The 72,089-nt window shown below is 42.2% G+C and overlaps 3 protein-coding genes across 6 annotated transcripts; 1 reads left to right on the top strand and 2 right to left on the bottom strand.

Moving 5' to 3' along the window:
• Positions 1-7,747: 7,747 nt before the first annotated feature.
• Positions 7,748-18,578, bottom strand: LOC311129491 (WD repeat-containing protein 3-like). The gene is made up of 24 exons (XM_084161781.1): positions 18,492-18,578; positions 17,682-17,883; positions 17,199-17,408; positions 16,943-17,061; positions 15,555-15,633; positions 15,301-15,396; positions 15,074-15,163; positions 14,676-14,777; positions 14,428-14,525; positions 14,081-14,188; positions 13,766-13,996; positions 13,471-13,564; positions 13,258-13,359; positions 12,957-13,039; positions 12,578-12,773; positions 12,319-12,419; positions 9,986-10,097; positions 9,612-9,746; positions 9,445-9,495; positions 9,278-9,346; positions 9,024-9,167; positions 8,734-8,906; positions 8,018-8,111; positions 7,748-7,929 (listed from the first exon to the last, which is right to left on the bottom strand). Exons 2-24 carry the CDS (start codon positions 17,853-17,855, stop codon positions 7,774-7,776), a joined length of 2,817 nt encoding a protein of 938 aa, XP_084017907.1. The 5' UTR covers positions 17,856-17,883; positions 18,492-18,578; the 3' UTR covers positions 7,748-7,773.
• A 3,784-nt stretch (positions 18,579-22,362) lies between these two features.
• On the top strand, positions 22,363-59,600 carry LOC311129631 (ganglioside-induced differentiation-associated protein 2-like). Of its 3 annotated transcripts, XM_084161980.1 has the most exons (16): positions 22,363-22,560; positions 23,773-23,848; positions 23,936-24,154; positions 30,967-31,106; positions 31,497-31,650; positions 32,653-32,741; positions 33,239-33,315; positions 33,777-33,936; positions 35,817-35,967; positions 36,097-36,173; positions 36,658-36,734; positions 36,865-37,004; positions 43,504-43,558; positions 46,110-46,253; positions 54,696-54,923; positions 57,849-59,259. In XM_084161980.1, the coding sequence occupies exons 3-15, from the start codon at positions 23,973-23,975 to the stop codon at positions 54,699-54,701; spliced, it is 1,452 nt and encodes a 483-aa protein (XP_084018106.1). In that variant the 5' UTR covers positions 22,363-22,560; positions 23,773-23,848; positions 23,936-23,972; the 3' UTR covers positions 54,702-54,923; positions 57,849-59,259. The 3 variants fall into 3 exon arrangements, with proteins under 3 accessions (XP_084018106.1, XP_084018104.1, XP_084018105.1); XM_084161978.1 differs by lacking the exon at positions 54,696-54,923 and having other exon boundaries at positions 57,849-59,600; XM_084161979.1 differs by lacking the exons at positions 23,773-23,848; positions 54,696-54,923 and having other exon boundaries at positions 22,364-22,560; positions 57,849-59,600.
• A 9,395-nt stretch (positions 59,601-68,995) lies between these two features.
• On the bottom strand, positions 68,996-71,620 carry LOC311129365 (terminal nucleotidyltransferase 5C-like). Of its 2 annotated transcripts, none has more exons than XM_084161630.1 (2): positions 71,602-71,620; positions 68,996-70,274 (listed from the first exon to the last, which is right to left on the bottom strand). In XM_084161630.1, the coding sequence occupies exon 2, from the start codon at positions 70,250-70,252 to the stop codon at positions 69,071-69,073; it is 1,182 nt and encodes a 393-aa protein (XP_084017756.1). In that variant the 5' UTR covers positions 70,253-70,274; positions 71,602-71,620; the 3' UTR covers positions 68,996-69,070. The 2 variants fall into 2 exon arrangements, with proteins under 2 accessions (XP_084017756.1, XP_084017755.1); XM_084161629.1 differs by lacking the exon at positions 71,602-71,620 and adding an exon at positions 71,310-71,379.
• Between the last annotated feature and the right edge of the window lie 469 nt (positions 71,621-72,089).

Raw genomic sequence — 72,089 nt, forward strand, 5'->3', positions numbered from 1 at the left:
AATATTAGCTACTCAACTCTGAAATATGGCAAGAGTGAATATACTAGCTTTATTGTCCCCTCTATGTGCAATCTGCCTACATTTACCTTGGCTGACAGCAGAGCTGCTAGAGTGTGAATCTACCCAATGTATAACATAGGAAAGATGTAAAACAACTAGAGCTAGGTTTCACGATTTCAATGGTTTTACGATGCATTGTTACTAAAGTGCTTTAATACACAGTGTTTCGTATGAGTCTCACTAGCTTATGAAAATATCTGTTAACTTTGCCCCATATTAAACTAATGCATCGGCATTCACAGATAATTACTATATTGTATTTATCAGTTTCAGGGTGGTAATAAAAGACTATAGAGCATGTTTGTTCCTGGTTGATTGACAGTTCGACCCTCTTTCTGGGTGGTCTGGGGGGGTGGGGGATCTTTGACCGGCTGTCCTTACCCTCCTTTCAGACATTTCTTTTATTTTCACTCTCTTTTTTTCAAAAAATAAGCTTTAAAGGGAATAGCCGTGCCCACGCCAGGCTTCAATTTCTCATCCCCAAAGGCTATCCTGACATGTTAGACACAGATTCCACATGTTCCCCTTTAAATGAGCCACTCTTTCCCTTTAAAGATTAAACCCCTTCTCTCCTCTTAGGCTATTTTGACACACTTTGACATGGTTCACTCTGCACTCATTACTCACAGGCATTTTTGGAATAGCTTCTGATTCCGTCTGATTATTCCATGTTTCCTCGACTTTGGAGCTAGTTTTGACACGTTGATTCAATGGTAGGTCAAACAGAGACACTGGAATAGAGTATCCATGCAATCTCTCTCGCTACACTACAGGATGTTTGGGTAGTTAGAGTGGTTGGACTTCCTCATTGTGTGTTAATTGTTTGTGTGGCAAGGCGTAGAGCACCAATTATCTCTCCAGTCCTATGCTGCTGGAATGAACTGATATGGGTAGTTGTCTTCTCCTAGTCCATACAATATGTTCAACACACCTGCAGTTAGGCCTTACAATATAATAAGATGCCTATAACTCCAATTGGCCAAATTAAGGCAAGGGAAGAACTACGTACATGTACTATAGAGAAACATTCCACTATTCAGGCTGACTCAATCATGCAACTCAAAATGAAACTTTTGACCCACCAGGTAAGGTCAGCAGGGTGCACAAAGCCCTACAGTGTGTTTGTGAGTGTGAGTCTGCTGTACAGTGCAATATTTATGATGTGGGTACAGGTATTTGGGATTGTTTGATGTAAACTCTATATAAACCTGTATGTCATCGTTGCTATGTGTTTGTGGTTTGGTCCTATATGTTCTAGTTCCTGTGTTCCTGGCGCGCTGCATTTATAGAGCTATGCAGCCAGGCTTTTCTAACACAGGAAATTGGCTGTCTGTCTGGGGGATTGTGGGCCCTCCGTCCAGCCTCCTATGAGATTCACTCCCATGGTGACAGTAGGAACTTCATCACAACGACAGACACACTGCACTCTACACTCCTCTCCACAGGAAAACATCCCACAAATTAGTTTCAGCCTTAGATTGATTATTTGTTTGGACATTGTAATTTCTAGCACAGTTTCTTGCATTACTTTCTACATAGTTCTATGTAGGAAATACATAGTGTGTTGAGACCATTTACATTTACATTAGTATAATTTCTGTGAAATATGCCCCCTCCAAATGTTAGCTCTAATGATGCTCTCTGCAATACATGCTTTGTGTATTAGGCTACTTCATGGTTTGTAGCATTATACAGTCTACTATATCCATTTATCCATTTGACAAAGATATTGTGCTCAGTAGCTACTTTGTGAAAGTGTATGTATTCCATTATTTTCATTTCACAGACTAAGTCCCCATTGCTTGTGTGTAATCCAGATTTATGTCAAAGTATATTTAGATAATAACCGATTAAACCTTTGACAAACATCTCATTCCATGTCATTTCATCCATCAGCCCTGCTGCTTTAAAACCTACTCCATAAATCCTCAGGCAGAGTGCCGTTGTTCAAGTGTTTTTGGAACAAATCGGAGCAGAGCTAGTCTAATAGATTTGTATTTATTTTCTGTGTTTAATTGGACAAATTAATTGCATTCCAGCAGGGGAGTATAGTGGCATTATTGTTCTAGAGAATAAACATGGAGAGGTCCTGCATGGACTATAAAACTCTAGGATAAACAGGGCTCTCAAAGGAAAGTATTGAATGTCTGTTTATGGGTAGTAATATGAAGTGCAGGGCTCTAAAATGACTAATTACATCAGCTACATGGATTTCTGGCTCTTAAAAGGTGAAAGTGTGTGTGTGTGTGTGTGTGTGAGTGTGTTCGTATGTCTGTTTTCAGATAATGGGATGGATGTGTGTCTGTTTCTGTATTTGTTTGTGTGTGCGTGTCCATGTGCATGTCTGTGTGCGTGTGCGTGGGGGGGGGCTTCATAAGGGCCCAGGGAGGGTTGACCCCGGTGCAGGGCAGGGGGAGAAATGGTTTCCTCTCCCCTGATCTCTCCAGACTATTAAAACATGTTCCTCTCTTCCGCCCAGATGAGTGGAGGCGTGCTGCTGACCCACTCGACATATGTGACTGACTGACGCTGTGGAGGGAGCACCACCTCTCTCACCTCCTCAGGCTGCAGTATAACAGCCATGACTCTCTATGGAACACACTGTTGGAATGGATCATGAGGAAATGGGAATCCTATTATAAAATGTTTCCATCTACTTTTTCAAATGTTACAAGTGGAGATAGCCTACAAATAATTAGATGAAAATCATGGTTTATCCACGACTGCTGTGGCTTTATGAATGTGGTGGGAGATATAACAGAAAGAATGCAGGACACACTAAACATATGGGGTTATTCATAAAAATAACGCCAGTGAATAAAACATTCAAATAGAAACAAAATAAAAAGAAAAGGGAAATAAAAAGAGTTAAAGGGCAGAGGCATGGTAACTACCCCAGAGAGGTGGTCAGCGCTGGGCATGACTGAGCGTTCTGCCACCTCATCACTTAGACCCTGACTGGATGATCACCAAACCCCCGCCGTCTCCAGCCATGCTCTCATAGCAACCAGGTTACGACTCAGGGTCTCCTCGGACCGATCCGCCACCCTATATCTTACTCAGGTAGCTGCAGGCTTATTTAGCTAGAGCGCTGGATGCAGATTTAACCTAACACATGGCACACTAGAGGAATGACTTGTGAAACGATTCACTCACTGACTAACTGACTCACTGACTAATTTTAAACTTACTGTTTACTGTCCACTTTTTCAAATTTCAATCTGTTCAAGAAGTTGAACACTTCCTCTAGTTCAGCAGGTGTTGCTCATAGCTCATCAACAACTTCTTAGACTTGTTTGCGGTTGCTAAGCAAAAGCCTCCAAACAGAGGCCGAAGAAATGCCACACTGACACTGTAATACTAGAAGTCATATAAATCTATGTGAAAGATATGGTTCATGTTCTGTTTGAACTTGAACATTATAGATAATGGATTATTTGGGGTCGGTCACCTCCATGCTGTGGTATGCAACTAATGTGATGACGATGCTGTATTGATGTGGGGTTTGGATCAGTGGTCGGTCAGTGTTGGACCCAGTCCTAACCTTAACCATTATGAGCTGAACAGCAGAACAGGTGCTAGGGCTGTAATCTACACTTGGATAGGGGGCTTTAGATTCACATGGACGCCATATGTGGCTACCGCCAAGTGTTTTGGGAAAGGTAAGGCTTCCACCTTGTGGTCATGTTCAGTAGTGTAACCTACTATCTCAGCCAGGTCACCGTGATATGTCAGTATTTGACATCCATCCATGTCTGAGGACGTCGGGAGATGATGTGGAAACCGTCCACTAGGGCCAACAGTGAGCATCTGCCTCACCATATGGGGTGCAAAAGGTTGCATGTTCGAATCCAGTGATAGAAAGTTGTTTTTGAGATGTTTTAAGCCTATCCCAAACTTTAACCCTTAATGCCTAAACTTAACCTTAAACAATTTGAAATTTGACGTTTGGAACAACTTAGAGATTTGACGTTTGAGAAACATGGATGAACGTCTAATTCTGACGTGAGACTGTGAGAGCTTGTTGACTACTGAAAAGAAAACTACTGTTTTTCTCTCTCTCCAATCCAACAGTGGGCCACAGCTGACTATTTTGGAAAACACTGTACTTGGCACACTTGATACAGCATGTCATCATATTCTCTATACAGCTTCTTAAGACTTTTGTACATATAGGAGGGGGTCCTCTGCATGAATGCAGCAAATACAATAGATACAGTGGGGGAAAAAAGTATTTAGTCAGCCACCAATTGTGCAAGTTCTCCCACTTAAAAAGATGAGAGAGGCCTGTAATTTTCATCATAGGTACACGTCAACTATGACAGACAAAATGAGGGAAAAAAATCCAGAAAATCACATTGTAGGATTTTTAATGAATTTATTTGCAAATTATGGTGGAAAATAAGTATTTGGTCAATAACAAAAGTTTATCAATACTTTGTTATATACCCTTTGTTGGCAATGCCACAGGTCAAACGTTTTCTGTAAGTCTTCACAAGGTTTTCACACACTGTTGCTGGTATTTTGGCCCATTCCTCCATGCAGATCTCCTCTAGAGCAGTGATGTTTTGGGGCTGTCGCTGGGCAACACGGACTTTCAACTCCCTCCAAAGATTTTCTATGGGGTTGAGATCTGGAGACTGGCTAGGCCACTCCAGGACCTTGAAATGCTTCTTACGAAGCCACTCCGTCGTTGCCCGGGCGGTGTGTTTGGGATCATTGTCATGCTGAAAGACCCAGCCACGTTTCATCTTCAATGCCCTTGCTGATGGAAGGAGGTTTTCACTCAAAATCTCACAATACATGGCCCCATTCATTCTTTCCTTTACACGGATCAGTCGTCCTGGTCCCTTTGCAGAAAAACAGCCCCAAAGCATGACGTTTCCACCCCCATGCTTCACAGTAGGTATGGTGTTCTTTGGATGCAACTCAGCATTCTTTGTCCTCCAAACACGACGAGTTGAGTTTTTACCAAAAAGTTCTATTTTGGTTTCATCTGACCATATGACATTCTCCCAATCCTCTTCTGGATCATCCAAATGCACTCTAGCAAACTTCAGACGGGCCTGCACATGTACTGGCTTAAGCAGGGGGACACGTCTGGCACTGCAGGATTTGAGTCCCTGGCGGCGTAGTGTGTTACTGATGGTAGGCTTTGTTACTTTGGTCCCAGCTCTCTGCAGGTCATTCACTAGGTCCCCCCCGTGTGGTTCTGGGATTTTTGCTCACCATTCTTGTGATCATTTTGACCCCACGGGGTGAGATCTTGCGTGGAGCCCCAGATCGAGGGAGATTATCAGTGGTCTTGTATGTCTTCCATTTCCTAATAATTGCTCCCACAGTTGATTTCTTCAAACCAAGCTGCTTACCTATTGCAGATTCAGTCTTCCCAGCCTGGTGCAGGTCTACAATTTTGTTTCTGGTGTCCTTTGACAGCTCTTTGGTCTTGGCCATAGTGGAGTTTGGAGTGTGACTGTTTGAGGTTGTGGACAGGTGTCTTTTATACTGATAACAAGTTCAAACAGGTGCCATTAATACAGGTAACGAGTGGAGGACAGAGGAGCCTCTTAAAGAAGAAGTTACAGGTCTGTGAGAGCCAGAAATCTTGCTTGTTTGTAGGTGACCAAATACTTATTTTCCACCATAATTTGCAAATAAATTCATTAAAAATCCTACAATGTGATTTTCTGGAGAAAAAAAATCTCATTTTGTCTGTTATAGTTGACGTGTACCTATGATGAAAATTACAGGCCTCTCTCATCTTTTTAAGTGGGAGAACTTGCACAATTGGTGGCTGACTAAATACTTTTTTCCCCACTGTACATATCTGCTTTCTACCTGACCTGTGTGCTTATTGCTTACTTTTTGATAGTCATTCCATTCTCTTATGATACTTATCTTGAAACTGGATTTGTCAATCCATAGTAATTTATCCAGTAACACCTTTTACATAGGACTACTAGAGGTAAGCACTTATTCTCCATTTCTCTGACAGTTTACTCATCTGAAGAGCCAAGAGTCGGTATGAGAAATAAGTGGGTCATTTTCTGGAACAGTCAGAGCTATGGAACCCACCACCATTTCTCCCAGGTACACTGGCCTGTTGTCTGTGAAAAGCTATGAAGCTGAAATTAATAATAAACTCAGGGTCCATGAGTAGCTGTAGCCACAGTGCAGATGACTGAGATGGAGAGAGGAAACGTCATAAACATTTCATTCACACTGTGTGCTATGGCTGTTATGGGTGTTCAGTTAACGGGCAGAATATGACATGTTGACGAAAACACCAGGAAAATATTGCTATGAAATCTCTCAATTTTAGATATTGTTTGAGGCAGAGAAAGAAATTACACACATATAACTGGAAAAGTGTGCTAGAGGCTGTACTGAATAAGGAAAGGTTAAATTGAGTTCGTAGTTTTACTGAAAAGTAACTTGGGGTAATTTTGGGGTCAAACTATGTTTGCTATATACTGTATCTGAAATTGTTTCATTCTGTTTTGATAATAAATTATGCATTCGAATGCCATTTAGAGTTTAGATTAGTCTCTGTAATCCATTGCTGTTGGGTTGTAACACAGTGCGAGTGTGTGTGTCTGGTTTTTCTGAATACATTTTAATTTTGGTAGGTGTGATATTTACGGCTTAAAGAGCCAAATCCAGCCTCGTAAAAAGTTACCGTCCCATTTTACAGCTTTATAAATAGAGTTAATTCGTTTTTTGTCTGACGTGAGATTAAAAAAGTGAACAGAGGGAGAAGGTGTTTTAAGGTGTCCATTTAATTAATTAATGCGCCCTGCGGTCAGGATACAAACACAAAATGATGTGTTTGATGTGGGGAAAAATGCTAGCAGTCCATCTTTCAGCAAAATATGGCACTGAAAACTAAGATGGGAGATGTGGGTACTATACTCTACTATTAGGAGTCTGGGTGAAATATGTAGTCTACGTACACAAGGTTTAGCCCCTGTAAATTCAGCCTGGGTTACAAGTGCAGTAAAGTACAGCTGAATCTGCCTCTTTCTCCCACTGATGGCAGTATAGAATAAATGTGGAGAGGGGTTCCCAGTAGCTGACTGACCCTAGTTCTGTCCTGTGTGCTCTTTGGGAGCAGTGGTCTTGGTGGTCTGAGACTCTGGTGGTCTGTGACAGATCTGACACCCCTCTCTCTCTCCCCCCCGAAGCCCACTTTGGTCCGGTTTGGCCCTGATCCAGCCATGAATCACTCCCCTAGGCTGTGTTACAGGAAGACCCAGAGAAACAGGCCTAAATCATACCTGTCCAAACCCCATGTGACAGGAAGCTTAAGACCAACCGGGGAGGGAAAAGTCCAACATGAAATGTATCTATTAAAGATGGAGTTTTATATGAATGTGTTTTATACGAGCCTGCGGTTGCAGAGGGATCTGCTGTGTATACATACACTACGTCCTTTGGACTTGAGTTAGGGAGCAGTGGATTTATTCATTCACAGGCCTTCTGTAAAACCTGAGGGAGCGAGGCTCGGCATGAGTAACTCAGACAGTTTATTTGGGAAATGAAGCATGTCATTGAATAACACAGTGTTATGTCCTATCAGGATCCTATAACAGTTCAGATAAAAAACTAACAGTGTAAATCTCTGCTTAAGGCCACCCCTGCAGTAGCCTACTGGTCATCATGTGGGCTATTTTTTTTAAAAAAAAAATTTAAAAGTTTGATTCCTGTGGTGATTCAGGCGATAGTGAGAATAGCTCTCTCTCTCTTCTTCCTCTTCCTCCTCCTCTCTTCGAGGCGGCCGGTGGCGTCAGCGAAGAACATTACCTCCTCTTTGCTCTCGACCTCCCTCTGGAGGAACTGGAGACCAGCACTGTTGAATCCCAGAACATCCTGGAGCAGAAGAGATTAACAGTTTTATATGACTTGTGGAACATCAGCCTTTAGAGTACATTTTTCTATATTCTCTGATTAGACTCACCCTGATCTCTCTGACTTTAGAGATAGTGTTGGTTCTCAGCTCGTCTATGACGGTCAGCAGCATCTGGTTACTGGAGATCTGGCCAAAGTGGATCCTGGAGAGACAAGGACAAGCACAGTGAGGACAGACCCTGACAAACTGTACATGAGGCTCATCTACCCACACTCACACTTCAGGTACCTCGGAGACACCAGACATACACTTGTGTGAGGTTGTTTGCATATGGGAGAAATACACAAACTGAGTGACAAACACTTCTGATTGGTGTGAGATTGTTTGTTAGCATAACCGTAGTCGAGGGGTCATCCTTCCAAATCTCGTCTTGTTGACTCGACTATTGTAAGTCTGGAGAACGCTGGCTGTTAACGCTCACATTTTATATACTGAGTAGAAATGACGTTTCCCTTCAGGAGAGGCATTTCCTTGTTTTTCCCATTTTGTTTGTGCCTCTTTTCCTACCTTGTGTCGGACAAAGTTTTATTAGTCTATGCAGAGTAACTTTTTCTTATTGTAGCTAGCTTGTTGCAAGTCAGAATTATTTTCAGAAACAGCACATCTTTTTGGAGCTCCACCTATGCAAAATAGTTGATTGGTTTGATAAGTGGCAACGCGTCACTAGTTTGAATCTAGACTCCACCGTACTCCACCTCTTCCTGAGGAGAACTTCCCCAGGTTTTCACACTACTTGAGAAGCCTGGCGTCAAAGGCTAGCGTACCTGAGCAGGAAGAAGAGGCAGCGGCACACTAGCTCCACCTCCAGGCCGTCCTGGACATAGCAGTTGAAGAGAGACAGCAGGTCTGGGATGTAGGGGAACGGCAGGACCAGCAGAGACACCTCCAGCTCACTGGATCGGACCTTCTTTATCACGTCCAAGACGTAGCGAGACGGCTGCAAGAGGCAGGAGGATGTGGTTACTATGGTAACATGATAGATTAGTGAGGAACAGAACTAGTACCCTGGGCTATGTATGTATCATGATAATTTCAGATGGAATTAAAAACGTACAGAAACGTTTCCAAAGGCCACAAGGATAGGATTGGCCTTCGGTGGAGGCAACTGTTTTCCGGATGACTGGCATGCTATCTGATGCTCCTCCATGTTCCTGCTCTCTGATCTGTACAGCTCCAGAGCCTCCATGACACGCTCAGCCTGAAGAGACACACACACACCGGCCGTTACAAACTACACACACACCTATCTGAACGTGCACACACAACCTCTCCATCTCTGCAGTCTAGTTCTTTGACATGGAGACTCACAGCTTTGACTGTCTCTATGGTTTTCTTCGCCGCTGGTGCTGCCTCTGCGTCTTTGATCTCTCCTGGAACCTGTGAGACACACAAGACGTCAGTGAGACAGACACTAAACGACCCTGAGAAAACTAACCTTTTTATTTCCACTGGTTTTAAGTAAAGTCAGCACTTACCACAGGCTCATCCCCTTTGGCCATGCCCTCCTCAAACTCAGCCTCTCTCTCCTAAAGAAAAACATTTGAGAGGGTGAAAAAGTTCAAGATAAAATCTGATTGGTGTCCACTATCTCCCTTCCCTTTTACCTACAGACAGAGCATGTTTCTGGGGCACCACTACCCACCATCTCTCTCTCCTCCGCCAGGATGATCGGTTCTCTGGTCCTCTCCCAGAGCCTCAGGGACTTGTCATGGGACGAGGACACAATGTGGTCCCCGTTAGGACTGATGGCCAGACACCACACCTCCCGATGGTGACCCTGAGGATGGCACATCACACACAGGGGTCAGCTGTTAAAGGTCAACACTAGGGTGGGGTCAAATCCATTTTCAATTTAGTCAATTAAGGAAGGGAAATGTAATTCCACCAATGGGAAAGAAAAAGCATTTTTATAATTGGTTATGTCATTTATCAATATTCAACAAATTTTTTATCCCGGAACTCTAGGCCTCATCTCCTTATGGGAAATGTAGCTAACAGCATGGGAGTGAATGTCACCTCTAAGGTCTGGATGTGCTCAAACTTGTCTGCGTCCCACTGTTTGATCTTCTTGTCCTTCCCCGCTGTGAAGAACAGATGGGTTTTGGGGACAAACTGAAGGAACATGACGCTGAGAAAAGCAAGAGTGAGAGAAAAAAAAACAGATGAGAAATTGGAAAAAACGGCGACATGAAAGAGCAGATGGGTGTGATGTCATCGGTCAGAGGCAGCTAACAAGGACAGTGTTTCTGAAACTGGAGATGAAATTAAATATTTTACTGGAAATGGAGAGAGTGCAGCCAACGTCTATTAAATATCATTCAAGACCGTTGGTCAAGCATTCACATTGAGCCATTTACACCGGCCATATGGCTGACAGCTTAGGATGATGTGTTCTGGCAGTATATTCTATATTCATATTAAGATATACAGTTGAAGTTTACATACACTTAGGTCAGAGTCATTAAAACTCGTTTTTCAACCACTCCACACATTTCTTGTTAACAAACTATAGTTTTGGCAAGTCGGTTAGAACATCTACTTTGTGCATGACACAAATAATTCTTCCAACAATTGTTTACTGACAGATTATTTCACTGTATCACAATTCCAGTGGGTCAGAAGTTTACATACACTAAGTTGATTGTGCCTTTAAACAGCTTGGAAAATTCCAGAAAATGATGTCATGGCTTTAGAAGCTTCTGATATCATTTGAGTCAATTGGAGGTGTACCTGTGGATGTATTTCAAGGCCTACCTTCAAACTCAGTGCCTCTTTGCTTGACATCATGATAAAATCAAAAGAAATCAGCCAAGACCTCAGAAAAATAATTGTAGACCTCCACAAGTCTGGTTCATCCTTGGGAGCAATTTCCAAATGCCTGAAGGTACCACGTTCATTTGTACAAACAATAGTACGCAAGTATAAACACCATGGGACCACGCAGCCGTCATACCACTCAGGAAGGAGGCGCGTTCTGTCTCCTAGAGATGAACGTACTTTGGTGCAAGAAGTGCAAATCAATCCCAGAACAACAGCAAAGGACCTTGTGAAGATGCTGGAGGAAACAGGTACAAAAGTATCTATATCCACAGTAAAACTAGTCCTATATCGACATAACCTGAAAGGCCGCTCAGCAAGGAAGAAGCCACTGCTCCAAAACCGCCATAAAAAAGCCAGACTACGGTTTGCAACTGCACATGGGGACAAAGATCGTACTTTTTGGAGAAATGTCCTCTGGTCTGATGAAACAAAAATAGAACTGTTTGGCCATAATGACCATCGTTAAGGGGGATGCTTGCAAGCCGAAGAACACCATCCCAACCGTGAAGCACGGGGGTGGCAGCATCATGCTGTGGGGATGCTTTGCTGCAAGAGGGACTGGTACACTTCACAAAATAGATGGCATCATGAGGAAGTAAAATTATGTGGATATACTGAAGCCCTGTGTAGCTTAGTTGGTAGAGCATGGCGCTTGCAATGCCAGGGTTGTGGGTTCGATTCCCACGGGGGGCCAGTATGAAAAAAGAAATGTATGCACTCACTAACTGTAAAAGTCGCTCTGGATAAGAGCGTCTGCTAAATGACTAAAATGTAAAATGAAGCAACATCTCAAGACATCAGTCAGGAAGTTAAAGCTTGGTCGCAAATGGGTCTTCCAAATGGACAATGACCCCAAGCATACTTCCAAAGTTGTGGCAAAATGGCTTAAGGACATCACAGTCAAGGTATTGGAGTGGCCATCACAAAGCCCTGACCTCAATCCTACAGAAAATGTGTGGGCAGAACTGAAAAAGCATGTGCGAGCAAGGAGGCCTACAAACCTGACTCAGTTACACCAGCTCTGTCAGGAGGAATGGGCCAAAATTCACCCAACTTATTGTGGGAAGCTTGTGGAAGGCTACTCGAAACGTTTGACCCAAGTTAAACAATTTAAAGGCAATGCTATCAAATACGAATTGAGTGTATGTAAACTTCTGACCCACTGGGAATGTGATGAAAGAAATAAAAGCTGAAATAAAATAATTCTCTATACTATTATTCTGACATTTCACATTCTTAAAATAAAGTGGTGATCCTAACTGACCTAAAACAGGGAATGAATTTTTACTAGGATTAAATGTCAGGAATTGTGAAAAACTTAGTTTAAATGTATTTGGTTAAGGTGTATGTAAACTTCCGACTTCAACTGTGTGTATATATATATATATATATATATATATATATATATATATATATATATATATATATATATATATATATATATACACATACACACATACATACATACATACACACACATATACATACATACATTCACACACACACACACGTAATATTTTTTTCTGTACCTGTCATCGTGGGCAAACATAGATCGGTGACAGTCCCCAAAGTCCAGACCCCAGATCTTGACGTTTCTGTCTGCAGAGCCGGTTGCTATCAAGGCACTGTCCTGAGATGGAGAAGAAGCAACATTCAGAGTCAAGACAGATTGGACACATACTTTAACCAACACACACTCAAGTATGCACATTCCATTTCATCTACTGTCACACATTACATTCGTTTATCATTTAGTTTGGTGTTGCTAGGATGAGTACCGGTACTCACATGAGAGATGTCCAGGCAGAGCACAGGCAGCTTGTGTCCATACAGAGACAAGAAGAACTTCAGTGTGTCTGTGTAGAAGACCTTGACAGTGCAGTCCAGCAGGGAGACAGCCAACAGTCTCTGGTCAGGAGAATATTTCACACACAACACTTCCTCATCCAGCTGCAGTGTACGCATGTGTTTCACCGTCAGCCTCCTGCAACACACAAACACAAACAATTAGAGCAGAGCCAACAGAAACTCCAGTCAAGTGCTCACTCAATAAAAGCTCACTTGAATAACAGCATGCATGGGCACAGAACTAGTTGCCTCTAGCATGAAACAGCATTCTAAGTGTTATTGACACTATGTGAAACAGAAGGAATAAAACTTGGCGTACTTCTGTGTAGCATCTTTGTCCTTAATCAGCTCAAACTCCCAGAACTTCACCGTCTTGTCAGCCCCGCCCGTCACTATCCCCCTCTGAGGAAACCACATCATTAAAGTCAAATAAACAGTCAGAGCTAATGGGAATGTTTTAACACAAATACAATTGTATGGACTTTTGTCTACAGATAAGGGGCCTATGGAGTTGTAATGGAGATTGGCACTTTAGAAGATGAGACTCATGAAAACGCTACATGTATTGTGGATGATGTTGAACATGGACAGGGAGATACACAGACCGAGACAGACAATACCTGATCAGGAGACAGACAGAGGGACCACAGAGCTCCGTTATGGGCGTCGACAGTCTCCAGGAGGGTTCCTGATGCCAGGTCAAAGATCTGAATCTTACCACTCTGATCGGAGAGAGAGAAGGTTAGCCTGGGTTACACGCAATAGTTTAATACTGGATAATACACATCTGCAGTAGTTTGGTGTATGTTAGTGTGTGCATGCATGTGTGTTACCTTGGTTCCTAGGATGATCTGCCTGTCTCCAGGGACGAACAGGGAGCAGAGGGCGTACTCACACTCCATGGTGCGAATCACCTGCAGGGTAGACCTGTGACAGGGGGAGAGACTTCCCGTTAGACACCCAATCAGAATGTAAAAAACTGCTTATAATACAGTATGTGTCTAGGTGTCATAATGTGAGTCACCTTTAAAAGATGCTGGAAAGCCAGTTTAATTAACTAGATTTAACTTGTACAGTGAAACCACATGGTCAGGTCAATCCCAGTCCTGTGTGAACTGACATTCCCACCTGTTCCAGACTTTGACGGTGTCCCCGGAGGCGGAGAGGACAGCGATGTTGTCTGAGCTGAAGGCCAGCGTGCGGGCATCGGTGCGGTGGCCTCCCAGTGTGAGCCGGGAGGTCTTAGTGACCGTGGGGTTTTTGTCAGACGTCTTGAGGCTGTAGGTTTCCACTGTGTTGTTCTGGAGCAGCATGGCTACCTTCAACTCCCCACCCGCACACAGCAAGCAGTCCACCCATCTGGGATATACGTGACACAAAATGTTGGTTGGTTGCTTGAGTGTGTGAGTGTGCGTGTGTGTGCGCATGTGTGTTGCTGTGTACCTGATCTTGGCGGAGGCCTTGATGTTGGTCAGTCTCACAATCTCATTTGCTAGTTTCCTTTCCACCACAGGATCTGGAGCGGCGTCCTCCTCTGCACCCTGTGCATCCCTACACCAGGGGGCAGCAGCACCTCATCTTTACATTTCACCAATTTCATCAACATAACTGTATTCATAAACATTGGAAGTATTTACGGTAGTTTGATTGGAATTAGATTCCACGTTTTATTTTTTCAAATCATCTCTGAAGGCTTTGCAGTATCTGTCTGGCCCAACTTTGGCTACATCTGCAGACTGGTCCCTGCCGTGACTGAGGTGACAGTGTGATCTCTACTGTGTGCGACATACCTGGCCTTCTTCTTGGCTCTCTTCAGCTTCTTGGCCATCACCCTCTCCACCTCGTCCTCTGGCAGCACACTGAACACCTCCAGCACTGCGTCTGAGCCCTAACCAAAGAGGGGGATGGGGAAAAGGAGGAAAGATCAGAGGGAAGAACACACATATTAGTGATCTGAGAAATGTATGACAATAAATCAATATGACTGGAGGGTAAGTGACACTGTACCAACATTAAATGGTCAAAGGTCAATACTTACATGGCACGCCAGGACCTTTGCCTTGGCATCAGTAGTCATGGAGACCACCCTGTCCCTGGCCTCTCTCAGCAAAGAGCCAGCTTTCTTACAACTCAGGATCCTCTGAGTGAGTGAGTGAGAGTGTGAGAGAGAGAGAGAGAGAGAGAGAGAGAGAGAGAGAGAGAGAGAGAGAGAGAGAGAGAGAGAGAGAGAGAGAGAGAGAGAGAGAGAGAGAGAGAGAGAGAGAGAAGTATGAAACAGACACAGATGTCAGATACACATGCTATTAGACAGTAAATATGACATTCATTACTAGCTACAATACTTCGTCAGAGTTTTTTCTAGATTAACTGATTAACTAGTGCTGTAGGTAACCAATTGTGGTATTTTGCCCAGTAGAGGATCATAGTCTGTCGTACCTCCTCAGGGCTCTCGTCCACAACTTCCTCCTCCTCATCATCAAGCAGGCTTTTCCCCTTCTTCTCCTTCGGTTCACCAGCCTCTTTGCCCTGAACGACACACAATCCGAGAGAGAAGGACTCAACTAGCATTTTATTCAGATAAGATATTTTTAACTTTTTCATTATTGTCCAATATATGTAGTTATGTGTGTAGAAGGCTCATTGTAGCTCTTCTCTGTGCTTACCTCCTGTAGGTAGTTGATGTCCCAGGCCCGGAGCTCACTGTCGGCTGAGCCTGTTATCAATCTACTCTCTTGGTTCAGCAGTGCCATCCCCCACACCTGACAAACACACAACCAAGGTGATCCAATCAGATCGAGTCATCTTTGAGAGACACTTATCTAATCAGACAAGTGACCCAATCACCTCTTAGAACACCATCCAATGTCAACAACACGTGTGACATAATCAAATGTTAAGCTAGACAGGAAGCATTCACCTCACTGCGATGTCCCAGCATGGTCTTAAAGCAGTGCTGGGTGTCCAGGTCCCACCACTTTACAAAGCTGTCCTTTGAGCTGGAGAAAACAACAGAAAGACCATTCAGACATCGAGAACCACAGTATTGCAGCAAAGTCAGGGGGCGGTAACTTTCCCTAGCTGGTATCCAACCTGCGCCCCTCGTCTCTCAACGCTAGAACACTAAAGGCGTCCGAATGCTTCCCGAAACAGTTCATGCCTATATTATGACGACATTTTGTGAAGTTTTTGTTCGTTTTGGTCTTTGGCAAGGGTTTTTTCGGCTGTTCATGCACACAACATTTTGGCTCGAGGCAAGTCAAAGTCGGTAGCCGAAGTCTACGCCCCTTCGTTGGTGATTGGTCAACAGTAGGGATTCTTCAATAAAGTGTTCTAATGCAAATTTTTCCACTTGAGAAATACTGCACCAAACCTCTTAGTTAGATGTAAAATTATGCGACTAAGATCTCCTCTGCAAAACCTTCAAAATTAATATGATCGACTTCTTGAGTTATCTGAGTAATTCTGACTATTTTGAGGAAGTGTATTCTGGCTACGGCGTCTCAAAATGAACAAACAGTACTATTGCTGTGTTTTTCAAGTGACGGTCTTTTAAAGGACATGAACAGTAAAAACCATGGTTTTCATAAAATGTGATGATATTTGAAGGAAACCTAACCAAAGTATGAAAAATGACTGTTGTTTCTACATTGATAAAGTTTGATCATAAAGTTACTGGTCCCCTCCCCATGTCAAACACTTGGATTCATTATTAAGTGGACCCATGTCAAACACTTGGATTCATTATTAAGTGGACAAGGTGACATCACCTTAAGTCTCATTTTAATACACCAATGGTAACATGATATTCAGCCAGCATGGAACAAAAAGGGGTGAGGGGGCGTTCAAAACTCTGAAGCAGTTGATAAGTCATCACATCCGTCAGTGCTGCTGTGAACCGCATTACAAGAGACATGCCAAACGGGAGATGTATAAAAAGAACAGTGATATCTTTGATGCAATTTCAATGTTGTTTGAGTTGCTTTGTGTATCACCAAATTTGCTTGAGATGATTTTACTGCAAAACTGCATCCAAGTTCCCTGACATAGGCGTTTCAAAGAGCTGTCAGTCAAGGCGAGCTCATGAATATAAGTTCCTGCCAACTCAGCCAGTCTTTTCAAACTTCCTGGTAGTTAGCCATGAGAGAAAAAGTACTTTTTAGAATGACTTTTCAGGACCTTTAAGAGAGTATGCGAGCACACTCGTTCAGTTTGCCTAGCCGAGTTCGAACCGAAGCATGCTGATGCCTTAACAGTACCAAAGGCCGAGACAGAAACTCAGAGCCCTACATATGAGTGGTGTACTACCTGGAGACCAGGAGGTTCTTGTCTTTGAGGAACAGGGCCTGTGTGACAGCGTCTTTGTGTCCTTTCAGTCGGTACAGACCACACTCGTTGATCACATCCCACACAATCACATCCGTGTCCTGAAAGGAAAGGAGATAATAATGGACATATTACTAATCATATTTTAAATGCAAAAGCCTTAGCTTAACCATGACGTCACGACGGTGGTCATCCTAGGGATCTTGCCATCTCTATGGCAGCATAGTTCTGTTCTTACCCTGGATCCGGTCACCAGCCGAGCACCGAGAGTGTCATAACGGATCACAGTGACTGCGGACTTGTGCCCGTTGAAGGACACATTGCTCTCGCCGTTCAATAGGCTGAAGATGCGCACTGCCCCGTCCTCATAACCCACGGCAACATGGACACCATCAGGGGAGGCGCAGAGGTACGTCACCTCGTGCTTGTTCCCCTTGAGAATAAGAACCTTGGGACAGAGGAGACAGTTTCAAAGAAAGACATTAACCTAATATGTCATCTCTCACTATGAGGAAATACTGGTGATACATAGTTACAATTTGGTATCACTGGCCAAGTCATCTTATTTGAGTTATCGATAGCCATTGGTTAGGACATTTCATGCCCAGTTATAAGAGCACTGTCAGCAATGATGACCCTGATATTGGCTATGACAGCAGCAGTAGCCTACTGACAAATCCACTGTCAACACTACATGAACAGATCATCGCAAGTCTCTCACCTTCTCTGCTTTACGCACGTCCCATATGAAGACATGCTCGCAGGCAGCCACAGCCACAAAGCGTCCTCTCTCCCCTCCTCGCATGGTGACAAAGGTGATGTTGGCCTTCTGGCTCCCTATTACTCCAAACACGGCGCTGGCAGCATAGCGCAGGTACTGCTTGGTCAACCCCATGGTCGCAAGATCAGGGCGATATCACAGGCTAGGCAGGATGAGATAGGGAGGATGAGATAGTGATGATGGTGGATTGGAGAACAGACAAGGGATGACAACAACTGGAGCATCAGCTAATGTTAGCCCTTCTGACTTCAATGCATTTCAGAAGGGCAAGAGTATCAGCATAATGTAGGCTAAACAGCGCAACAAGTGTACAATGTGCATTATAGCAACCCTGGGTGCCAGTCTGTTTCTGCCCCCTTGCAAACTCCTTATGGAATTGTCCTGTTTGGCTTGACAAGGACAGCAAAGGAGTAACGTTAGGCAAGAGCACAAACAGATCTGGGACCAGGCTACATTATAGTTACAACATACAAAACAATGTATAAAACAGTTACTAGTACTATTGTAATAACTAGCTAGTTAAGTCAATTCTGACAACTACATTTGTTAGAAGACTTGGTGAGATCCAGTGACCATAGCCAAGTTCCGCTGCAGTACGTTAGCTGGCTAGCTAGGCCCACGTGGTGTTCCACAGCATCGCTAACCAACTAAATTACACAGTAACACAAGCAAAAACATGTTTTGTGACTGATTGATAACCATTTCGTTTACAAATTGATGATGTATACGTTTCCGAATTGCTTATCTTACTTGAATAATGTTGCTAATTCCTAGACTGAAGCATCCAGCCAGTGATGTTTTCTGACTTCTAGGCACACGAGGAAGACCCTACTAATCAAACGCAGTTGGTCTAACACAAACACATTCGCACACATTGATGTCTGTCAAATTTCAGAAAGGCAGATACGAAAATACGTATATATTTTTTAAATGTTTTACATTAGTATTGTACTTATGGTCGTGTTTAATTGCAATATACTAAAATATCGATCAATCACATGGAGATGTATATGTATCCATTACTTTAGTCTGTTTAATGGGTCTTGTGTTGTTGTTTATTTACAGAAAAGCTCTCCTCAGTCATATATTTGACCATATCTAAAGTCCTACATTTACCTACAATATATAAAAAATCTCTCGAGGATTTACATACAATTTTAACCGCTCCTCTGAGTGGCGTTGGCCTATGCGTATTACACAAATGTTGTGATTTATCGTACGTCCCTAGCCATTATTCCGGAATATTTTTGTGTGTGCGTATGTTCCACTGAGGGATAGGTGTGTTCTTTGTCGTGAACAAAGATTTTATTTTATATTGGCAAGACAGTCGAGTGACCGCTCTAACAATGGAAATGCATGTCCTCAAAGATGGAAGACAGGCGGGAGGAGGCAAGATCAGGTGGGACCATTCTAGCAAAGACAGTACAGTATGAAGCAAGATTTGGTTTGGGGTCCCCTCACCTCATGGCAAAACATTTCAGTGGCCCCCCCTCTTGACGCTGGGGATAAACTTGTAAAAGGACATTTTGTGCAATTCTACACATTTTGCCATGGGAAGTTGAGAAAATGTTGCTGTTTTAAAGGCATAGTGTAATCAAAAACGTGATGTTCCTGTGTTTTATATTTCCATACTATGAGGTTGGACTAATACTGTGAAATTGTGAAGATGATGATAATGCTCTTTTAGTGGGCTTCCATGGAGACATCACCATGTGGTAAATTAGTTAATAGACCAATAAGAAAGAGAGTTCCAAACCTCTCTGCCAAAACAGCACATTTTCAGTTTTCCCCTCCCCACTCAGACCACTCCCAGACAGTCCTAGCAAAATTCTTGCTTGAGAAATAGCTTGCTAAGAAGCTATTTTTGAACATTTTAATTGAAAACAATTACAGTAAGGTACTTAATTGTTACCCAGAAATGATTTGATATTTGAGATCAAAAAGGCTGCATTGGACCTTTTAAAGCAAGTTTTCTGCAATTCTACACATTTTGCCATGGGGCGGAGAGAAATAAATTGCAGTTACAGCTCATTTCCTACAACATCTGTAGCCATGAAATGCTTTGAAAGGCTGGTCATGGCTCACATCAACACCATCATCCCAGACGGTGGCCAGTCAGGAGTGCATGCTTAGTCCCCTCCTGTACTCCCTGTTCACCCACCACTGCGTGGCCACTCACAACTCCAACACCATCATTAAGTTTGCCGATGACACAACGGTGGTAGGCCTGATCACTGACGACGATGAGACAGCCTATAGGGAGGAGGTCAGAGACCTGGCAGTGTGGTACCAGGATAACAACCTCTCCCTCAACGTCAGCAAGACAAAGGAGCTGAACGTGGACTACAGGAAACAGAGGGCCGAGCATGCCCCCATTCACATCGACGGGGCTGTGGTGGAGTGGGTCGAGAGCTTCAAGTTCCTCTGTGTCCACATCACTAAGGATCTACAGTATCATGGTCCACACACACCAATCAATTAGTGAAGAGGGACAGAAACACTTTTTCCCCTTCAGGAGGCTGAAAAGATTTGGCATGGGCCCTCAGATCACGCTGTTGTCAAAGAAGTGAGTTTGTGTTTATACAGGACCTCCCGCCCCCACCTACCGTCAACCAATCATGTCAATACGGAGCCCTCCGCATTGTTACCAAATTTGGGATGTGGTATGGAGCTCAATTTGGCCTCTGCATTCCTCCGGCGGCCCCGTGTCACACCTTCCATACCACATTTTCAGATCAAGCATAAATTAGCTTTGGCCTCTGTGTGCCTCCCGAGGCTCCGCAATTACTTCACACCCTCCATACGGAGCCTCCAACCACATTATCGGATGAAGCATAAATTGTCTTTTAGTCTCGCAATGTTGCACCTCTGGATTTAGAAACTCTGTGATTCTAGCTAGTGAGAGTAAAGATATACAATGCCTTCAGAAAGAATTCACACCACTTGACTTTTACAAATTAATTAAAAACAAAAAGCTGAAATGTCTTGAGTCAATAAGTATTCAACCCCTTTGTTATGGCAAGCCTAAATAAGTTCAGGAGTAAAAATGTACTTAACAAATCACATAATAAGTTGCATGGACTCACACTGTGTGCAATAATAGTGTTTAACATGATTTTTGAATGACTACATCATTTACATACCCCACACATACAATTATCTGTAAGGTCCCTCAGTCAAGCAGTGAATTTCAAACACAGATTCAATCACATAGACCGGGGAGGTTTTCCAATGCCTCGCAAAGAAGGGCACCTATTGGTAGATGGGTAAAACATTTAAAAAGCAGACATTGAATATCCCTTTGAGCATGGTGAAGTTATTAATTACACTTTAGATGGTGTATCAATACACCCAGTGACTACAAAGATACAGGCGTCCTTCCTAGCTTAGTTGCCGGAGAGGAGGGAAACCGCTCAGGGATTTCACCATGAGGCCAATGGTGACTTTAAAACAGTTACAGAGTTTAATGGCTGTGATAGGAGAAAACTGAAGATGGGTCAACAACATTGTAGTTACTCCACAATACTAACCTAATTTACAGAGTGAAAAAAAAACTAAGCCTGTACAGAATAAGAAATATTCCAAAACATGCATCCTGTTTGCAACAAGGCACTAAAGTAATACTGCAAAAAATGTGGCAAAGCAATTAACTTTTTGACCTGAATACAAAGTGTTATATTTGGGGCAAATACAATAAAACATATTACTGAGTACCACTCTCCATATTTTCAAGCATAGTGGTGGCTGCATCATGTTATGGGTATGCTTGTCATCATTAAAGACTGGGAGTTTTTCATGATAAAAAAGAAACGGAATGGAGCTAAGGACAGGGAAAATCCCAGAGGGAAACCTGGTTCAGTCTGCTTTCCCACCAGACACTGGGAGATACATTCACCTTTCAGCAGGACAATAACCTAAAACACAAGGCCAAATCTACACTGGAGTTGCTTACTAAAAAGACTTGAATATTCCTGAGACTTGAATATTCCTGTGTTACAGTTTTTAATTAAATCTACTTGAAAATCTATGGCTATACCTGAAAATGGTTGTGTAGCAATGATCAACAACCAATTTGACAGAGCTTGAAAATGTTTGAAAAGAATAATGGGCAAATGTTGCACAATCCAGGTGTGGAAAGCCCTCGAGAGACTTACCCAGAAAGACAAACAGCTGTAATCGCTGCCAAAGATGCTTCTAGGAGGTATTGACTCAGGGGTGTGAATACTTATGTAAATTAAGATATGTATTTATTTCATTTTCAACAAATTTGCTAACATTTCTAAAAACATGTTTTCACTTTGTCATTATGGGGTATTGTGTGTTGATGGGCGAGGAACAAAATAGATCTAATCCATTTTGAATTCAGGGCGATATCAAAATGTGGAAAAAGTCAAGTTGACGAAATGCCACGTGCGTCCACGAATATCAATGTATTCGTAACAACCTAACCATTACGAAACGTCTATTCGATCAAATAAGCCGCACGTAGCAAATAAGCAATTATATTTTTTGTTGACCAAATTCTCTCATTGACCTCCATAGAAAAATTCCTCACTTCGCAGTCTTGTTTTCGTGGACAGATTTTGGGCAGAGTAAACCCTCTCGCTTCGCGTCTTCCTCTCAGTTGCGAATTAGCTGATCAGGAACTCACCAAACTGTAGTAAGCGTGACAGTACGATGGGAATTGGCTTCATCAAATCGAGTTTTACCATGTTTGTGATTATAAGAAAATCACGAAGAGCCCCTGTATTCTTCGCTTTTTGTAATTCAGTCCTGCTCGGAGTCGACAAATAATAGATTCGTGGACGTAGGAAAAGGGGTATGTGTAACGCTTTCTTCTGTAGCTTCTTGCTTATTGATTAGCTAGATACATCTTTAAATTCCTTTCCCTTTCCGGCATGCAACTATTTGCTGCCTTGCTAGCAGATTAATTGTATTTCTTTATTTCACCTTTATTTAACCTGGTAAGCCAGTTGAGAACAAGTTCTCATTTACAACTGCGACCTGGCCAAGATAAAGCAAAGCAGTGCGATAAAAACAACAACAACACAGTTACATATGGAATAAACAAAACGTACAGTCAATAACGCAATAGAAAATATATATACAGTGTGTGCAAATGTAGTAAGTTATGGAGGTAAGGCAATAAATAGGCCATAGTATTAACACTGGAGTGATAGATGTGCAGAAGATGTGCAAATAGGTAATTTGCGAATCAAAGTAAAAAGAAGGCAAATGCTACAATGGGAATGTGATGGTCAGTTTAGCTCGAACTTCATGGTTGGTGGTGATGACATATTTAATGTTTTTTCATTATTTGATGTTTTCCCATATTTAACCATTAAAATGATATTACCATAATATGAGTAATCGCACAAGCAAAAACACTGGGAAATGTGGGAAGAATAGTATTGTTCGTCAAGTGTGTTTGACCATGCTGCAGTCAACAAAAATATAGACTAACTAGCAATATGTTTATCTTCATTCTGCATTTCAAATAGTCCTCATGGTGCTTTTGAATTCCCTGTCTGTTTAGGTGCACTTTACAGTAATGTCCTCCCCTCTCGTGCCATATGCTCCAGAACGGAACAGTTCCTAGAAAGCAGACAATCTAATGTTAGACAGAGGCCCCCAGTCATAGGTATTTACATGGTATGTAGTTAGCTGATGGTCTCGAAAACCCAATCTTAGATAGCTGCAGGGTCTTGAAAAAACGGAGCCAGACCTTGCTCAGCTGATTACCCAATTTTCTTTAACTGCCACCTAACCTCACATGAGTGCATTCATTATGTGACGCTTCATTTTCAGGCTGTAGACTAGAGGTTAGAAGTACTGAAAACGGGATGGTTTGTTACTGTCTAGACACTGGAAGCAATCTTTAAGCTGTCAGTCTAATCCTGCCTTGCTTTGGTTGTGCTAAAATGCTTTTGCTTTACAAAATGGGTTCTTATATTGCTAAGCCTACTTAATGATGAACACTGAAACACACATGTAATCACCAATTGTGACTGTCTGTTGGTCCTTGTCATAGATGCTGATTCAGAAGGGTTGGGTTAAACGAGGAAGACACATTTCAGTTGAATGCATTCAGTTGTACAACTGACTAGGTATCCCCTTTCCCTTCCTTCCTATTTGGCTCCTGGATGTGGACACTGAAAATACACTGTAAATTCTTTCTCTGGCTTTGTTTGCAGTGTCGAGCATTGAGGTGCAGGCCAGTGCAGTGCAGGAATGGATCCTCTGGGAGCACGCTCTCAGTTTGTGGAGGTCCAGACTCTGTCCACCTGGGAGCGGCAGCCGGACCCTGAGGGAGAGGAGACAGAGAAGGAGTACAACGACAGCCTGGTCAGCAAGCAGGCCTTCCCATCCCCCTTCCCCTACAGAGAGGACATCAACAGGAAAATAGTGCTCTAGTGAGTCACACACACTGGACCTCTATCTCTAATGACACTTCTCTATCTATTGGTCTCTCTCTTTTGGTCTCTTGCTTTCTCTTTTTTTTTTCTCTATCTCTCTCCTTTTCTCTCACAATCATAATGGTCAAACTCATATCAAATGCCTTTGTTGACGGCTAAAAGGTCTCTCAAGGTGTAGCCCTGGCTTCTTGTGCCTTGTTATCCTGTTCTTGCTCCTTGCACCACTGTGGATCACCCCCTTCCTTAAACACAATCTCGCTCGCTCTCTCTCTCCCCTCCCTTCCCTCATTCTAGGCGCTACCTCATAAATCCTCTTTGTTGTGGAGGCTGAGCACATGATGTGTTCAGAAGTTCCACTGGTAGGAGTCTCTCAGTAAGACATTTGTATCCAGGCTGCCCCAAGCCCTCCTCACATTCCTGCTGCAGTTAAAGGAAGAGACATCTGGACTGAACTTGGGCCTTTTTACACAGGTCTTAGGAAAAGCACTTTTCTGCTCCTGTTTTGTCAAATTTTCAGGAGTTGACACGGTGTCTTGTTTGACCAAGGATCAACAAGGATCACGACAAGTGTCACTTGGTTAAAACGTTAAAGGTCAACTGCCCTTGAAAGCCAACTTCTCCTTTTGAAAATGGCCTATGTGGCATCAATATGAGTCAGAAACATTTATTCTAGTGTCAAAATTGACTACAAAGTGTAAATAGAATAATTTTGGTCATAAAGTCACTAGTCCAAAACAGTGTTTGGTAAGTGACTGTGTCATTACTTACTTGAGGGTTTGGTTTGGATTACAACTATGTCAAAAATGAATGCCCCCTTTTGCCTATTAACATGTGGTGGCAAATTTTTTCTGGGAAAAGACTGGGCGAGTTCTCTTTGTATGGCCCAGTGCCCTGGGTGGGCGAAGACGTCTCCTTAGGAGGACCAATTTAATAGTAAAAAATTAGCAACCCTGCCCACCCGGTGCAAAACAAATTTCCCAGACAACACGGTGTAGCTTTGGCAGTAGCTTGATGTGCACTGCACATATTGATCGGGAAATGTCTACTCTAGTGAAAATGGGCTTCCGTAAAGTTGTTCAACAATCAGATGGCCAGGATATGGATTACGTCCAACGCTAGCTACAAGTACTGCGGGCTGTCAAACGTGAGACAGTGCCAGGTGTTGTTGCTGATAGTGAGTTGGTAACACTAGCTACATTATTTGATAATGCTAGCGAGTAGCAAGGTGTTATTGAACAAGTGTCACATAACACATTCCAGACACTGGTTCTTACTATCTTGGCATAACCGTGATTTGACAGAGAAATATCAGCTAGCTAACATTAGATAGGCTAGCCAGTTGCAGCTAGCTATCCCCTAAGCTATGCTAACTAGCTGCTGTCAGCTTGGCTAAACACAAGGTCAGTGCAGGCTTTACTTTCTATTCGCCTTTTTCTCTCTACTTTAGCCCATAAATAGTCCGAATTAGCCCTTGTTTGTTGTGATTGAATGGCAAAGACACCCCAAAAAAAACACACCCCGAAGACAACTCTCGTTTGCCTTCAGTCATGGCCACTAGCATTTTTAATGAGCATTGATGAAAAATGAGGCCAGATCAGGAAGTGCAGTTCTCCTTTAACCACAAGTGTGTACAACAAGCCTAAGATATTTAGCTTGTTCACATCCAACCTTTTTGAGGTAGCACTGCAGTAATTTGCCAAGATAGTGAGGACAAAATTATGATTTTTCCATTGCCTGTTTTGCTACCACAAGCATTTTTGTGAAGTGAAACAGACGTGTGTCACCGTAAACTTGATTGTGCGTGTGCTTTACTATTTCACAGTTAATATGAATACATACACCTAAATAGCTCAGCTGCGTACTGATCTGTACTCCAAAGTAAAGGTTTTTGTAATTTCATTATTTTTCATAGTCATTGAGAAAAAGTCTCTCCAATCTGGTTCCTGGAGAGCTACCCTCTTGTAGGTTCTCGCTCCAGCCCCAGTTTTAACTAACCTGATTCATCTTATCAACCAGCTAATTATTAGAATCAGGTGCGCTAGATTAGGGTTGGAGCGAAAACCTACAGGACGGTAGCTCTTCAGCAACAGGGTTGGAGAGCCCTGCCTTAGGATGTCATATGACTCAGTACCATCACGCTGCTTGAGTAGTTCCCCTTTTACAGTTAGACAAAGCCCCATGGGCAGGATCCTAACTTTAAACACACATGTAGGCTAACTTAAACTGTTGCGTTTACACAGGCAGACCAATTCATATTTTTTAAAACTAATTGGTCTTTTTACCAATCAGATCAGCTCTGAAAAATATCTGATGTGAAAAGATCTGATGTGATTGGTCAAAAGACCAATTCGTGGGAAAACAGATCAGAATTGGGCTGCCTGTGTAAACGCAGCCATTGATGTATTTATTTGGATCCCAATTAGCTGCTGCCAAGGGAGCGGCTACTCTTCCTGGGGTCCTAACAGGAATAAAGCAATACATCATTATAAAACAATAGCCTACATCCTAAATAAAACAATACATCATACAAGACATTGTGCCGTATACGTTTACATTGTTCCAATATTACACATTTACACAATATAAAAAGTACAATATTACAATGTGTGTAGAGTGTGTTGGAGTGTGTGTGTGTCTCTTCACAGTCCGTTAATTAACATACACACATTTAGCATCTCCTGGCTTCCATGCATAGCCTACAAGCCACTGATGCAGACCTTTGGAACATCTACATTTAAAAAAGTCTAATAATTCCATTTAATATAGCCTACACTATCACAATAAATCCATTATTTATTTTAGACTGGTATAAAGAAACATGGTATGAAGAAAATGTGGTCTATTTCAGAAGAACAGAATAGCATACTCTGAGTAATGTTAGGTCCTGATCTGGCTATGCCATATGGCTGTGGGCTACACTAGTTCATTTTGCAGACAAGATTTGCTTAGAATTCCGTGGCATTATTTTATATAATTTTATAGGATGAAGAATACAATTGTACATAGCTAAATAGTAAGGATATTTTCTCCAAACGATTTGAGGGAGTGCGCATTCTGTGTTGTGCAGTTAACAAAGAAACAGGTACTTCTATATGCTTAATTTAGAGTTATTTATGTAACTTTAGTTGTGATACAAACTTAGGGCTATATGTTTTGATTTTTAATACATTCTAAGGCTGCATGATGCGACTCCGATGACGCTACAAGGTTTATATAAGGTCCCACAGTTGACAGTGCATGTCAGAGCAAAAACCAAGCCATGAGGTCGAAGGAATTGTCCGTAGAGCTCCGAGACAGGATTGTGTCGAAGCACAGATCTGGGGAAGGGTACCAAGAAATGTCTGCAGCATCAGGGCCTTGGTCAGGGAGGTGACTAAGAACCCGATGGTCACTCTGACAGAGCTCCAGAGTTCCTCTGTGAAGATGGGTTGAACTTTTCAGAAAGACAACCATCTCTGCAGCGCTCCACCAATCAGGCCTTTATGGAAACTCCCCAAATAGAGGTGTGCCAAGCTTGTAGCGTCATACCCAAGAAGACTCGAGGCTGTAATCGCTGCCAAAGGTGCTTCAACAAAGTACTGAATAAAGGGTCTGAATACTTATGTAAATGTGATATTTCTAAAAACCTGTTTTTGCTTTGTCATTATGAGGTATTGTGTGTAGATTGATGATGGGGGAAAACAATTTAATCTATTTTAGAATAAGGCTGTAACGTAACAAAATGTGGAAAAAGTCAAGGGGTCTGAATACTTTCCGAATGCGCTGTATATTTTGGAAATGAAGGCATAGATACAGTCTTAAAAAAATAAGTATTTAAAAGGTATCAGAAATACATCCAAACACAATGTTGATGTAAAGACAGCTACCAACTAATATCAACACTTATATTTAATTTTGGAGAAATTGTTTACCTTCTGTAAGTTTATGAAACATTGCCCTGTAATTCCATTACCAAAACCCCACATCTTTTAAAGCGGCAATCAACAGTTAAGGGCGGCAGGTAGCTTAGTGGTTAAGAGCGTTGTGCCAGTAACCGAAAGGTCGCTGGTTCTAATCCCCGAGCCAACTAGGTGAAAAATCTGCCGATGTGCCCTTGAGCAAGGCACTTAACCCTAATTGCTCCTGTAAGTCGCTCTGGATAAGAGCGTCTGCTAAATAATGTAAATGTAAATGTAAACAATAACAAAGCCCCCTCCCCACCCATGTTTCAGTAAAAAGCTGAGGGATGGGGCTTGAAAAATTTAACCACTCTTTTTTTTATTTTTTTTATTTCACCTTTATTTAACCAGGTAAACCAGTTGAGAACAAGTTCTCATTTACAACTGCGACCTGGCCAAGATAAAGCAAAGCAGTGCGATTAAAAACAACAACACAGAGTTACATATGGGGTAAAACAAAACAAAGTCAAAAATACAACAGAAATACATATATATACAGTGTGTGCAAATGTAGCAAGTTATGGAGGTAAGGCAATAAATAGGCTATAGTGCAAAATAATTACAATTAGTATTAACACTGGAATGATAGATGTGCAAGAGATGATGTGCAAATAGAGATACTGGGGTACAAATGAGCAAAATAAATAACAATATAGGGATGAGGTAGTTGGGCGGGCTAATTACAGATGGGCTGTGTACAGGTGCAGTGATCGGTAAGGTGCTCTGACAACTGATGCTTAAAGTTAGTGAGGGAGATAAGTGTCTCCAGCTTCAGAGATTTTTGCAATTTGTTCCAGTCATTGGCACTCTCCAATTCATAGACCGAGCTATGCATGCAAGGACTGACCATCCATGACATCAAAATTATATTTTTCACCATGTTTTGAGGCTATATAGTGTTTGTTTACATGTGCTTTGTTTGCAAACATTGGAGTAAAAAAAACGTATATTTTGGGTTTTGATGAGGTACGACAGTTGAACTAAGCTCATGAAGCATTTATAAGTTATATTCTTCAAGAATCAATGGATACATATCATTAAAGTACAAAAATGGATGTAACAAATGCAGATTTCCCCTTTTAATATATTTTCGAATTTCTCTCCCTCATGAGGAAGGAGGAGAGTGAAAGTTCACAGAAGTAACAAGTAATGGTATACCTACCAATTCGGTATAGTGATTTTACTAGCTAGGTTTCAATCCAATTTGCGACAGATTTTCATGCGAATATTCTCAAATCTGCCTAAAACAATATGCACATTATCCCAACAGAGATGTTTCCATCAAACTGACTTTTTGCGGATAAAAGGCTGGGCTTGATGACATAGTGCACATAAAAATATGTTTTGCCGTTAAATGTCCATGTACCGAATGTAAATGGTTTCCATTGCATTTTCAACTCTACTGATGGTTCTGTCACAAACTGTTGCGTTATATTGCAAATATGCCTACTCTGGTCTTGGCACATGCGCTCTAGCCAACATCTCACAGCTACAGTGTGGATAGACTCCCTACATTATGAGATTATTATGGATAAGAGCGATGTTGATGTAAATGTTTCAGTGGAAATTGTTCAAAGTAGTCCTTGTCCATAGTTAAACTTTGAAATCAATGTTTTTTGTTTGGCATACATTTTAAAGTGAAAAAAAGTAAAAGCGTAATTCCGTTACCGTGGGATTGCCCAAAGCCATAACACATACGTTTTTCCAGCAGCAGATTGTGTTTCGATAATGTCAAAAGCTGCACTGAAGTCTAACAAAACAGCTCCCACAATCTTCTTATCAATTTATTTTATCTATCTTCTTATTACCAATCATCAGTCATTTGTGTCAGTGCCGTACATGTTTAGTGCCGACCATAAGTGTGCTGAAAGTCTGTTGTTAATTTGTTTACTGTGAAATAGCATTGTATCTGACCAAACCCTTTTCCCAAAAGTTTACTAAGGGTTGGTAGCAGGCTGATTGGTCGGCTGTTTGAACCAGTAAAGAGTGATTTGCTATTCTTGGGTAGCGGCATTTTTAAGCCAATTTCCTGCAATTCTACACATTTCTCCATGGAGCTGAGAGAAATTGTTGCAGTTTTAAAGCACATTTGCTGCAATTTTACACATTTTGCCATGATGTGAGAAAATGTTGCAGTTTTAAAGCTAATTTCTATGCATTTTGCAATGGCTAATGCTGTGTTCTTTTGCTCAAACATATATTATTATTTTTGGGATGAATATTAGTTCTCAAAGATTAAGTTATAAAGAATATGTCCATTATCTTTTCTACATACTTTGTATCTGGTTTTAGAGGTTTAAGTTCACACTGAAAGCCATCCCTAAAATGTATTAAAGAAATAAAATACAAATAATGGATGTGTGTGTGTGTGTGTGTGTATTATTATTTTATTATATACTTTTTTTTTACACTGTTTGGAAATAGGCAACCCTAAAAAGGAATAGACGGCCCACCTAAGGATTTCAATTCCAGAAGAATCCTTGGACAGCAATCTTTTCACCACATTTCTTCCACATTCACTTTATAGAACTAAAAATTACAAGGCTTGTCTTTCATTATTTGGTCAGTTATGCATGGATATGAAGGTTCAGAGTTTGTTGTTGGCATGTCATGCCTACGTTTGCCAATCTTGCCAATGAAAAAGTAATTCAAGTAGTTGGCAATATCAGAGGGAATATGGATCTAAGTTTGCCTTTTTGCCCAAAATTGAATTGAAGGTACTCCAAAGCATTCATTCTTTATATAATTTATATTTGTTTCATAGTACAGTTTCTTCTTCTTTTTGATGTCAAGGGGAGATATGAGTTGGAGCTTGAGTATGGCCAATACAGAGTTAAAATATCTGACCCTCTTTCTTTCTGCTGTCATCAGTAATGGCGACGTTGCCCTGCTGAACTGCACAGCGATCGTCAACACAACTAATGAGACTCTGACGGACAAGAACCCTATATCTGAGAGCATCCACACACATGCTGGGCCTGAGCTTCGAGACGAGCTGCTCAAACTGAAAGGTAGGGGGCACCACTGACTAATTAGGTTAATGACAACATGTCTGGTTCACACTCGGATGAGGTACTATCTCAACTTGATCAATCAGAATGTTTATAACTAAAACTTATGTTGGTTTGTGTCTACTGAACATGACCTTGTGTTAAGCTGGTAAAGTGAATGTCATGCGTTAACATCATGTGAGCACTGTGGAGACAAACACAGTACTGACAGGTTTCTATACAAATGCACATTTTAGAACAGGAAAAAGGGTTGGTTCGTGTCCATTGGGTCTTGTTGCTATGTAAATCCCCTTCAAGGCTGTGTTCAAGGTGAAGAATGTTCTCTTTGTGTGTTCTATGTGGGATCTTGATATACTCTTGTATTACCGGTATGTATGTGTTTATCCACAGGATGTCGGACAGGCGAGGCGAAGATGACCAAAGGCTTTAACCTGGCGGCCCGCTTTATAATCCACACGGTGGGCCCCAAGTACAAAACCAAGTACAGGACGGCTGCTGAGAGTTCTCTGTACAACTGCTATAGGAACGTCATGCAGCTCGCCAAGTAAGACATTAAAGATGCACTATACAGAAATCGCTCCGCCATTTCCAGGTTGCAAAAATTCTAATAGTTTGCCTAATTTCAGTTTGTTACAAAACAAGCTAGTATAGTGTAGAGAATCATTGTACCATCTAAACTGCTGTGAAATATATTTTCCATAACCAAAAATCTTGTATTTTCAGCTGTTTGAAGCTGGTGTACAAAACCGAAAGTACGATGCAAAAACAAAACTTAAGAATGGGAAGCATAGAAATGGCGCACATAGAACAGATCTAACACTACTTAGACTTGCTTTCATTTTACATTTTTTTTTACATTTTAGTCATTTTAGCAGACGCTCTTGTCCAGAGCGACTTACAGTTAGTGAGTGCATACATTTTCTATACTTTCAAGGGGAATGACAGATCTATAACACACTTTTCTATGTGAATTTGTTCAGCTCACCCAAAAAGTTACATATTGCAGCTTTATCTCATTAGTCTACATCAGTTTGACTGTACTGCATAAGTACAACATATTGTTCCCCCTCGTGTTCATTTGGCTAACTGGGACGGCAGACATGTTGATTTAGATCACAGAGCTTGTTTACATAGGAGAGAAGTGTTCTCTCCCCACAATACCACACAGGTCTGTGTGTAGCGTGAGGTGCTCCCTTACTGCCTCATACTTCTCAGTTAAATGAAATCAAATCACTTTTTTTTGTCACATGCGCTGAATACACCTTACTGTGAAATTCTTACTTACAAACCCAACAATGCAAAAAAGAAAGTTTAAGTAAGAAAATATTTGATACTTTTACATTTTGTAATATATATTTTTTCAATAACAATAACGCAGCTATATACAGGGGGTACCGAGTCAATGTGCGGGGGTACAGGCTAGGTGAGGTAATATGTACATAAACCTCTTTACTCTGTTTGTGGTGTGTACTGCACTGTCAATTGAATGTGGTGAGGGTACTGTTAGTATGTTATTGTGTGAGCTGTTGTTTGTGTGTCTCTGCAGAGAGCAGGCCATGGCGTCTGTGGCCTTCTGTGTGGTCAGCACAACCAAGAGAGGATACCCACTGGAGGACGCCACACACATTGCCTTCAGTAAGACTCGCACACACTCACACGCACAGCACACACTCACATGCACAGCACGCACAGCACACATTCACACGCACGGCACACACTCACACGCACAGCACACGCTCACACGCACAGCACACATTCACTAAGTTAATGATCTCTTATACATTAGTGTACAGTACACTGTCACAATTTTATGTAGTTAACATGTGGCTGACAACTATTTACACTGGCATGATGTTCAATAACTCATCCATGACCCCTGACCTATGTGAAACGTATGACTGTGTGTCTGCAATAATAATAATTGATTGCATTTATATAGCACCTTTACACCTACAGTAGGTGTTCAAAGCGTTTTACATTGTAAGGGGGGAAACTCACCTCTCCCACCACCTATGTGTAGCACCCACTTGGGTGATGCACAGCAACCATTTTCTGCCAGAACGCTCACTACACATCAGCTAGCATATCTGTTGTCTGTTACAGTGTGTATAACTGTGTGTGTGTGTTTGCAGGAACGGTCCGCAGGTTTCTGGAGAACTATGGAGAGAGCATAGAGACAGTGGTGTTCGCTGTGACAGACATGGAAGAGGTGGGTTCGTCTTTTCTCTTCTGCACGATCATGAGTTCCTATGACGTGTACACAAGCTTAGGTTTACATGCACATAACTGCACTGGCTTATTCTAAGGACAACATAAATGTTTTCTGGCATGAAATTGAACCTAAGGGGAATGTTTGGTTTGGAGTATGAAATAATTAATAAGCTGTGTTTCGAAGGCGAAGTTTCCATGTTTTTTTGTGATTACTCACTCATTTGTTCTTCATAGAGAATATGAAATATTTCAAATATAACATGAATGTTCCAGTTTGAGGTAATTATTCATGTCTAAGATGGCAAACACACAAACCATGTATTTCACCGATACGGGGAAAAATGCACAAAGTGATTGGAAACTGAGTATGTGTGTGAAGGTTTTTGTGTTAGAAAGCATGCGTGAGTGTGTGGCATCTTATATCTCTGTGGTTAACACAGTTTTGTGTGTGTGTCTCAGCCCACATACAGGAAGCTACTTCCTCTCTACTACCCTCGTTCTGAGGAAGAGGAGCATGCCAGCCTGCCCCTAATCCCGGCCGACATCGGGAACTCAGAAGGCGAGCCTGTAGTCCCAGAGAGACAGATCCGCATCGCTGAGAAACCAGGCTGTCTGGAAGGTAAGACTACATTTCCCACAACCTCCTAGATGTGTGGCTTCAATATGGTTACCATAGCAACAACCTCAGGGCCTGAAACTAACTTTTTGGTCTAACAGCCACTGTACCAGGTAGATAAAAAAAAAAAAATCGCCATAATTACACCATAAACAAAAAACGGATGAGCATTCTTTGTAATGTTTCTAAAGCAATAAATGTATTACTAGTAAGAAGTGATCTGATATATAGCAACATTTTAACCAAAATATCACAGATGAGACAAATGTTCAGCTGCCCTTTTTAAGGGCAGGAGGTTACCGTGGCAATGACGGCACTGGGGCAGCTGGAGTTGTCAGTGACAGTGTGCCTATGAGATATGAGAATCTGACTAGTAGCTGATGTGTCTTCGCTGAAGCATACTCAGACATTGAAAAACAATCTAGCTTGTGAACAAAACATTGTAAATAGCCAAGAAACACAAGGAAAAAATGCTCACTTTAGTAGACTTTCAGAAAAATGAATCTTCACTTCAATCACAGTGCGCACAGCTCCCCAGCCAGGCAGTGTTGATGCGCGTTGCGCGAGGTAGGATATATATATATAATAGGATTCGTAGGTCTTTGTGTGTCAAAAAGACAAACACTTAAAAAACAGGTACTGTATAATTTATTTAGCTCTAAATGTGCTCATACTTGACTTCTAACTCTATTTTTATTTGCAAATGTGAGTGAAATGCACTTGCACTGTTGAACCCTGACCACCTGCTGGTGAAATTGACATCTTACCCGCCAATTGCAAAATCTACCCGCATTTGGCGGGTGTTAATTTTAGGCCCTGAACAACCTCCATTCCATGTAGGTGATGCATTGTATGAATACATGGTGATAATAGACCTGCCGCCACCAGCAGTCCTTCATCTCTAAGCAGCAGCTGTATTTCCTGGAGTCTGAACAGCACAATTCTGGCCGGTACTGCCTGGTTTAAAACCAGGTTGTTTGTACCCATGGAGACGCACTCAGTGGACATGGGAGAAGAATGCAGGATGATCTTTCATAGTCGAGTCAGTGGAACATCTCAGTCGTACCCCCGGCCAGTGGTGGGACACTCACCCACACACACACTACACACAGACAGACATAGTGATGGATCTTACATCAGTGTGGAAGGCATTAGGAGCCGTCTAACTGTTAAATGAACCATGTCTTCCTGTTGGTTCATCTTTTCCACTGAGCGCTGCCCTGACAGGTGCACTGATGGCAGAGAGGAGGATGTACAGGTAACTGAATAAATAATGGAAACACTTGAGTAAATGAGGGATACAAAGTATATTGAAAGCAGGCGCTTCCACACAGGTGTGGTTCCAGAGCAATTAACATCCCATCATATTTAGGGTCATGTATAAAAATTCTGGGCAGGCCATTATTTTGGCTACCATGGCTATGTCCCCATAGGATGAAAATGCCCCTATACACAGGGCATGAGTAGTCACTGAATGGTTTGATGAGCATGAAAATGATGGAAACCATATGCCATGGCCATCTCAGTCACCAGATCTCAAACCAATTGAACACTTAGGGTGTACTTTAGTTACTATGTTGGCATACTTTAGTTACTCACATTAGGCATGTGTATGCTTTTATGCCTTAGTATCAACATTGCCTCTCTTTGGATGACTGTTGTCCATATGGGGCTCAGCCGTAGATAAAAACTCCAGACCTAGAGGTGTTGATCCAAGACAAACAGGCTGTGTGTGAGTCAGGTCCAACGACAACAAACACTGGAATAAACACACAGACACACACACTTTTCACAGCAATGGTTTAAAACATGATATTTGTTGATATAACACTGAGGGAGAGTGTATTGTCGTTTTCATAGCTTGTTGTGTGTGTGCTGTGTAGTTGACTCTGAGGCGGAGACACTGGACTCAGACCTGGGCCAGGTGGGGACCCATGCGTTTGCCCGGATGGAGGGAGACGTGGACAAACAGCGCAAACTAATCCTGCAGGGCCAGCTGTCTGATGCAACCATGCAGAAACAGCACCAGAGAAAGTGTGTTACACAACTTGTACATTCCATCCCTACCATCCATCCTATACCCTAGTTTTACCAACATTTACAGTACACCCTAAGCCAGGACAGTGTTTACATCATGTTTTATAACCTCTCCTGTCGTTGCAGTTATAACCGCTGGTTATGTCGAGCCAGAGCAGAAGACTTGTCTGACATAGCAGCACTGAAAGCCTTATATCAAACTGGTGAGTTCAGTGTGTGTGTGTGTGTGTGAAATCATTTTTCCAGCTCATTGAACACAGCATCAGGGGGTGAGATAATCAGTTTTATAATTTTTCCTTCTCAGGATAAAAAATGGCCAGTAATGAAACGGCCTCTGTCATCATGGCAGGACATCTTTCTTTCTTTCACTCATTCTCTCGCTCTCCCTCTTTTTGTTTCTTTCTCTCTTTCCTCACACTCGTTAATTTCCTTTCATTTAGTTCTTTGGCTCACTCATTTATACTTATTTTTCAGCCATATATATAATATAGTGAGGCTCGTGACAGCCTCCTATTTCACTGAGTGTAATTGTTCCATGTCTCCTCTAGGAGGCAGTGTAGTAACACTGGCAGGCCACTGGGCTGCTAGGCTTATCTCTTAGTTGTGTGTGTGTGTGTGTGTGTGTGTGTGTATGTGCACATGTGTGTGTGTGTGTGTGTGTGTGTGTGTGTGTGTGTGTGTCCATAGGTGTTGACATGTGTGGCAGGACAGTGATGGTTCTTGTGGGCAGAAATATTCCTGTCACTCTCATCGACATGGAAAAGGTACCAGGCTTCATTTGGAGGCAACATCATGAACATCACAGTTTTAGTGGCTCAATAGAAAATAAATGAATATTGTTGCTCTGTGAACAAGCTTTGACCTCTCCACCATGTGTGTGTTACTCCACTACAGGCCCTGCTGTACTTCATCCATGTCATGGACCACATCACAGTGAAGCAGTATGTGATGGTTTACTTCCACACTCTGACCAGAGAACACAACCATCTGGACTCTGAATTCCTCAAGAAGCTTTATGAGATTGTAGACACCAAGTAAGACGCACACCACATATTTTACTGATTTAGTGAAGCGAGAGAGAACTGAAGGCTATAGAGACAATTACAGACTGTTGGTTACCAGATACGACAGGTGAATCAAATCTGAATGTGTAAGATGAAACCTTTCTCCCTGTGAATGGGAATTTACAGTGAAATTGTTCTGGGGTCTTTAACCCCTATGAACTGTCTGTTTGTTCTTTAGAGAGTACAGTTGGCTCATCCTCCAGTAATAGTTGATTTTCACTGACCAGTTCTGGTTGATCATCTTTTTGTATAGTATCTATTTGTATTGACACCCCCACCCCCTTTGTTTTTACACTGCTGCTACTCGCTGTTTATTATCTATGCATACTTACTGTACAAATTACCTCGACTAACCTGTACCCCCGCACATTGACTCGGTACCGGTACCCCCTGTATATAGCCTCATTATTGTTATTTTATTGTGTTACTTTTTTAATTTTGCCTCTAGTTTATTTAGTAAATAAACTCTATTTTCTTAAAACTGCATTGTTGGTTAAGGGCTTGTAAGTAAGCATTTCACGGTAAGGTCTACACCTGTTGTATTCGGCGCATGTGACAAATAAGATTTGATTTGATCCAAACATATTGTTCAAGCTACCATGGGACCAAGGAAACATTGCTCACTTTCCGATAACTGAAACGGGATAGCTTTTGTGAACACATACGTTTGGAAACCTGGAGTCTGTTTTGGAACGGCTTCCCAAAGCTCTGAGAAAGTTCCCAGAAAATGACATATTGGCGGTGACGCGGCCCAAATCAAAGACGCTAACATTATGAAATTATTTGCATTTCTGGCCAGCTCTACAACCTTCACTGAACAAACAGCTTGTTGCTGACAACAATTGTGCAATTGAAGAAAACGGCATCAGGTTCTATGTGTCTTCTAATCTCCCCTCTTCTATTTCAAGACTTTGCAAAGCACCATACACTTTAACTTAGCAGTGCCAATGTCAACACTATACACCATAACCATGCGTGCCTCTGCTTTAGTACGTCTATTATGTCTAAGTCTAAGATGAGGTCAACTACTAAATACGTTTTTTCCTGTTTACTGACACATTCACACTGGACTGGAGCTGAAAACCACATCCTGCAAATGAAAACCAGAAGCCTTCTCACCTCAACCCCACAGCCATAGATAAGGCAGCACCACCCACAGTACTCCATCTCCTCAGCAGTTGTCATAACACACAACTTCCTCTTTCATGAACAATGTGAGATTATACAGTCGTGGTCAAACATTTTGAGAATGACACAAGTATTGGTCTTCACAAAGTTTGCTGCTTCAGTGTTTTTAGATATTTTTGTCAGATGTTACTATGGTATACTGAAGTATAATTACAAGCATTCCATAAGCGTCAAAGGCTTTTATTGAGAATTACATTAAGTTTATGCAAAGAGTCAATATTTGCAGTGTTGACCGTTCTTTTTCAAGACCTCTGCAATCCGCCCTGGCATGCTGTCAATTAACTTCTGGGCCACATCCTGACTGATGGCAGCCCATTCTTGCATAATCAATGCTTGGAGTTTGTCAGAATTTGTGGGTTTTTGTTTGTCCACATGCCTCTTGAGGATTGACCACAAGTTCTCAATGGGATTAAGGTCTGGGGAGTTTCCTGGCCATGGACCCAAAATGTTGATGTTTTGTTCCCCGAGCCACTTAGTGTTCTTAGGCAAAATTGTGAGTGAGCCCACTCCCTTGGCTGAGAAGCAACCCAACACATGAATGGTCTCAGGATGCTTTACTGTTGGCATGACACAGGACTGATGGTAGCGCTCACCTTGTCTTCTCCGGACAAGCTTTTTTCCAGATGCCCCAAACAATCGGAAAGGGGATTCATCAGAGAAAATGACTTTACCGCAGTCCTCAGCAGTCCAATTCCTGTACGTTTTCCAGAATATCAGTCTGTCCCTGATGTTTTTCCTGGAGAGAAGTGGCTTCATCGCTGCCCTTCTTGACACCAGGCCATCTTCCAAAAGTCTTCGCCTCACTGTGCGTGCAGATGCACTCACACCTGCCTGCTGCCATTCCTGAGCAAGCTCTGCACTGGTGGTGCCCCGATCCTGCAGCTGAATCAACTTTAGGAGACAGTCCTGGCGCTTGCTGGACTTTCTTGGGCGCCCTGAAGCCTTCTTCACAACAATTGAACCTCTCTCCTTGAAGTTCTTGATGATCCGATAAATGGTTGATTTAGGTGCAATCTTACTAGCAGCAATATCCTTGCCTGTGAAGCCCTTTTTGTGCAAAGCAATGATGACGGCACGTGTTTCCTTGCAGGTAACCATGGTTAACAGAGGAAGAACAATGATTTCAAGCACCACCCTCCTTTTAAAAGCTTCCAGTCTGTTTTTCTAACTCAATCAGCATGACAGAGTGATCTCCAGCCTTGTCCTCGTCAACACTCTCACCTATGTTAACGAGAGAATCACTGACATGATGTCAGCTGGTCCTTTTGTGGCAGGACTGAAATGCAGTGGAAATGTTTTTTTGTAATTAAGTTCATTTTCATGGCAAAGAGGGACTTTGCAAATAATTGCAATTCATCTGATCACTCTTCATAACATTCTGGAGTATATGCAAATTGCCATCATAAAAACTGAGGCAGCAGACTTTGTGAAAATTAATATTTGTGTCATTCTCAAAACTTTTGACCACGACTGTAGTCTTTGAAGCTAGTTATTGTAGTCATTGAGAGATTCTACATCCGACCGTATCTGTTGGGATTTGTATCTAGTGTTCCTTTGATATAACAGTAGGTCATATCACTTATTATACTGAACAAAAATATAAACGCAACAATTAAAGATTTTACTGAGTTACAGTTCATATAAGAAAATCAGTTAATTGAAATAAATTAATTAGATCCTAATCTATGGATTTCACATGACTGGGAATACAGGTATGCATCTGTTGGTCAGAAAACCAGTCAGTATCTGGTGTGACCACCATTTGCCTCATGCAGTGCGACGCATCTCCTTCGCATAGAGTTGATCAGGCTGTTGATTGTGGCCTGTGGAACATTGTGACCTGTGGAATGTTGTCCCACTCCTCTTCAATGGCTGTCCGAAGTTGCTGGATATTGGCAGGAACTGGAACATGCTGTTGTACTCGTAGATCCAGAGCATCCCAAACATGCTCAATGGGTGACATGTCTGGTGAGTATGCAGGCCATGGAAGAACTGGGATATTTTCAGCTTCCAGGAATTGTGTACAGATCCTTGCGACATGGGGCTGTGCATTATCATGCTGAAACATGAGGTGATGGCGGCGGATGAATGGCATGACAATGGGCCTCAGGATATTGTCATGGTATCTCTGTGCATTTAAATTGCCATCGATAAAATGCAATCGGGTTCGTTGTCCGGAGCTTATGCCCCACCACCACCATGGGGCACTCTGTTCACAACGTTGACATCATCAAACTGCTCGCCCACACGACGCCATACACGTTGTGAGGCCGGTTGGATGTACTGCCAAATTCTCTAAAACGACGTTGGAGGTGGCTTATGGTAGATAAATGAACATTCAATTTTTCTGGCAACAGTTCTGGTGGACATTCCTGCAGTCAGCAGGCCAATTGAACGCTCCCTCAAAACTTGAGACATCTGTGGCATTGTGTTGTGTGACAAAACTGCACATTTTTGTGCCCTGTTATTGGCCCCAGCACAAGGTGCACCTGTGTAATGATCATGCTGTTTAATCAGCTTCTTGATATGCCACACCTGTCAGGTGGATGGATTATCTTGGCAAAGGAGAAATGCTCACTAACAGAGATGTAAACAAATTTGTGCACAATATTTGACAGAAATATGCTTTTTGGGCGTATGAAACATTTCTGGGATCTTTCAGCTCATGAAACATGGGACCAACACTTTATATGTTGCATTGATCTTTCTGTTCAGTGTAGTAGATCAACTGAGTTTCCACCAGTAAACAGTATGCTGATGGGGTAGTAGGACCATCATCCAAATCAACCGGCTTACACCCAGAAGAACATGTTTGATAACTCTTGGCACTGCTAACTTATTTTCCCAAGAGTTGTGATGAGCAAGTTGTGTCCCCCATAAGAGAAACCGTGTGGCCCTCCATGTATGGACTGTACACCTGCACTCCCGAGTCACCACCACCGCTGCTCTAGACCAGGGATGGGCAACTGATGGGGGTGGAGGGCTGCGTACCCACATCCATACCCACACATTCAGTCAGAGCTGGCCCTAGCCTTTTGGGGGGCCCTAAGTGAAATTAGTTAGTGAGTGTATACATTTTCATACTAGCCCCCCGTGGGAATCGAACCCACAACCCTGGCGTTGCAAGCGCCATGCTCTACCAACTGAGCTACACGGGGTTCTGTCCTCATTTGTTCGTTTTGTAAAAATGCACTCTTCTTTGGTTTGTTCAAAGGACCCAATTGTCTGCTAAAAGAAAAATAACCAGCAAACTGTTCTGTAAATACTTTTGAGTAAACCCAATACATTTGAAGAACTTGATGGCAGTTAAAATGGGTGATCCATCACTGGAAATGAAACCGGAATTGTTATGTAGTTGAATGTTTAAAGCTGCAATATGTAACTTTTTGGGGGACCCAACCAAATTCACATAGAAATGTGAGTTATAGATCTGTCATTCTTATTGAAAGCAAGTCTAAGAAGCAGTAGATCTGTTCTACAGTGAGGGGAAAAAAGTATTTGATCCCCTGCTGATTTTGTACGTTTGCCCACTGACAAAGAAATGATCAGTCTATAATTTTAATGGTAGGTTTATTTGAACAGTGAGAGACAGAATAACAACAACAAAATCCAGAAAAACGCATGTCAAAAATGTTATAAATTGATTTGCATTTTAATGAGGGAAATAAGTATTTGACCCCCTCTCAATCAGAAAGATTTCTGGCTCCCAGGTGTCTTTTTATACAGGTAACGAGTTGAGATTAGGAGCACACTATTAAAGGGAGTGCTCCTAATCTCAGTTTGTTACCTGTATAAAAGACACCTGTCCACAGAAGCAATCAATCAATCAGATTCCAAACTCTCCACCATGGCCAAGACCAAAGAGCTCTCCAAGGATGTCAGGGACAAGATTGTAGACCTACACAAGGCTGGAATGGGCTACAAGACCATCGCCAAGCAGCTTGGTGAGAAGGTGACAACAGTTTGTGCGATTCGCAAATGGAAGAAACACAAAAGAACTGTCAATCTCCCTCGGCCTGGGGCTCCATGCAAGATCTCACCTCGTGGAGTTGCAATGATCATGAGAATGGTGAGGAATCAGCCCAGAACTACACGGGAGGATCTTGTCAATGATCTCAAGGCAGCTGGGACCATAGTCACCAAGAAAACAATTGGTAACACACTACGCCGTGAAGGACTGAAATCCTGCAGCACCCGCAAGGTCCCTCTGCTCAAGAAAGCACATATACATGACCGTCCAATGAACATCTGAATGATTCAGAGGAAAACTGGGTGAAAGTGTTGTGGTCAGATGAGACCAAAATGGAGCTCTTTGGCATCAACTCAACTCGCCGTGTTTGGAGGAGGAGGACCTCCAAACTGCCTATGACCCCAAGAACACCATCTCCACCGTCAAACATGGAGGTGGAAACATTATGCTTTTCTGCTAAGGGGACAGGACAACTTCACCGCATCAAAGGGACGATGGACGGGGCCATGTACCGTCAAATCTTTGGTGAGAACCTCCTTCCCTCAGCCAGGGCATTGAAAATGGGTCGTGGATTGGTATTCCAGCATGACAATGACCCAAAACACACGGCCAAGGCAACAAAGGAGTGGCTCAAGAAGAAGCACATTAAGGTCCTGGAGTGGCCTAGCCAGTCTCCAGACCTTAATCCCATAGCAAATCTATGGAGGGAGCTGAAGGTTCGAGTTGCCAAACGTCAGCCTCAACCTTAATGACTTGGAGAATATCTGCAAAGAGGATTGGGACAAAATTCCTCCTGAGATGTGTGCAAAACTGGTGGCCAACTACAAGAAACGTCTGACCTCTGTGATTGCCAACAAGGGTTTTGCCACCAAGTACTAAGTCATGTTTTGCAGAGGGGTCAAATACTTATTAAAATGCAAATCAATTTATAACATTTTTGACATGCGTTTTTCTGGATTATTTTGTTGTTATTCTGTCTCTCACTGTTCAAATAAACATACCATTAAAATTATAGACTGATCATTTCTTTGTCAGTGGGCAAACGTACAAAATCAGCAGGGGATCAAATACTTTTTTCCCTCACTGTATGTGTGCTATTTCTATGCTTCCCGTGCTTAAGTCTTTTCTTTCAAGACATATTTTCTTTTTGATATATTGCTGTTTTTTTCTCTCAATAAGGGCAATAATAAATAAGTCATTATAATAATAATAATAATAATAATAATCACTATTTAAAATGCTAGCCAATAGTGATATGTCAGTGAATGAATTCTGTATTTGATGGTTTTTGCTTATTTTTTTGTATTCCAGGTTTAAGAATAACTTGAGGGCTTTCTACTTTGTACACCCCTCATTTCGCTCCAAGGTAAAGTCTACAGTACTCCGTTTTACTGCTTCCCAAACACTGTTGTTATATGTATTTCTACTACTAGGCATTGTTAGGATATGTACAGTGCCTTCTGAAAGTATTCAGACCCTTGACTTTTTCCACATTTTGTTACGTTACAGCCTTATTCTAAAATGGATTAAATGAAAAACAATCCTCAGCAATCTACACACAATACTCCATAATGACAAAGCGAAAACAGGTTTTTAGAAAATGTTGCACATTTATTAGAAATAAAAAACAGAAATACCTTATTTACATAAGTATTCAGACCCATAGCTATGATACTCGAAATTGAGCTCAGGTGCATCCTGTTTCCAATGATGTTTCTACAACTTGATTGGAGTCCACCTGGGGTAAATTCAATTGATTGGACATGATTTGGAAAGGCACATACCAGTCTATATAAGGTCCCACAGTTGACAGTGCATGTCTGAGCAAAAACCAAGCCATGAGGTCGAAGGAATTGTCCGTAGAGCTCCGAGACAGGATTGTGTCGAGGCACAGTTCTGGGGTAGGGTACCAAAACATTTCTGCAGCATTGAAGGTCGCAAAGAACACAGTGGCTTCCATCATTCTTAAATGGAAGAAGTTTGGAACCACCAAGACTCTTCCTAGAGCTGGCCGCCCGGCCAAAACTGAGCTTTCGGGGGAGAGGGGCCTTGGTCAGGGAGGTGACTAAGAACTCGATGGTCACTCTGACAGAACTCTAGAGTTCCTCTGTGAAGATGGGAGAACCTTCCAGAAGGACAACCATCTCTGCAGCACTCCACCAATCAGGCCTTTATGGTAGAGTGGCCAGACGGAAGCCACTCCTTAGTAAAAGGCACATGACAGCCCGCTTGGAGTTTGCCAAAAGACAACTAAAGACTCTCAGACCATGAGAAACAAGATTCTCTGGTCTGATGAAACCAAGATTGAACTCTTTTGGCCTGAATGCCAAGCGTCACGTCTGGAGGAAACCTGGCACCATCCCTACGGTGAAGCATGGTGGTGGCAGAATCATGCTGTGGGGATGTTTTTCAGCGGCAGGGACTGGGAGACTAGTCAGGATCGAGGCAAAGATGAACGGAGCAAAGTACAGAGAGATCCTTGATGAAAACCTGCTCCAGAGCTCTCAGGACCTCAGACTCGGCCGACGGTTCACCTTCCAACAGGACAATGACCCTAAGCACACAGCCAAGACAACGCAGGAGTGGCTTCGGGACAAGTCTCTGAATGTTCTTGAGTGGCCCAGCCAGAGCCCGGACTTAAACCTGATCAAACATCACTGGAGAGACCTGAAAATAGCTGTGCAGCAACGATCCCCATCCAACCTGACAGAGCTTGAGAGGATCTGCAGAGAAGAATGGGAGAAACTCCACAAATACAGGTGAGCCAAGCTTGTAGCGTCATACCCAAGAAGACTCGAGGCTGTAATCGCTGCCAAAGGTGCTTCAACAAAGTACTGAGTAAAGGGTCTGAATACTTATGTAAATGTGAATCCGTTTTCTTTTTTAAAGAAATTAGCAAACATTTCAAAACTTTTTTTTTTTGCTTTGTCATTATGGGGTATTGTATGTAGATTGATGAGGGAGAAAAACAATTTCATCCATTTTAGAATAAGGCTGTAACCTAACAAAGTGGAAAAAGTCAAGGGGTCTGAAAACTTTCCGAATGCACTGCATATACCAGGGTTGGGGTCAATTCCAGTGAATTCAGGTACAATGAAATTAAAATGATCTTCAATGCTTTTCAGTTAGGAACATGTGGACTTGGAATTTGGTTTACTTTCTGAATTGACTGTTTTATGACCAGTCAAGTTTACAACCTTTTCTGACCAAGATCTTGCAGGACTCTTCACACACAAACACACACGCATGCACTCCACCCCATTACTGTTCTGGAGTTGTTTTTTTCCGACTGTGAGCCTCCCTGACACATAACCCTGTTCTAACTTCAACCTCTGGTCTCATCTGCACAGTTACTGAGTTGAATCAGCCCGTTAGATGGGAGAAGGCTCACAGTTTAGCAATATACTAATTGGTCAATTAAAATGATCCATGAACTCTGAGGTAACTTGACTCTGAGGTGTAACTTGAGGTGTGTATGAGAGACGGGCCAGGCATTGTGCTGGGGTCATTAGAATTAATGCTTTAAATGGGTTTAAATGGTTTGGAATGGGAAGCAGAGCACACACTTGCGTACTAAAGAGGAGAGTGGAAGTCTATTGGCCTTATTCAATCAAACCTAATAAATGGATTTTAGGGAGAAGTAAATTTGTTTCAATAGATTACCACTTAAACACAGTGGAAGGCTTCAGCCAAAACGCATCCGTGCTATTAACAAGTATTACAATTGAACCTTTAGGGCAGGTTTTCCAACCCGGACACAGGACTAACAAAGTGGTTAATCTGTGTCTGGGAAACGCCCCCCCCCCCCCACCCCCCACCCACACACACACACTTTTACCCTTTTTACATTCTATTTACACTTTTTTAGTGTTTCTCCATGTATCTAATCTTATCATGTTAATTTCTCTGTCTGTCAGGTGTCCACCTGGTTCTTCACTACGTTCAGTGTGTCAGGGATGAAGCAGAAGGTCCATCATGTAGAGACCCTCCAGCAGCTCTTCACCTGTATCCTGCCTGAACAGATAGACATCCCCCCCTTTGTCCTAGAGTACAACGCACGGGTGAGGCCCTACACATACCACTCTGTCTCTGTCTAGTTTACGAACCTTGCTGACCTACATCTGCAGGGCTCCACAGACACACACACACATTCACTCATGTATTGAGTTGTGGGTATGTTCCCACATTGTATCATATTCTAAGTGTTGCCCTTTATGTGTGTGTTTCGATTTAAAATGTAACATGTACCTTATCTTCTTCTGACTATTTTTGTTGGTTTGTTCAAAGGACCCAATTGTCTGCAAAAATACAAATAACCAGCAAACTGTTCAGAAAAAACTTTTGAGTAAACCCAAGACATTTGAAGAACTTGATGGCAGTTAAAATGGGTGATCCATCACTGGAAATGAAACCGGAATTGTTATGTAGTTGAATGTAAAGCTGCAATATGTAACTTTTTGGGCGACCCGACCAAATTCACATAGAAATGTGAGTTATAGATCTGTCATTCTTATTGAAAGCAAGTCTAAAAAGCGGTAGATCTGTTCTATGTGTGCTATTTCTATGCTTCCTGTGCTTAAGTTTCGTTTTTGCGTCTTTTAATTTTGGTTTTGTACACCAGCTTCAAACAGCTGAAAATACAATATTTTGGGTACTGGAAAATATATTTCACAGCGGTTTAGATGGTACAATGATTCTCTACACTGTACTTGCTTGTTTTGTCACATAAACTGAAATTAGGTGAACTATTAGAATTTTAGCAACCAGGAAATGGTGGAGCGATTTTTGCATAGTGCATCTTTAATTTTAGTTATTTATTCTGGGTTACTGGTCACGGTCGCTAAAATACCTCCACAGATGTAAACACTTGATATGACTGTTAGTATATTTACACAGGTCTGTATGTTCTAATTAAAACTCAATTTGTCAACTGGAGTTATCAACCTAAGTCAGATGGAAAAGAAAAGCAGGACTGAAAAGGAGTGAGCGTTACACAATAGCTCTTTAATATTGTTTATTTGATCTTGTATTGAGATGAAACGAAGAGAGGGGAAACAATGCAATCACTCCTTGCTGGCTCTGGGTGACTCATTTGTTAGTTTGTGGAGTTGGTTCATTTGTAAGCTTATATGCGCTGATACAGTGGTGTAGTGGTGCCTGGAGAAGTGGATATACTCCAGTGGTGGTCAGTGCTGTTTATGATGAGGGAGGACGATTTCTTTTTCATGAGCATGGCGTTATTTCTATTACAGCATGTTGGATGACTGTAATTCATATTCCATTCACCCAGCTCAATGTAACATCGATAGGTTTAGGCTACTACATGATACTAGAATTTCCCCTATACCCATCATGAGGTTGCTACAACCTAGCCTATGAATTAAAGTTTACGATGTAGGTGCACACAGGTTGAGAGAAATTTGAGATGAGACAGTGACACATGGACAGACAGTGACACATTCAATACCGCCTTGCACACTCTTGCCTGCATCTAGCTTATCTAGGGTGTAATCATTAGTCCAACAGTTGCAAATGAGAGTTTCTATTGGACAAATTCAGGTGTTTTTATCCCCATTCGGTAAACTCAGTTCACTTTCATAGCAGCCACGTTGTATTCCCTCTCACCTTTTCCCTTCCTTTGTGGACTTCAATGAACAACACATCAGCTGTATGTGACCAGGCTGAAAAAACGTTCCAAGCCAAAACATGTCATAACCGCTACACACAGCCTACATCATTGTCCCCATATTAGCTAAAGTAACGTCCTAGTCAACATAGCTAATAGAACTAATGTGTTAGTAAACCCGCTACAATCATGCAGAAATGTTAGTGTATAGTCAGTAAGCAGTTACACCGGCGGTCCCCGGTGGCAATTAATTAATAAACCCAAAAGCTTACCTTGACTTGGAAGAGTTCCAGTGCTGTGTTGGATAGTCATAGCCAGATAGCTAACATAGCATCCCTCTGTTTGAGCCGGGTGTTTGAGTAACTAAACTAGACCGCTGCATTTGCTAGCTAAGTGAAACTGAAAGTGAAAAAAAATGATGAACTCTCTCTCTCTTGCTTCTCCTTCATTTTTGAAGAAATTAATTTGTTGAAAACTGTTCAACTATTTTTCTTTCTCTCTCTTTGAGTCAACTACTCACCACATTTTATGCACTGCAGTGCTAGCTAGCTGTAGCTTGCTAGCTGCAGTACTAGATTAATTATCTGATCCTTTGATTGGGTGGACAACATGTCCGTTCATGCTGCAAGAGCTCTGATAGGTTGGAGGACGTCCTCCGGAAGTTGTCATAATTACTGTGTATGTCTATGGAAGGGGGTGAGAACCAAGAGCCTCCTAGGATTTTGTATTGAAGTCGATGTACCAAGAGGAGGATGGAAGCTAGCTGTCCTCCGGCTACACCATGGTGCTACCTTACAGAGTGCTGTTGAAGCTACTGTAGACCTTCATTGCAAAACAGTGTGTTTTAATCAATTATTTGGTGACGTGATGTAAAAGTTGCCCTATGTGAAAAATTCAATGAGAAACTGTGACATACACTCTGAATGACCTAAAATAAAAAAATCCCATATTGGTCTTTCACAGTCAGGCAAACCCAAGCTGTACTGTGCAAGTAGGCTAATATTAGGCCTACTATTGAAATCGATAAATGAGACTGTCAACTGAGTCTGATTTTTTTTCTTCAGGTTTTCGCTCTCAAAGTCACACTTTTTTAACATACAACTAAATTGTATGTTCTAATACCATAACAGTGCTTGAACCACATCAGGAGTCCACATTTAAGGTCTGGTAAAAAATCAAATACATTTTGATTTGAGTGTAGTTGCCTTTTAACTCAAGTGTGCAGGCACCTAGCACTGTTGTTTGGTTAGCAGTGTTTCTGTTGTACATGAGAAGGAGTTTGCAAAAGAAATGGCCACTGGGTTGATGCAAATAATCATGATATTCTGACAGGTAGGCATAGGCTACTTTCTAGGTAGTTAACATTTAATAGAGAAGGTTTTTGGGAAAGCCTTTCCATCTACCAGAAGACGGTTAGGCCTATTATTAGCATCCCTGTATTTTTCCTTCATTGTTTGACACCTGGACGTTTTACTTCATAATATGAGAGGCATGTCTTACCTAGCTTCAAAGTAGCCTATATCTAAAATCCCACCATAGAGACGTGGAGGCAATCATTTTTCATAAAGACTTACTCATATGCGTTCTCCTGTTCTATTTGTTTTTTTAAAAACTTTCTTTCATTGTCTAGCAGCCAAAGGCATTATCCTAGTCATATTAGCAACCCATGATAGTTGTTGCATCTTTAAATCCCCCCGTTTTACCAAATTTCTAATGGATATTTCCATCTCTGGCCATGAAACCGCTCGCATGTGCGGTGCGCATTTTAGAATGGTGTTTTCCCGCAACTGCATTTTGGAACGTTCATGCGTAAATTGCTGCGCCTAAAATGTGAAGAAATAATAGTTTAGCAACATTTTAAGCTAAACATTCTGATCTGTTCCATCAGCCTTGTTAATTGATATGGCATATACAGTGCATTCGGAAAGTATTCAGATCCCTTAACTTTTTCCACATTTTGTTACGTAACAGCCTTATTCTAAAATGTATTAAAAAGTTCATTTTCCTCATCAATCTACACATAATACCGCATAATGACAAAGCAAAAACAGGTTTTTAGAAATTTTAGCAAATGTATAATTTTTTACTAACTGAAATATCACATTTACATAAGTATTCAGACCCATTATCCAGTACTTTGTTGAAGCACCTTTTGGCAGCGATTTCAGCCTTGAGTCTTCTTGGGTAGGACGCTACAAGCTTGGGACACCTGTATTTGGGGAGTTTCCCCCATTCTTCTCTGCAGATCCTCTCAAGCTCTGTCAGGTTGGATGGGGAGCGTCTCTGCACAGCTATTTTCAAGTCTCTCCAGAGATGTTCGATCGGTTGAAGTCCGGGCTTTGGCTGGGCCAATCAAGGACATTAAGAGACTTGTCCCGAAGCCCCTCCTGCGTTGTCTTGGCTGTGTGCGTAGGGTCGTTGTCCTGTTGAAAGGTGAACCTTCGCCCCAGTCTTTCCCTCGATTCCGACTAGTCTCCCAGTCCCTGCCACTGGTGCAAGGTTTCCTCCAGACGTGACACTTGGCATTCAGGCCAAAGGGTTCAATCTTGGTTTTATCAGACTAGAGAATCTTGTTTCTCATGGTCTCAGTCCTTTAGGTGCCTTTTGGCAAACTCGAAGTGGGCTGTCCTGTGCCTTTTACTGAGGAGTGGCTTCAGTCTGGTTGGTGGAGTGCACTGTACTTCCACTACACTACTTTGATACGTATCAGTGTGGATTAAGAAGTGAGTATGCGCAATGCCCACTGATAAATAAGTGGGTATGCGGCTTATACCTGCGTATACACTCCACTACACCACTGTGCTGATATCTCGCTTCTTGTCCTTGTTTTGCATGGGTATGTGTTGGGTTAGATTGGGTAGGGAGGGGAATGTCTTTGAAGTGGAGGCTCCATTATGGATCTATCTGTATGTACAGTGAGGGGGAAAAAGTATTTGATCCCCTGCTGATTTTGTACGTTTTCCCACTGACAAAGAAATGATCAGTCTATAATTTTAATGGTAGGTTTATTTGAACAGTGAGAGACAGAATAATAACAAAAAAATCCAGAAAAACCCATGTCAAAAATGTTATAAATTTATTTTCATTTTAATGAGGGAAATAAGTATTTGACCCCTCTGCAAAACATTACTTAGTACTTGGTGGCAAAACCCTTGTTGTCAATCACAGAGGTCAGACGTTTCTTGTAGTTGGCCACCAGGTTTGCACACATCTCAGAAGGGATTTTGTCCCACTCCTCTTTGCAGATCTTCTCCAAGTCATTAAGGTTTCGAGGCTGACGTTTGGCAACTCGAACCTTCAGCTCCCTCCATAGATTTGCTATGGGATTAAGGTCTGGAGACTGGCTAGGCCACTCCAGGACCTTAATGTGCTTCTTCTTGAGCCACTCCTTTGTTGCCTTGGCCATGTGTTTTGGGTCATTGTCATGCTAGAATACACATCCACGACCCATTTTCAATGCCCTGGCTGAGGGAAGGAGGTTCTCACCCAAGATTTGACGGTACATGGTCCCGTCCATCGTCCCTTTGATGCAGTGAAGTTGTCCTGTCCCCTTAGCAGAAAAAGACCCCCAAAGCATAATGTTTCCACCTCCATGTTTGACGGTGGGGATGGTGTTCTTGGGGTCATAGGCAGCATTCCTCCTCCTCCAAACACGGCGAGTTGAGTTGATGCCAGAGCATATGAGCGGAGTGGAGCGGTGAGAATCTCAGCTCCTCGCTCACGGAGTTGTTCACCCCTCCGCTCCCCCCGCTCAAAGCCACATCAGGCCAGTCCGCTCATTATCGCTCAGCGCTCAACGCAGTTTGCATCGCGCTCCACTCCAATCGCCCCCGCTCACTCCAAAAAAGGAACGAAATCTGCATGTATTTCACTTTTAGCATAAACCACAGCCTTACTTTATCTCCCCGAATTTGTTGCATACAGACTCATCTCGGATTATCCATTCTGTCTTGAAACGGGGATCTAACACTGACGCTAAAATGAGATGTTAATCAGTATAGTATATTCCATAGCGAATTGACACGTTGTTTGCCAATGTTTCTGCAAAAGCAGCGATGCCCATTGGAAGTGCAGCGTGAGTGTAATCGGTGAGCAGGGATTTGATTTCTGTGACAGCAGGGAGGATCATCCCCAGGTTCCCCAGCTCCTTCTGCATTTTGTCTGTGAGGTCTGCTAGTGGTGTCAGCACACGGACAAGGTGCGTCAGCTGCGGTACTTGATTCAGGGTGATGTTAGCAACATTAGACTTAAGTTTGTTTTGCCATAACGGGTCTTTTTGGAACAACCGGATGAACGACTGAATCATCCGCAGCTGGCTGCTCCATCGAATGGCGCAGGCATTTGTGGGGCGGACACCTAATTGGTCGGTTTCCTCTGTGCTCTTGCGTACACTTTTCACCAGGTGCCCGACTTTCACTAACAGCCTATTAATGTTGTCGTGCTCGTTAACGGCGTTTTTGATCGCCAGCTGAAGCATGTGAATGGGGCATCTCAGATGTAAATTTGACAAAGTAAAGTACTGATTTATCATAGTTTCTTGGGGGGGGGGTGTAGCCCGGTTGAGCTGCGCTGGCGAAGTGTTGCATCCCTTCGCGTTCTCCTTTACTCAGCGGTTCATAGTCCATGAAAATCATTTTTTTAAATGCTACATCCAGCTCTCTTTTTCTCTCCCTTGTTATGGTTGGGCCTTTGCCTGCAGTGAATAAACTTTTGAATTCCTCAACGCTTTTCTCTTGTTGCTGCTGCTGCTCCTCGCTCTATAAAATACAAATTCTTGGACGACACAAATTAAATTAAACAGATGGATTCTGGGTCAGGCTTGAGAATGCTTCAGACTCTTGGTGTGAGCGAGCGAAATTGGAGCGGGACATAGGGCGACGCTCCGTCCTTTTAAAAATGCCGCTCTGCGCTCTGTTCAAAATCCGTCCGCTCACGCTCCACGCTCGCTCCCGCTCCACTCCGCTCATATGCTCTGGTTGATGCCAAAGAGCTCCATTTTGGTCTCATCTGACCACAACACTTTCACCCAGTTCTCCTCTGAATCATTCAGATGTTCATTGGCAAACTTCAGACGGCCCTGTATATGTGCTTTCTTGAGCAGGGGGACCTTGCGGGTGCTGCAGGATTTCAGTCCTTCACGGCGTAGTGTGTTACCAATTGTTTTCTTGGTGACTATGGTCCCAGCTGCCTTGAGATCATTGACAAGATCCTCCCGTGTAGTTCAGGGCTGATTCCTCACCATTCTCATGATCATTGCAACTCCACAAGGTGAGATCTTGCGTGGAGCCCCAGGCGGAGGGAGATTGACAGTTCTTTTGTGTTTCTTCCATTTGCGAATCATCGCACCAACTGTTGTCACCTTCTCACCAAGCTGCTTGGCGATGGTCTTGTAGCCCATTCCAGCCTTGTGTAGGTCTACAATCTTGTCCCTGACATCCTTGGAGAGCTCTTTGGTCTTGGCCATGGTGGAGAGTTTGGAAGCTGATTGATTGATTGCTTCTGTGGACAGGTGTCTTTCATACAGGTAACAAGCTGAGATTAGGAGCACTCCCTTTAATAGTGTGCTCCTAATCTCAGCTCGTTACCTGTATAAAAGAGACCTGGGAGCCAGAAATCTTTCTGATTGAGAGGGGGTCAAATACTTATTTCCCTCATTTAAAATGCAAATCAATTTATAAAATTTTTGACATGCATTTTTCTGGATTTTTGTTGTTGTTATTCTGTCTCTCACTGTTCAAATAAGCCTACCATTAAAATTATAGACTGATAATTTCTTTGTCAGTGGGAAAACATACAATATCAGCAGGGGATCAAATACTTTTTCCCTCACTGTAGATTAGTTGATGTTGCAAAGTGTTGCACTTAGGCTCTTATTGCTAACTATGGTAACTAACTCAGTCTCTCCCCTCACTACCCTGGCCTATGAGCGCATCAGCAGCTGCGTTGGACTGCAGAGCGGCAGGTGTTAGCCCTAGTCCGTTAGCTTTCCCTGAAGAGCGGCTGGTGTTAGCCCTAGTCCGTTAGTTTTCCCTGGAGAGCGGTTGTTGTTAGCCCTAGCCCATTAGCTTTCTCTGCAGAGTAGTAGTTTTCCCTGCAGAGTGGCTGGTGTTAGCCCTAACCCATTAGCTTTCCCTGCAGAGCGGCTGGTGTTAGCCCTAGCCTGTTAGCTTTCCTTGCAGAGTGGCTGGTGTTAGCCCTAACCCGTTAGCTTTCCCTGCTGAGCGGCTGGTGTTAGCCCTAACCCGTTAGCTATACCTGCAGAGCGGCTGGTGTTAGCCCCAGCCCGTTAGCTTTCCCTGCAAAACATTCATTCAAATGATCTTTCAATTTTCAGTCCAAGCGTTGGTCAAATGAGGAAATGAGCTGCCCATAGGAAGTCATGAGTGCTGTACACCGGCCTGCTTACCACTTTCTAGGGGGGAAACTGGAATAGTGAGATGTTTTGGATGCAACTCTACATTACAATAACGTACCAGCAATCACTGCCATTTAATAACTTCATATAGAAGGGTTGTCTACTCAGTAGGCATTCCTATCCAGAGACATTTAGTTGAAATATGCCAGTTTGTGTATATACTCAGGTTTGTGCGCTCTACTCAACTCCAAAACTCTACTCAATCAGAAAGAGGCAAACCAGGCCTATAAATGAATGAGATAATTATACAATGGCTCTTTAATATCTTTCATTTGAACTTTCACTTCTGCTTTCATCGCCTTTTTTGGTAACATCTCTGGATTTTCGCAGTAAAAATGCTCTCCGCTGACTACTACTATATACACACAGTGCAGTGTGTAACCTGATAGTAAAACGTCAAGCAATGTTTATAGTCTCATTATAATGACATAACCTGTATGTGTTTGTCCGTGTGTGTTTTAGGTGTGAACCAATCAGAACTCCGACAGAGAGAGAGAAAAGCCAAGGACTCTGAGGGTGTTTCTCAAAATGCATACTACCGTATTCCGAGTACGCAAATTGGAGCACGGGAGGATCCGAGCATGAGTCCAAATCAAAGCACGTGAAACGGAGCACGGAGGGCACTTCTCGAATGCACACTCCGTTTGGTACATCTTTTGAAGCATGCATCGATGCAATCTTCAACGGAAGGTATGCAAAGAAATATGACGCAACAACGAAAAAAAAATCATTATTTTAGCTGAAGCAAGAGAAAATACACTCCGACTTCTGAATGAAATGTTGCCTATTCACATCTCATATGTTGCCTGACTACAATACTTTTTCTTTATACGTTAATAAATACATGCTGTCTTAATTTTGGCATGTTTACCTGCCTATGTACCGTAGATCACAAGCCTATAATAAGTCAATTGGGCAAACTGGCTAGCTACTACTGTTAGAATTTACATCAATCTTGCAAAATATAAGTTTTAGGTCATTTTTGCCTGTTAAACTATCTGGTTAGCTACATTATTACGATTCACATATCTAGCTGATAATTATGAAGTCAAACGTTTGCTTTGTGCATATCTTGTTTTGTCTGTTGTTGCAATTGTCGTGGCTGGAAGAAGGTTCAGTGAATGGGGAGGTGAATGGGGAGGTGAAGCGTGAGGTAATACAGTAGGGGGAGTACGAATGCTTCTCAAATGTAATGTTTTATGCATTCTCCACACTCTCGTCCTCACAAGAACGTACTCGAGAACGTCGTTGGAAAATGCACTCGGAGCATGAGAGTGTGGATCACGGTAGTATGCATATTGAGAAACACCCTGAGACTCATTCTGCATTCATATCCAAGTGGGAAGGAGGTATTTACCACATACGACTGGGAAAAATCGACTTGAACGCCCCTCCAAGTGGTAATTACTAGTGAGAACCTCGTCTATCATCCCTGCACTCCGACAACAGCATTTTCAGCAGTTAAATGCAACAACAAAACATTATTTATAAAAAGCAATATATTAGGGATGTAGCTCAGTTGGTAGAGCATGGTGTTTGCAACGCCAGGGTTGTGGGTTAGATTCCCACGGGGGGCCAGTATGAAAAAAATATATAATAATAATAATAATAATGTATGCACTCACTAACTGTAAGTCGCTCTGGATAAGAGCGTCTGCTAAATGACTAAAATGTAAATGTAAAATTAATATGGTTTGTGAACACTATAATTTATTTACAAGCATGATAGCTGTACTTTTAGTTTATGGTTGATGCAGCTTGTTCGCTATAAAAATAGTCAATGACCAATGACAATAGTGAGGGTGTGTCATAATTATTAGGTTGATTAGAAATAATTGAGTGAAACTGTTAAAAGACGATCGTTTACAGCATTAAGATATTAGGCTATTGTTATCATATGGCAACATCATTCCATTTTTTTTTCTTTTTCGCCTTTATTTAAGTTCTCATTTACAACTACATCCTGGCCAAGATAAAGCAAAGCAGTGCTGAAAAAACAACAACAACACAGAGTTACATATGGGGTAAAACAAAACGTACAATCAATAACACAATAGAAAATATATATACAGTGTGTGCAAATGTAGTAAGTTATGAAGGTAAGGCAATAACTAGGCCATAGTGCAAAATAATTACAATTATAATTTAGTATTAACACTGGCGTGATAGATGTGCAGAAGATGCTAAATGACTAAAATATAAATGTAAGATGATGTGCAAATAGAGATACTGGGGTGCAAATGAGCAAAATAAATAACAATGTAAATAACAATATGGGGATGAGGTAGTTGGGTGGGCTAATTTCAGATGGGCTGTGTACAGGTGCAGTGATCGGTAAGCTGCTCTGACAACTGATGCTTAAAGATAGTGAAGGAGATAAGTGTCTCCAGCTTCAGAGATTTTTGCAGTTCGTTCCAGTCATTGGCAGCAGAGAACTGGAAGGAATGGCGACCAAAAGAGGTGTTGGCTTTGGGGATGACCAGTGAGATATACCTGCTGGAACGCAGACTACGGGTGGGTGTTGCTATGGTGACCTGTGAGCAAAGATAAGACAGGGATTTGCCTAGAAGGGATTTATAGATGACCTGGAGCCAGTGGGTTTGGCGACAAATATGTAGTGAGGGCCAGCCAACGAGAGCGTACAGGTCACAATGGTGGGTAGTATATGGGGCTTTGGTGACAAAACGGATGGCACTGTGATAGACTACATCCAATTTGCTGAGTAGAGTGTTGGAAGCTATTTTGTAAATGACATCGTCAAAGTCAAGGATCGGTAGGATAGTCAGTTTTACGAGGGCATGTTTAGCAGCATGAGTGAAGGAGGCTTTGTTGCGAAATAGGAAGCCGATTCTAGATTTAACTTTGGATTGGAGATGCTTAATGTGAGTCTGGAAGGAGAGTTTACAGTCTAACCAGACACCTAGGTATTTGTAGTTGTCCACATATTCTAAGTCAGAGCCGCCGAGAGTAGTAATTCTAGTCGGGCAGGCGGGTGCGAGCAGCGTTCGTCGTCTGCGTAGAGGTGGATCTGAGAGTCACCAGCAGCAAGAGCGACATCATTGATATACACAGAGAATAGAGTCGGCCCGTACATATTAGCATCAACGTACATGCATTACATACATTTGTTTAATTTCACATATATATTTCATTGTTTCCAATTGAATAAAATGTTTGTTACATGTAATCTTTTGGTTCAACCATAATGCATAATAAGCATCATCAACAGGGGGAACATATTGGGTGTACACTGATAAGCTGTTGAAAGAATATATTCATTTATATGACTTGCTTGTTTGCCATTAGCCAATTGGCGTTTCTCAATTAGTTCAAAGCACGTGAATGCATCCAACTGGTGTTCGTACGACTTCACAACTGGTGATTACCACTTTCACACTTGGTTATGAATGTAGCATAACTACATCTACAGTCACATGACTGGCTCCACTTCCATGTTCTGACCAGCAGGACCTCTGTGGTTTAGCTCCCTGACCAGACTATAAGCCACCCAGGGCCTCAGTGGACTTTTTCTGGGACCTCACAAGGACAGTATACCGGACGCTGACACTCTGAGAAGCCTGGATACTGATGAACCCAATATTATGTTTTTATTAGCAGTGGGATGCAATCAGATGACAGACGGATAGAAGGATGGACAGATGGATCTCTCTGTGACGGAGCCTGTGTGAACTCACCAACCAATCCCAGGACACTCCACTGGCCTGTTTTAAAAACCTGCCCTCCTGTGTGCATGACAGTGACATCACTCATGTTATGTTTCATGTTTTTTATTTTTGCAAAACTTCACCAAATGGTAGGTTTTGGAGGTTGTATATGTTCACAAGCTGTTTAAATGTGAAGCTGTTTTTAGGTGTCCCAGAACCTAGTGTCCACACTATCCGTGTGTGTTTTTGTTTTACTATACTTGTGAGTACCAGAAGTCCTCACAAGAATAGTAAACCAACTAAAAAATCTGAGAAGTGAGGACATTTTGCGACTCCTCACTTGTAAAAAGGCTATTTTGGGGTTAAGGTTAGAATTAGGGTTAGTTTAGGGTTAGGAGTTGGGTTAAGGAAAATAGGATTTTGAATGGGAATCAATTGTTGGTCCCCCAAAAAGTCCTCACAAGTATAGTAAGACCACAAGTATAGTAAGACCATCACTCATGTTATGTTTCACCTTTTTTATTTTTGCGCAACTTCACCCAGAACCTGGTGTCCACACATCCCTTTCCACCTTTGTTTCTTATTGACACACACCGTTGAAATAGTTTATCAACTTTATAAAGACTAGAATGTTCCTCACATGAAACAATGAAATCATAAACACAATTCTACTGCTTCTGTTAAAGGACATTCATTAAATGGCACAGAAGTTAATTGTTGAACTGGATTAAGAGCGTTTGATAAAGTATTAAATACTTAGCATTCTTTATTTTCTTTCTCTTTTGAAAAACGCAGGCAAATAGTTAGTTTCTGGAGTATACTTAGCACGGTACTGTGTGTAAGAATGTTTTTTCTAAGAAGAACCAGACTAGAATAACTATTTTACTTTACATTGAATTTATACCATGGGATGCTGCATCTTCTAATGTCCATCATCACAGTTAAAGTTATACTTCAGATGTTAAGAATGCAATAATAGGGCAGCATCCTAACTTGAAATATATTGTATCTAGAATTTATTTTGCACAAATCTCCTAGTGACGTCAATGCATGATTTGGGATTTTCTGAATACCAAATGAACTAATGATTGTGTTCAGCAAGCAGTCTGTTTCTTCATAAGTATGTTTAACTTAATTTCTCCTTTGTTACCTCCTCTATTACATTATGATAATAGCACATGCTTTCCTGAGACATGTAAGTGAATGTAAGTATCAGCTGTAGTTAGTGTTGTTTTAGTGGTCTATAGAGAGAGGATGTAATCATCTGAGATTTGAGCTGCATCCCAATACATTCCGTGCCATGTTAAAGATGTAGAGTTTTTTTTTTTTTTTGAAACATGAAAATAAACAGTCGTACCATTCTGGTTTATGCTGACATTGTTATTTTAAATTGTATCTGCTGTTTACCGATATTGTGAGGGTGTGTGCACTTTTGGGAAATACACTCAGACATTGTTTTTGTGAACATTGATTGCCAGTTCCTTCTGATCTCAAGCCAAGGGTCAAAGATGTCCCCCGTATCTCACCCTAACTTGTAAGCTCACTAGCTAATCACAATCACAACAAGGAAAATTCAAAAGACTTTGCCATGATTTTTATGATTTTTTTTCTGTGTAGGATTGTTTAGTCTAATCCAGTTTGAGAACACGTACATGTATGAACATACGGTACTCAAATATATGAATTGTAATGATTAAAGTCCTTGCTGAAAAATTTATTTAGAAATTGCTTTATCAAACTGTTATGGAAACGTCTGTGCCGTGGCCCAACATCACTGTAAGAATGGGAGAAAAAGAGGGAGAAAACAACAGATAATCAGTGGAGGGATAAACAGCAGGTGTTTCACACAGAGTCGCTTTTTCCACTGCTCTTGTCTTCCACAGAAAATAGCCATCTCTTCCAGGAAGCTGTGAAGTGGTCTCACTGACTAAAACCTGTCCGACCGTGCTACTCTATTTTCCTCTGCTCCCTCTCCCCCGGTCCCTCCACCTGCTCTGTCCCTAACCCTCCAACAATCTATCCTTCACCTTTATCATGTTTTTTTTTGTTATCCATTTATTAATCAAAGCCGGATTATAACTCTGGACGGAAACAAAGCTGGAAGGAGAGAGGGATGGGGTGAAGAGCGGGGTAAATCCATCATCCACAGACTTCCCGTTGCGAAGGAGGGATTAGTTGGGTACAATGGTGTGGTGGACACAGCGACACGCGCGCGCGCATACACCTGGCCACCTTTGGTTCTGCTCTCCACAGAGGAGTGGGTGAGAGAGAGGTCAGACAGCAGGATCTGCTACACTAACAGGGATTAAGAGACAGACACGCGCTTTTAGTTTCTGATCACAGACAGTGTGTTCTGTTTCTGGCTTTCAGTTTCACTGATTTTCATTTTCTATGTAGCTGTTGATGACCACTGAGTGAAGGACTTCTGCCCAATGTGCACTCTCTTATGTGGATGCAATCTAGGTTGTCAATGATCACCATGTGCTTGAGTCCAATACATCTTACATCTCTTCCTTTGATGTTGAATTTATGCAGACTCCTCCACAGAAACCTGACTTCCAGATGATCCCATATACACAATATCCATATCAGTAATTACTTACAGATACACACGCTTAGAATAGTCTTTGAACAGATCACCATCAACCCACACTTCTATAGTACACAGAACGGATAAGACCTACGAGTGACCCTGCCTGTGATTGTAAAGCATGTAGCCTAAGGCTCGTCACTGCAAATTTCTGTCCATGAGAGCAGCCAAGAATTACTCCTCTGAAATATCTGCACTATTTCATGTTGGAGACAAACGTTGACTAATGTTCACCTTTACTCTAACTACCAATTGATCAAAGATTGTCTGCTTTAGTGGGGGGGGAGAACACTAGCCGGTTCAGAATCCTCCCTTTAAATTAAATACAATTGTATTTGTCACATGCTTTGTAAACAACAGGTGTAGACTTACAGTGAAATGCTAGGCAACAGGATATATTATAAACCATAACAGTAGTATGTGATGAGTCAAAGGGGTCAATGCAACTCCTGGAGTCTCTTAGAATTGGCCTCTCTGCGAGCAGCACAGCTAATACCTACATGATTAATACAATCTCCCCAAAGGATTATGGTTTTAGGGCTCTATTCAATCTGTATCGCTGACGTGTTACAGATTGTGCAATCGAAATGTTTAAGTATATTATAATATTTCCGATTGAGCCGACATATGCAGAGTTTCAGGGTTGGGTAGGTTACTTTCTAAATGTAATCCATTAGTTACTAGTTACCTGTCCAGAATTGTAATCAGTAAAGTAACTTGAATTAACCAAACTCAGTAATCTGATTACTTTTTGATTACTTTTCCCTTGAGGCGTTAGAAAAAGACAAAAATGATCCATCAAACGCTTTTGTTGTGTCATCACAGTGGTCTCTGACTTGTGGTCAGACTCGATCAGGTGGAACAAACTTAAACTTTTTTCAATGCTGAATTGAATTCCATTGAGAAAACAGAAAGGTGTCAATGTATTTTTCACAAACATCTTTTCTGGATTTAAAAGTAATCCAAGAAGTAATATCTAGTTTTTCCAAAGTATCTAATCTGATTACAATATTTTAGCTGGTAACGTAATTTAGTAGTTCGTTTTTTTGTAATCAGAGTCCTGGCTTTAGGGCTGTTGCTGGGGGGAAATGGGGGATGTTTGCGCAGCTTATCCATTTCCTGAAAGGGAGGGACAGTTTGCTCAAACTGCTACATTTCTCAGGTGTTAGTGCCACAGGCCACGACTCAGGCCTGCAGAGTCAGGGGTGTTGCACATGTCACGCTTTATTTCTTCCCCCTTTTGCACACTGAGTGGATCACTGTTTTACACTGCTCTATGCAGAGGAAGACACATTTTAATGCATTGTTGCTCTGCTTGTGGAGCTGAGGCTGTGTTACCCAGAAACTCTTCCCCCTTCTCTGAACTTCGAGCCTACTACGTGGACAGGCCCAGGAGTGGAGGGTTCACTAACATGTGGTCCCAGTCTGTATCAAGCACAACAAACACACAATCAGTCATGTCATCGTCCCCTATAAAACAGATGTGATCGGTGCTATAGATCATCTTGATTAACAAATTGATGGGGTGTGCATGTGTTACATCAACCTTAATCAACGACAGCTAATTAGTGACATATGACCTCAGATACAAACCAAGTAGAGCAGAGTAGGGGTAGATACTGCAGAGATCATCAGCTATATTCAGCCGTGGGCTGATTCTTTCTTGAGCGGATGGTCAGTTGGGGGGGGGGACAATTTTAAAAAGTCAAATTGACCGCAAGAAGCCCAAACTGATATAATATTTGACTAAAACATAATAATTTCAAACCTTGCTTACATTTGTATACGATCACGTCTTTCTATTATGCGTGGGAATACTTGGGGACAGATTTCTAAAATTAAAATCACTTGAAACTGATTTCCTGGTGTTTTTACAGTCTTTTATGTCCAACAATAAACTTGTAATACAGAAAAAGTACTTATTATTTGCTCAGAAAACATGGGGGGGCACAATAAAACCACCCGCGGGCCGCCAGTTGGGGAACCCTGCTGTAGCTTTTAGGATAAATTACCACAACTATGTGTGTAGGAGAGTGCCTAGAGCGGAGAGAGGACAGTCGGGTTCATTGTGGCCTTGTCCCAATGGGGTCTCTCTCTCGCCCCCTTCCTCCCTCTCTAAGCATTCTGCTGCATGCTGCCTTTTCATTGTCTCTCTGCATATTTCTATCTGCAGTTTTCCAGAAATCAAGCATTGTTTGGCCTGGCCATACGCTGGGCTGTTTTTATGTGTGTGTTTCGCATGGTGATTGTCCATTGGGCTGGAGAGAGACCTGGGAGGGACACATTGTGCCCCTGAGTGTCCACCCTCCTGTCACCTCGCTCTCTCTACGTGGCCACTGATGCACACAGGAAACGAGAGATCTACCACCCTGTAGCCGAGGAAGCCTTTAGAGCACGACAGGCATGCTGTTATACTGAGGACACTGCCACAGAGTGAAGTGTGCTTTGGAATTCAGTGACAGTACAGGCTATTTAAGGATTTTACAGATTGAGTCAGTCCCTCACAGGGCTTTAATGGCTAAGTAAGTCTATTCGGTAATGCTCAAATAGCACAGCAGGGATGTGACATTGCCATCATTATATTGATAGGTATTCATCATATGCAAGTGGAGTCTGATTTACACTTAACTATTTGTATAGTGCTTTTCAATACAAGTAACAAAGCGCTTCAAATCATAAAATAAAATATTAACAAAGACAAAAACAGGAGGGAGAATATAAAGGTTAGTTAAGATCATACATTAAAAGCATTTTTATAAAAAAGTCTCTTCAGCAGGGATTTAAAAAGAGGCAGTGAATCTGCAAGCCTGATCTCCTCTGGCTGACCATTCCAAAGTCTAGGAGCCCTAATGGCAAATTCCCAGTCTCCTTTCATTTTCAACCTAGACTTGAAAGACTTATGGGAGACGGTCATTTGATCAATTCAATACAGTCAGAAAGAGGACGATAGCGCAAGTGCCTTGGGTTAACGGCAATGACTGTGCGTTGACGGAGGCGGAAAAAGTGGTTAAGAGATTGTGTGGGGGACACATAGCTGCGTCAATTAAGTTACACCATGAGTAATTCCCAGCAGATAAGTCACCTTTTTATTAATGGCAGCAGGGTGTGATTCAGTGTCTACACTTGGTTTCCAACTAGAGTGGAAAATGAGTGAAGGTCTATGTGAACAGCATTACCTACGGATGGATAGTTTGAACACACTTTTTACCCAGTTCTACAACCTGAAAAAAGGTAAGTGTGTGATTGATCAGGTTCACACTTCAGGGTATGAAACCACTATAATACCAAAATCCCACCAGCACCCAGATTTTCAGCTGACCTGCTCTGAGGGAATAATAGAGTGAATACTGATGGATAGTTAGCCGTTGTACCCTAGGTAGGCCCTGATGCTTCCAAGTGGTCCAATGCAGCATGTTGGGAAAACAATGTCCCGCCCATTAGAAAACTCAGCAGGGTCAATATTTCCATTACATGGAACAGACCTCATCAAAATGAGTTGGGAATAAGACCTAAGCCTGTAATTGCTGAACTGAGTGTTAACAATTTCCTTGTGATCGAAATGACAAAAACAAAAACAGGCCAAAATAAAAGGCTTGAGGTTATTGACCAAGTGGCTTTAGTCTGATAATTTTAATATAAAAGAGACATTCAGATTTAATACACATTAAAGTTGAGGAACAAAATTAGCTTAACTATTGCCTTAGTGAGCACTAGTACAAAGCCAAAGCCATGCACACAATGTACCCATTGACATCACCTCAAAGTGCAACCACTTTTTTTTAAACCTTAACACAAAACAATGCATTTAAAATGATAAGAATTAACAGAACAATAGCAACACCATTACTCTGACAACATTTGGGGTTCAATACTTTATTTAAATGTTTTTCCCTCTAACACATTTTCCTGATGCACATTTCCATCCAAAAGGAAAACTAAAAGGGAGGTAAAAGTGCTGAAAAAATGAAATAGCGTAATGATAATCAACGTCATCATAATCAGAAAGCTGACATAGCTCTTTGCCATTAACCATTCAAAAAAAGATTTTTTTTTTGAGAATTTCATAACTTTCACTTAACACATCCACACAGGCATCCTTGTACACTCACACACAAAATAAACATATCTGCTGCAAATTCCATAACTCTTAATGCAAAAATTGTAAGAGAGCTTCAAAAAGGGCTCATCACTTTCCAAAAAGATAATACTTGTCTTTGGAAAAGCACACCCAAACCCCCCCCGAAAACCAGACATTCGACAATGAAGGAGGGGACAGAGGGGACCATAACACAAAAACATCACATGGAATTACAGCAGACAAAAGGGGGGCAAAGAACATAACTTGCACCAGCCATGAAACATACATATGACCCCAAATATGGGCAGCGATATATCATATAGCCAAGCCCCGTCACACCCATCCTTATCTAGGGGAGCATACATAACTCGTCTCTGCTTACAATTCATAAATAGGCACACATGTTTTCAGTTAGGATAGAGACAGTGACCACAATAACCATAACACATTCAGGCAGGGTAAGGGATACAAAAACACACAGAATTTACACCAATTCAATATCAGTGGGTCTTCAACCTGCTTCTGGAGAGCTACTGGGCTGCTGGTTCTGGCACAAAGCTCAATTGATTCATCACTTTGCATGGTGGTAAACATTTGTGGGAATGACTGACAGCTCCTCTCCACCTGAATAAAGCACGACAAGGGGAGTTTACCTGAATTATGAAGTTCATCAATTAAGCAATGCCGTGAAAAAATCCCAGTGACTCATCAGAATGAAGGTTAAAGACCATCTGCTCCAAACGCAACAAGCTTTCACAAATTAAAAATGGTCTCAGCGCAGAGACAGATGAGAAGTATTCTCTAATATACACCAGAGAAGGAGACAAATACCAAGTATAGGAATCTGGTGGCCAAGATGGGAGCACAATTCAAAAACAAAACGTTCCAAGGTTCAAAATGTTTGCACCCCACACTTCAAAAGTCTAGAAACAGCCCTTCAACACATTTAACCTTCCTGAGAACCAGCTCACCTCCAACATACAGTTTCCTCCATAGCTTATGTACACTCTCCGCTAGCTGGATTTGAAGTAAGACAAGGCCTCTAAAGTGCTTCCATAGAGTGGGGTGTACAAGTCATTTGACGTCAGACAGTTATTATGTATGGCTTGTCATTGCACTAGCTGGGAGTGTTGCTTTGGTTTGGATAGATTGAAGGGGAGGGAGGTGGGGGCTAAATAAAATTTAAATAAAGAAATGCAGACAGAGCATGACAAATAATTACTGGAATGACTAGACAGCTAAGTTTCAAAGAGAATGGTTTGGGGTTGGGCTTAGAAAGAAAAATAACACTTCACATGATACCAAAAAAGTCTAGATCCATAATTCAATGCCAGTGTCTCAACCCATAATATAATATATATATTCATATAATTCAACCAAATGCAAATGACAAACACTTTTTTGATGGTGAGGGTGGAGTAGCAACGTCCCTCCAAAAAAAAAGCACAAAATATTAAGCTCTTAATCAATTCCCTTCCTCTCTTCTCCCACCCTCAAAAGAAAAATCCTACCAAAGGTAAAGGCACTTAAGTGCTTAGTTGCTGGTTCAGACTTTGGTCCACACCGAATGTCACCACATGGTGGCTAAACTAAAGCTAACCCAGGTTAAAATAGTCACATTGCCACCTACAAAAAAATTGCTGTTCCGTGACCCAGCACACAAAATGGCAAACATTTAAAAACATTACGTAGATAAAGTTTTGAATATGAACTCCAGTTCAAAACTTGCACATTAATTTTGTATTTTACCAAATCTAAGCGCATGTTGGTTACTTTTGTTGCACACTGGCACACAGAACTATGCGAGTTCAGTGTTCGTCCTTGCATAGGCTCAAGCAACACATTACCGGTCCTTCACTGATCCAGATGAACCCCGAAACTAGGAAATATGTTTTAACCATGTACAGTGGTTCTCAGTTCATATAAGACAAGGGCCATCATTGCTTTTGCCTGCTAGCCAAACTAAAGACAGCACAACGTTTGCTAGCTAACACAGCTCTCAAAACATTCAAGGTCCCGACAGCTACGTAAAGCAATTTAACACCTTTCAACAGCTTCAGATCTTATCTCGTATTATTTTGTGATTCCTCCAGTCCGTACATTGCTTTCTGCAAGCATGGACAACAGAACGTGTGTAACAACTAACATGGCAACCTCAGTTGCTAGGGGAAATTAACCATAATGCGCTATGATTTTGAAATTGTACCATTGATCTATAATATTGAATAAATGTTTTCATATAATTATGTACATGATGTTGAAACTTCAGTTGTTTCCTGGGTCACGGAATGCCTTTTCTGAAGCCTTTATTAGAGGGTGGCCCTTGGACTAAAAGCAGTGTCCACGTTTAGTTTGGGCTGCTGAGCCAGCTCAACGTGCCCCAACCCATAGGTGTGACCTGCTCCAGAGACCATGCCTCCCCCCTCCAGGCCTGTGAACAGGGCAGATAACCACATCCTAGCTCTTATCTGGATGTGCACGTTAGTTTGCACAAGTTGAAAGAGCAGCATCTGCCAGCTAGGGAGTGTAAGCAGTGGGGGGACAGGGAGCAGGCACTTACACAAGGAGGAGTTCAAGAGCAATTTAGCATTTCTGTGTTGGAGAGCCAACCCAGGGTGGGAGGGGGGCAAACGGTTGAGTCACTGCTGCTCATCCATCAGTGAGAGCCGTGTTGCCTTCTAGGTCCAAAATTAAAATTCCCTGGGTTTGGTTGGACAGAAATACTTAAGGAGAACGGTTGGCTCACTGGACTGGAAATAAAAATTGTCAGGTCAGTAGAACGGGAGATGGAGGGGGTGCAATTTCTAAATGGGGTTTAAAGTTTGATGGGGGGGGGGGGGGGGACTTGGATGCCTGTCGTAGATCAGAGTACAACTTCTGCCATGTAAATCAAGAAGCGTGAGGTCCAAAATGGGAACGGAATTCCAGACACTTACATTTTGTTGAATGTGCCAGGCAGGCAGCAGTGCTCCCCTGGCCTCCCATGACCAGAAAAGGGTTCACGCCTGCCCCCATCAAACCCTTAGGGGGTGGTGGAGAGGGAAGTGAGTCAGCCCTCACACATAAGGTGGCCGTCACACACTGGCACAACCCCGCCACCCTCTTCCTTACACGCCCTCCTCACTTTAATTATTGGCTGCCATTACAGCTATTGGCTGGCCTCCACCAGACTGGGATCCCATTTCAGGCTGCTGCCTGCAAAGGAAGGCCTGAAAGGGGTTCCAGGGCCCCGCCAAGTGGGGCTCCTTTTAAGGAAAGGGACAGTCTCTCCCTGCCTCTCAGACTAGACTCCAGAAAGAGCGAGATGAAGGCCCTGTCCTTTTCTCCGGATGAGCTTACAGTACAGATTCCACCAGGTGGACCGTAAACTCTGACATCTGAGAGGTCACTGCTGCACCAACAGTTTGGAAGAGGTTTAAAAGAAAAGATAAAGCCCAGATCGGTGGGCAAATAAAGGCCCAAACAGTTACTGTATGGTGTGCTTCTCAATACTCATTCATGGCTTCCTCTCCTAGACGCCTTTCAAGCATTACCACAAACAGGTGAAAGGTTTGGATAGGCCGTCTACATTTCTATTTGACCTGTTGCATGGAGGAGAGGAAGCCACTTTACACTATTGAGACACTATGGAGATGCACCCTGCATAGTATACACTCAAATCCTGTATTGGCTGAACAGATGTAGGAGGGAGGCTGTTACCAACATTCACAGTGGAAAATATAGTCTACACAGCACAGGCACTCCGGCAGCACTGTGCTAGTGATATTCTGTCATAGATTACCTTTCCTTTTTTACACCTTTGATTTAAAACAAAAATGAGCCGTTCCTCTGCCTCCCTTTTACCTTGGATGCCTTCTAAAAGGAGATGGGGACAGTCATCTCACAAATAGAAAATTCCAAACACTGATGAGCAAACCCATACTGCTCATCAGTGAACTAAACATTGACGTCATCTCAGGATTACCTTTGACACCTTGTGCTTCACATCTCTTTTGTTAAATATATTTTGATACTATTTTTTACTACACCATTTTTTTTATCATCTTTTTTCACATCTTCAATACACACAGAAGCAAAAACCCAAACAAACTTCTAAATATTTGTTTCCCTTTCTTTGAAGATGGACCAAATACACTTAGCATAAGGGGGGGTGGGGGGCACCAAGTAGAACTCATTCTTGAAATCAGGACGTTAATTCTAAACTAATTTTCTCATTAGGGGAAATAAACAAAAACATTACAATCTGAGAAAAGGCAAAAAATATATCAAAATAACACTTAAAAAAATATCACTTTGGATCCAATGATCTTGGCACCTCTGTGGATACGGAATGAGAAGGGAGACCAAAAACTAAACTAAACACTTGCCTATTTAAATATATCCTTCATGACTACAGAGCGAAATGCCAGTTATGGCCCAATTTATTTTTTCTGGTGCATCTCATTTTTTTTTTTTTTTCCACTTCTTTCTCAAAGCAGCAGTCTTCTTGTGTTATATGGGTCTCTCAGTTACATGGCAGCCATGTTGGAATATTCTGGTTACACGAGGCCACGTAGTAGTTGCTGAAGTTGTGGTCTCGGACGTAGGGCGCCGGCTGGTAGTAGCAGGTGACGCTGGAGGCGTCTGGAATGGCGTTCTGCTCAGCCAGCACCCTGAAGGCAGTCAGCGAGATGAGGTTGAGGGTCTGCCGTCTCTCGTGGCCCATGAGGCACACCGTGCTCTCGTTGACCACGCGCCGCAGGATCATGAGGTAGTCGTACTTGCTCTTCTCCTCACCCACAAAGTGGCTCTGCAGGTAAGCCTCCAGCTTGCGTTGCTGCTCGCCAATGTCGGGGAAGTCGATGAAGAAGCGGGAGCACATATAACGCTCCAGGCCCTTGAACTCCTCCTCAGAGGTGGGCCGGAAGTCTCTCACCAGCAGGTTGCAGTACTTGAGCAGGCCGCCGCCGCGGATCTCCTCCGGCCGCTTGGTGGCGATCAGTTTGTTCATGAGGTGGTCCAGAGACGCGTCAAAGTCCCCGTACACGCTCTCGCCCACCACGGTGGGGTGGAAGTGGCTAGACATAGGGTTCTCCGGCGAGAAGTCGTAAAAGGAGAGCAGTGAGTCCAGCACAATCTGGAACGAGTCCACGCTGAACTCAAACTGCCGGCGGATAGAGTCCACAAACTTGAGCTCCACGTTGCGTCCGTTGTTGTTGGAGAGGGAGATGAGGCTCCAGCGGTCCTGCTCTGTATACACCTTGACCAGCTTCTGAACATAGGCCTCCTTCAGGGTCATGGGGGTGATCTTCTCCTTGTTCACCCCCTCAGGGAGGAAGTCCAGCAGAGTGCCCAGCACCACGTCTTTGACCAACTGGAACCCCGACTCCCGGGGCAGGTCCACCCTGAAGATGATGTCCAGGTCCTTGTAGCTCCAGCCAATGTCCTGCACCAGCACATGGCTGGCTGTAGAGCCGTTCAGACGGACGTCTTTCACTTTAATTCCCCTTAGCTCCAGACGGGTGCGCACCATCTGCACAATGTCCTTCAGCCGCACCTCCAGAGTGGGGAAGTTCCCTCGACCGTGGACCGGCACCACTTCTGTCAGGACCTCATTGAGACGGCTCACCTGGTCCCAGCTCAGCACACTGTGGGACACACTCTCACTAGTGGTAGTGCTCATAGTGGACTCTGCCTTGTTAGCCATCTTCTACGTGTCTTTAAATTAACTAGGACAGAAAAGGAGAATAAAAAAATAAAATAAAAGCACAATTAGTTTATGAGTACCAAAAACTGTCGTTTCTGACCACACAGAACATGTATTTTTGTCTGGAAGGAGATGCCAAAACAGAATGCACTGTAATTCAAGCCTTTGTGATCACTTGGGCACTAGCTACTATGATGTATCGGTCTAACTGTTGTAATGGAAATAATTAAGTTAACTTCAAACCAAACAGATGGTGCGCCCTAATTACGGCCATTCATGACAAACATCAGTATTCAAAACGTAGAACGACCACGAGACATGAAAAATATTGTTTTAACAGCTATTCTACAAAACAATGGAAAGGGATGCCTCCTGAACTTCTAGAACAGAGTGAGACAATATGTTTTCAATCGAGAACTAAGCAGCAGAGGTAAATAAAAGGTGCTCGAGAGCAATCATTTGGACGTCACAAACATCGTGCTCTAAATAAATTAAGATTTCCAATCATCAAACAATACTTCAAAATGTTAAGATTGTAACTAGCTACCTAACTACTTACATTTCATTTAAAAGGGGGAATATGATTTTTAGTAATACATCTGCGAAGTATTTACATTTGGGAAAATAACGCAGGCATGAATAACGTCAAAAATTCAATTTAGTCCGCCTAGCTAACTTCGCAAAAATTTGACTGACTGGCTAATTCCACGCGCCCGTGAAACTGGTTGAATGTGGAAGTCGACAGAACAACCTCGTGCAAGTACAGTAACCATTTCTAAAAAAGCACTTCACCAATTTGTTAGATGGCCACAGCAAACGACGCAAAAGGGTTACACAAGATAGGAAACTACAGCGTAGGTAAAATTGATACCTAAACCAACTTCAAAAAATTATTTTAAAAAACAGGTAAGAAGTGACCTGCTGGCGAGCCTAGCTAAAGTTTACATCCCACAAACAGGCAAATCAAACCGTTTGGTAAATCTCATCAACTAGCTAGATGACCAAGGTTATAGTCAGAAGTGCACACAGAATGAGCTGATATGAAAATTATACATACGGTTATGAAGGTATCCTCTCAAGGCATTCAAATTGCACAATTAGAAGATATTAGCTGAGGAAACGTGCGGACACTTCCATAAATCCACTCGTGAGACTCACTATAAAATGTCAGTGCCTGTAAGTACGCATCTAGTACTAAAAGAAACGCCTTCTTCTTATATGCCGAAGAGCAACTGGCTGAACAACCCTCCACCTCGCACCCAGACCAGCACTTTAAAACACGTTCCCTACTCACACAAACGTAGCTAGATTCAGATGAGTCAATACAAATGTGAATACAAAATATGTACCTATAATCGAACTTCTTACTTCTACAACATTGGCAGCCTTGGAATTTTAAAACAACTAGCTAGTCTTTCTATTTGATTATATTAATGCGCTGAGCAAAGCCCTTGATTGGCTAGAAAGGTTTTTGTGTTGCCAGGTTCCCAGAAGCGTCTGATGCCTTCATTAGAACGCGGTCGCTGCATGATTTGGTTTCAGGTTGACAAACAAACTTTACACATTTACCAAATTTAACAGAGATTTGATACTTATGCTGCAATCTAATTTCCTAAACACAACCCAGTTCTTCCGTTTTTAACTGTTATGTTATTTACGGAAATGATTACCAGGGCATGGATTTGCAATTGTTGAAAACTCTCAAACCTTGTTGCTTTGGTAATCTATTTGAAAAGTGGTCTGTTTTTTAATTATTTTTATTAAAGGAACAAATCTCCATAGAAAGGGGGAAAAAGACCTGGAAATAAATGACACATTTGCCACCCAGGCATTCATA

The sequence above is a fragment of the Coregonus lavaretus genome, assembly GCF_964263955.1.
Source record: "Coregonus lavaretus genome assembly, chromosome: 5".
Taxonomy (NCBI): domain Eukaryota; kingdom Metazoa; phylum Chordata; class Actinopteri; order Salmoniformes; family Salmonidae; genus Coregonus; species Coregonus lavaretus.

Coding starts and splice junctions, on each gene's coding strand:
- LOC311129491 (XM_084161781.1), bottom strand. CDS start 17,855: ATGGGGTTGACCAAGCAGTACCTGCGCTATGCTGCCAGCGCCGTGTTT. Junction 13,565..13,765: donor ACCGTCAAAGTCTGGAACAG/GTGGGAATGTCA, acceptor CCCCTGTCACAG/GTCTACCCTGCAGGTGATTC. Junction 9,747..9,985: donor AGCACATCCAGACCTTAGAG/GTGACATTCACT, acceptor TGCCATCCTCAG/GGTCACCATCGGGAGGTGTG.
- LOC311129631 (XM_084161978.1), top strand. CDS start 23,973: ATGGATCCTCTGGGAGCACGCTCTCAGTTTGTGGAGGTCCAGACTCTG. Junction 31,107..31,496: donor CGAGCTGCTCAAACTGAAAG/GTAGGGGGCACC, acceptor GTTTATCCACAG/GATGTCGGACAGGCGAGGCG. Junction 35,968..36,096: donor CAGAAACAGCACCAGAGAAA/GTGTGTTACACA, acceptor CTGTCGTTGCAG/TTATAACCGCTGGTTATGTC.
- LOC311129365 (XM_084161630.1), bottom strand. CDS start 70,252: ATGGCTAACAAGGCAGAGTCCACTATGAGCACTACCACTAGTGAGAGT.